This window comes from Mus caroli, unplaced genomic scaffold, assembly GCF_978045245.1.
Source record: "Mus caroli unplaced genomic scaffold, Mus_caroli_1 scaffold_18, whole genome shotgun sequence".
Lineage (NCBI taxonomy): Eukaryota > Metazoa > Chordata > Mammalia > Rodentia > Muridae > Mus > Mus caroli.
In genome coordinates, this window is record NW_028227273.1 from 76,628,145 (window position 1) to 76,700,233 (window position 72,089).

Below are 72,089 nucleotides of genomic sequence, written 5' to 3' on the forward strand. Positions count from 1 at the left end.
TATAAATTATCTAGGATATAGAATAAGCCTACAAAAGGTTAGACCACAAAAAGTGCAAATTTGGAAAAAAAAAAAACAATGAAAGACTCTTAGTGACTTTCAGAAGCTACTAGGAGATATGAACTGGCTGTGGTTGGCAATTGTCTTAGCTACTAAGGAGATACGAAATTTATTTCAGACTTTACAAGGTGATAAAGACTTAAATAGCCTGAGGAAATTACCAGGCAAGGCTGAGAACGAGTTAGCTCTGTAGGAAAGAAAATTGCAGGATAGATATCTATATCATATTCATCGAAAAATCACTTGCACCTTAGTTATCTTGCCTTCTACTCATTCTCCTACTGGAATTCTTATACAGAGCAAAGATTATATATTAGAATGAATATTTATCACACATAAATAGGGTAAGAAATTAAAAACCTACATAGAAACTTTTTCTTAATTGATAATAAAAGGAAAAACGAGACTTTGACAACAAGCTGGAATAAATCCAGCTGAAATTGTGGATTTTTTTTACTCATGCAGAGATTTCCTCGTTATGGGCACAAGATGAACATTGGCAAAAAGCATTCAGTGATTTCTTGGGAGAGATTAACAACAAATCCCCTAAAAGCAAGTGATGTCAGTTCATAAAAAGAAATTATTGAACTCTCTCATATAATAAAAAAACTCCAAGCCGGGCGTGGTGGCGCATGCCTTTAATCCCAGCACTCGGGAGGCAGAGGCAGGCGGATTTCTGAGTTCGAGGCCAGCCTGGTCTACAAAGTGAGTGCCAGGACAGCCAGGGCTACACAGAGAAACTCTGTCTCGAAAAACCAAAAAAAAAAAAAAAAAAAAAAAAAAAACTCCAATTCCTGATGCTAATAAATCAGGATTTTCAGGGTAAAAAAATAAGAAGTTGTAAATAAGGTGGTTGCTAATCCCTATAATTTGGTTTTAAAATATGAATTATATGCAATACTTATGATATTATCAGATTTTCAAGCCAGGCGTGTTGGCACACGCCTTTAATCCCAGCACTCGAGAGGCAGAGGCAGGCAGATTTCTGAGTTCGAGGCCAGCCTGGTCTACAAAGTAAGTTCCAGGACAGCCAGGGCTGTACAGAGAAACACTGTCTTCAAAACAAAGCAAACGAACCACAAAAAAAAAAAAAAAAAAAAAAAGAGTCTCTTAAGATAGAAACTGACTCTGACTGACTCTGGATATGCAGACAGGGTTATATGCTGAACTTATTCAAGATGGTTCTGAATTGACTTCAATGTTTGTTCAGCTCAACAAATAATCAGAAATAGGAGGCATATGCAGTATAAAACACATATAAGATTCCATATAGGTCTGTCAGGCCCTCTGGCACAAGATAGTAATGAAATTGATCAGTTATTGATAGGAAGTGTACTAGAGCCTTCTGAATTCCATAAAAAGCGACATGGTAATAGCAAAGATTTAAAGAAAGAATTTTCTATCACTTGGCAACAAGCAAAAGAAATTGTGAGGCAATATTCTACTTGCTCCTTATATAACTAAACTCTATTGCCTACAGGAACTAACCGTAAAGGTACCCAAAGGAACAATATTTGACAAAGGGATGTGTCCCAGGTTTTCAGAGTTTGGTAAGCTGAAATATGTGCATTATACTATAGAAACCTATTCAGGATTTCAATGGGCAATGGCCTTAGCTTCTGAAAATGCTGATACTGTAATTACACATATACTAGAAGTTATGGCCATAATGGGAATATCCACACAAATTAAAATGGACAATGCTCTGGAATAGATCTCTAATGAGATGGAGTACTTTTTAACATAATGTAATATAAAACGTTGCATTATAATATAAAATATAATCCTACATGACAAGCAATTTGGGAGAGATCTAATCAGACTCTAAAAGAGATGCTTAACATATAAAACAGGGGCAACAAAACCCCCCAGAGATAAAGTACATAGTATTTTATTAACCGTAAACATTTTAAATGCTAATGTGCAAAAAACTGTGGCTGCTAAAAGACATTGGAGTGTGGGGAAGAACTGCTGAGCCAAACCAGCCTGTTTATTTTTAAGATGTTCTGACACCAGAATGGAAAACAGGAAATGTGTTACACTGGAAGAAAGGTTATGCTTATATTTCCATAGGAAAAGAAAGCAATGGGTTCCTTCCAAGTTGATTAAAATCAGACATGACAAAGGGAGACCCACAGAAGACCTTGGCTATGGACAAGAAAAAGAGTGACAAGATCAAAAGTATAGATGAGGTATTTGTGGTGATGTATATGACTCTGTACACAGAGACATCTCTGGGACCAGCTGAGACTTAAATATCTATATACAGCCAATAACACTTGTTGGGTACAAAATTCTCATCACTTATTACATACCATCCTTAAAGATGGCATGAATGGAAATTTGTATGGTAGTTTGATTGTATGATCAAACTACTTTCTAAAGAAAGGCAGTTGTCTTTTGTTATTGATCTTCCTTAACTGATATGGGCTCCCTACATGTTCTATATGGGTACCTTTACAGAGCTATGAGTTGCTTGTAACATTTGTGTATTGCAGATGAGAAGAAGAGAAAGACAGCCCTGACAAGATTCACACTCTAGGGTGCTGAGAATCTAGGACCTTCCATTCCAGCCCCTTGCTTGATTTTGCATCAAATACATCGAAGTTGCTCCCTCTCAAGACTTGCCTCCAGGATATTTCTAGAACAGATAGCTTGCTCACCCATTCTTTCAAACTCTTACATTAAGCCATGAAAGTTCTCAGCACATAGAGACTTGAAGGCAAATGCCAGCTAGCCTTCCTTTGACAAAACCAGTTTCCCTATTTATGGTTGGGCTCCCAGAAGGGAATGCTTTGCCCTAATTCAGCAACAAGAATGCAATAGAAGATTGTCATCACAGTCCCATAGGTTGGGCTGTATAGTTCTGGCTATTTTATAAATTATAGATATATTGTCATTTTAAGGAGTAACATTAAAATGTTGTAAACTTGGACAAAGAGGAAAGTAGAGAGCTTAGACTCGGGGATTTCTACTTTCCTTTTTCTCTTTTCTATCCTTCGCTATTAGGTAAAGGGAGGGGGAGTGAAAAAGAAAGGGGTGGGGGGTTAGTAGTATTTTAGAAACTAGAGAAGTAGACAACAAAAGATATAATATTAGATTTATTCTTAAACAAAGCATTGTATACCCAAAAATCTTACACTGGTAGAAATCTTTATAATGGATCCAAATTGAATTTACAATTTTTACATTGGTACAGAATCTATATGTTGATACAAATTTAAGGTTTTCATGATATAAATCTTTGCATATAGATACAAAATTTGAAATTATTATTTTTACTCTTAGATAGACATTGTACCTATGCAACTCATTTAAGAACACAAGGCTTTGACCCAGTTCTTTCATAGTTGCTAATAAAAACTGTTTAGTATGATTAAGTTAAGGGCAAGATAATAACCTCATGTTTATATTAGATTCTGATTTAATTATAGTAAAGTGTTTTCAATATTATTCATTTAGAAATAGCTAAAAGTACTTAGGGTGTAATAGTACACACACACACACACATATATATATATATATGTGTGTGTGTGTGTATTTACATATATTCTTCAAAAACATAAGAAGTCCACAGAATCTGACATTTACAATCTTTTCATCATTATTAGAAATTTTGACTGAGACATATCTGACAATACTCTCTTCACAGTTCAACGACAAAATTGAGCATCATAACCTCCATATGCAGTTGTTCCAGTTATGACAAGGTAGCCACTGGGCAGAGATTGCCTATATCATCTGCAGACAAAATACTGTGCAAAAGGGACAAACAGATGTGGGATAGTCAACTGCTAAGCTCTGCCAATACAGAGAAAGTGACTCCTTCATATTTCCTGCTTCATATAAAGTCTGCCAAGTGGTTCTGGCTCTTAAGACTGAAGACAGATGTTCTAAAGTTATGAGAAATTAGGGGCTGTCTCTCACATCCACTATGAAAGACCAGAACCAAACATGCCTCTCAGAACCTTAAAAAACCAACCTGACTGCAGTTCTGAATCCGCCCCGCGAACGGAGTGTCTCCTCGGTGCTGACGATGGTAGGCAATTCCCGGGTTTCAGCGCCAATTCTCACACGCACTATTGTCTTGCCAGCAAGAACACACGCATGAGAAACCGGATCCTTCTGCAGCAACTTTATTACTTCAGTTTCGACATAAAGAGGAAGACCCCAAGCACCAAAAAGGTGCTGCTTATATACACCTTAGTGTGACATGTCCACACCTGATTGGCTGCTCTCCCAGAGCCTCATCACCACGCCCCGGGATGGGCCGTGACTTGGCAAGAAAACACTCTTGCACATGTGCACATTGCTTGTTTACCAATTAGGCCATGCAGGCACAGCAGAAACGGCTTCCCACAGCTGTCCACTTAGTCAACTGACTCTCCAATTTGGTTAAGTTTTGGAGCTATGCTTTGTGCTTCCTATATATTCTGGTAATATTTAATACTAGTTCTCAGATTTCTGATGGGGTTGAATATTAGTTATAGTCTTATTATCATACTTAAGTTGTTAACATTGAGGAAGATGATATAGATTTGAAAACATGATTTTCAGAACATAATGCGAGTTAAAAATCAAAACATAATTATAGTATAGAATTGTAAATTCTTTAAGTTAAGACAAGTAGTAAACAACTTTATCTAAATTGACAAATATGGACTGGATGTTATGTGTATATCACATTCCATAATTTGCATAATTATTATAGTTGTGCACAATTTATATCTGATGGAGAGGAACCTTTTTTATTGAACAAAAAGGAGAAATGTTGTGGGTAGCTCTGATGCTAATTTCTGATGTTAATTTTCCTTCCTTTGGAGGGGCTGCCTTCTGATGACCACTTGCTCATATACTCATGTGATATCATGTGAATCTTTTGACCATTTTACTGGTCATATAAAGACTAGAGCCTGTAATTGGGCAGGGGAAATAAAAGGTGAGATGGAGTAGCATGAACCATGTGCCAGGACAAATTGCAAGTAGTGAGGGTATCATAGATGGGAGATAGTTTAGAGTGGTGATATCGCTGCCCAATCTAGTCTTACAGTTTATAAATATAATAACTGGAGTGTGTGTTTTAATATGGGTTTATCGGTGGGGGTGAATATTACTGCAACAGAACAATAGAATAAGATACAACTCAGTTCCCTTATATTGAATCTCACTTCAAATAGCTCAAAGACCTAAATGTGAAAATTGAAACATTACAACTGCTAGAAGAAAATGTAGAGCAGAACAGTGGTGGTGCACATCTTTAATCCCAGAACTTGGGAGGCAGAGGCAGGCGGATTTCTGAGTTCAAGGCCAGCCTGGTCTACAGAGTGAGTTCCAGGACAGCCAGGACTACACAGAGAAACCCTGTCTCAAAAAAAAAAAAAAAAAAAAAAAAAAACTAATATTTTTGTGGATATGGACTTTCTTAAGATAACTCAATTTGTCCAGGAATTAAAAATAATTGATCAGTGAGATTTCCTGAAACCTAAAACCTTCTGCATAGCTAAAGAAACACTTGAGTAAAGAATGAAGCCCCCAGAGTGGGAGAAAACCTTGAAAATGTGTATATCTAACAGGGGACTCATATTCAGAATTTATAAAGAATATTTAAAGCAAGTAGTCAAAACACTAATGATATACTGAACCAAGGGCCTGCAATCTGAGCAGATATTTCATGTATAAAAGAAGGACTGATAAATACCTCAAAAAGTCATTATAATAACTTAGTAATTAGGGGAATTCTAATTAAGCCAACTTTGAGTTTACAACTTACTTCAGTCATAATGTAAAAAACAATAAATACAAACATACATACAGAAATAATTCACAACAAATGCCAAAGTGTAACCTCCAACAAGCCTGAAGCAGGCTGAGCCAGACCTTGACTTTGCTGCCAATAAGGAGATTACCTAGGGTGGAGCCTTCCTCCCTAGATTACTCTAATGTTTAATGTTCATCCACTGTCGCTGTTCCTCTTCAAGATACTGCTACCTGCTGAGAGGCCCTCTGGAGCTATTCCGGATACTGTGCCCTATTCTGCAAGTCATCACCTGCAGCTGGTTCCAGGCTCCAAGGATGAATTGGTGAGAATGGGCTCCCCCCACCCTTTTATAAGCACAGTCGCCATTGAACATTTGAACCTTGAACAGACTAGCATGTCTTGGTTCCATTATTTCTCAACCTGCCTAGGTTCTCTCTTTTCTTTCAGCTCCAGGTTGCCTCCCAGGCTCAAACCTGGACATGTGAGCTGCTGGCCGGCTCGCAACACTTTAGAGTACCAACACAGGATTGCGAATGGCAGAAGACACCCGAAGAAACACTGCCTGTATGGAGCTCCAGAGATAGGAAATTCGTACTGGGGCACGAAGCAACAGGTAAAAGGTTGCTAAGGGTGTGGTACTGTCTATTCTGGAACAGCGTGCTGTCCTGCACGCTGGATTTGCTTAGGTTCAGCAGTGATATCAGGATCTAGGAACACAGCAGGCAGTCAGCCTCAGATTTCAGAAGCTGCTTTTTAGGCGAGAGAAATAAAAGGGTGTAAATCAATGGAACAAGTGGATGGCTGCAGTTGGAAACTGCATCATGGGGGAGGAAAGTCGATTTTGAAACTCTCCCAGAGACAGAGAGAAAATCGGGGGAATCCCCTCCTGTGTGCATGCTGGCCAGTGTCTTTGTTCTGAGTGTCTGTCTTATGTTTTCTGAAACTAACATGTGCTAGTTTTGTTGGTTTGTTGTCCATGTTTCGGACCTTGTCTCTGAAGCATGGTGCAGTCTGAGTTTGGATCTGCCTGAGATTGGTTTCTCTGGTTTTTGTAGATGATGGGGTTTTCTGAAATGCGTACTTGGTATTTGCAGCTGTCCTTTGTCCTTTTGGGCTGTAAGGACTGGAGGACTGTGGTCAGCAGATGTGCTAGGAAGACTGCCACCGCCCTGGGTGACACCCTGGGAAGCAGGGAGAGCCAGGGATGCCTGGTAGTCTCTGGAGATCGGTCGGTCAGAGAGATGGAGTTCTGAAGTGGAAGCTTACCCTTCCAAAATCATCTGACTCTTTTGCCTGCTTGTGGAGGATGATAAAGGGTCACATGTGTCTGGATGTGTTGGTCTCTTGTGTATTTTTGTGTATGTGTTTAGAGTTATGTGAAAACTCTATACAGGAAGCTAAGAGTTTGAATCTTTCCGTGTACATTGTTTTCTAAGTGGAAAGTATTTTATTAGCTAATGCCTCTCAAAGGAAGTTTACTTTAAATCCTTGCTCTCACACTAGGAGCTTTTAAGTTCTGGAGAGTATCTGTTGCTCCAGAAAAGATTCAGAGGCAATATCTTTTAATACTTAGGGTTTTAGCTATACTAGAAAATCGTGGTCCAGAAAAATCTAAGAAGGAAAAATTGACTTGCTTCAAAATTTTATTTTCAAAAGCTTCCAAGAGATGTTAATTGGCTAAGACCTCATCTTGAGGCCTTAAAGCAACTTAAACCTTTTTTTGGGTGCTATCTAGTGGGATTAAAAATTACTGGTGAGAAACAAAAAGGTTTCACAGAAAGCAGAGGAAACTACTGTGATCAATTGTTATCAATTATAATCAATGGTAATTAAATATTGCCTGCTTATTTTATTTATGTGCCCACAACAAATCTTTGGCAAGAGAAAACATTGTTGTAAAATCATCCTTCTTCACTTCCAAGTAAAGTTTTAACACCCTATTAAGGCCACTGTCATGCTAATAAAGAAAAAAAAGAAAAATTCATATATTTTAGAAAAACTATAATAGAAATTGTGTCTTAAGAACCTGACAGGGCTGGTGAGATGGCTCAGTGGGTAAGAGCACCCGACTGCTCTTCCGAAGGTCCGAGGTTCAAATCCCAGCAACCACATGGTGGCTCACAACCATCCGTAACAAGATCTGGCGCCCCCTTCTGGAGTGTCTGAAGACAGCTGCAGTGTACTTACATATTATAAAAATAAATAAATCTTAAAAAAAAAAAAGAACCTGAAAAAGTGTCTGTTCATTGTTCCAAACAGCAATTAAATTGGTTATTACAGAATATTAATAATTGGTCTACTGCATACCATCATTTTCAATAAAATTGACAATCAGTATCCCAAAGATAAGTTAAAATTTTGTTTTTATGCATACTTTTGTATCTTCTATAAATTCATGCATACATGCATTCCATTTACTGTGTTTAAAAACAGCCCTCTTATGGGAGAAAAGTATATATGAATTGGATCACATGCTTATTCTTTTGAGCTTCCCCCTCCTTCAACACAGATAATAAAATTGTGTGCTGTAGATGGTGTTTTAAAATGTTGAATAATCAAACTTAATTTGTATCTTTATTAACATATATACTACATATATATATATATGTATATATACATATATATATATATATATATATATATATATACACATCAGAGCTGACAATTGCTTAAAATTGTTCATCCCTCAAATGCTATTAATTCTCAAGCTTGCAATTGCTTATCCAACTCATAAGAAAACATACTGTTCCTTTAAGAAGTCTGTTTTTGGACAGTTAAGAAATTGTCCTGGGTTGCCTGGAAAAGGCCCCCAGGATTTGCTTTTGTGTTATAAATGTATACAAAAAGCTTTAGCTGAAAAAGGATTACAGAGAGCTCCAGAAAAGATAAAAACTCAGGATCCTTATAATTATTTGGGCTTTAGACTTACTAATCAAGCTGTCTTTTCCCCCAGAAGATAGTTATTCACGGAGACAACTTAAGGACTTTGAATGATTTTCAAAAATTGTTAGGTGATATTAATTGGCTTCTCCCCTATTTAAAGCTTAGTACAGGGGAATTGAAACCTATATTTGATATTCTTAAAGGGAGTTCTTATGCTACCTCCCCTAGATCTCTAACCTCAGAAGGATTGTTGGCCTTACAACAAGTGGAAAAAAGCTATTGAACATCAATTTGTCACTTATATACATATTACTCTTTGACTTTACATCTGTAATTTTTAATACGATTCATGTGCTTACAGGATTTTTATGGCAAAAGTCTCCTCTAATGTGCATACATTCAAGGATTTCTCCTAAACGTAATATCTTGCCATATTATGAAGCAGTAGCCCAGATGATTATCCTTGGAAGGAAGCAGGCACTAACTAATTTTGGCAAAGAGCCAGATATTATTGTTCAGCCTTACAGCGTAAGTCAAGACACTTGGCTGAAGCAGTACAGTAGAGATTGGTTGCTTGCTCAAATAGGGTTTAATGGAACTATAGACAGCCACTACCCTCAAGATAGGTTGATAATTTTTTTTAATGTACATGAGGTGATATTTCCTAATATGACCTCTTTACAACCCTTACAGAATGCTGTTCTGGTGTTTAGTGATGGCTCCTCTAAAGGGCGAGCTGAATTTATTATAAATAATCAACAGGTAATCATAAAGACTCCTGGCCTCTCAGCTCAATTAGCAGAATTAACAGCAGTACTGAATGTCTTTCAGTCTGTGCATGAGGTTTTTGATATTTTTACTAATAGTTTATATGTTGCACAATTAGTACCCTTATTGGAGACTTGTGATACGTTTAACTTTAATATGCCAGCAGGATCCCTGTTTTCACAATTGCAAAACATCATTCTTGCACAAAAACACCCGTTCTATATTGGCCACATACGATCTCATTCTGGTCTTCCTGGACCTTTAGGTGAAGGCAATGATTGCATCAACAGAGCTCTAATAGGAGAAGCCTTAATTTCAGATCCTGTTGCTTTGGCCAAATGTGATCATGAAAAATTTCATCTCTCTAGCCATACCTTAAGGCTCCAATATAAGATCACAAAGGAGCAGGCAAGAATGATTTAAAACAATGCTCTAAATGTATTACATTATCTCAAGTGCCACATTTAGGAGTTAATCCACAAGGTCTTATGCCTAATCATATTTGGCAAATGGATATAACTCATTATGCAGAATTTGGAAAATTAAAATATATACATGTTTGTATTGACACTTGTTCAGGATTTCTTTTTGTTTCTCTGCATACTAGAGAAGCCTCCAAAAATGTAATTGGTCATTGCCTACAAGCCTTTAATGCTATGGGATTGCCTAAACTTATTAAGACAGATAATGGGCCATCCTATTCTAGCAAAAATTTTACTTAATTTTGTAAAGAATTCGGAATCAAACATAAAATTGGAATTCCTTGTAACCGATGGGACAAGGAGTAGTTGAATGTGCTCATCGCACTTTAAATAATTGACTTTTAAAAACAAAACAAGGGCAGTTATATCCCCCAAGGTCAACAGAGGCACATCTTGCTTTTGCTTTATTTGTTCTAAACTTTTTGCAAACTGATGTTAAAGGTCAGTCTGCAGCGGATTGCCACTGGCATCCAGTTACTTCTGGTTCTTATGCCATGGTAAAGTGGCAGGACCCATTAACTAACGAATGGAAGGGTCCAGACCAGGTCCTAATCTGGAAAAGGGGCTCTGTCTGTCTTTTTTCACAAAAAGAAGATGGAGTATGATGGCTGCCTGAAAGATTAGTTCATCAACTGGACACAGACCCTGAATCTTCTAGTAAGTATGACTCTAACCTTGATTATGGCTAAAATCCTCTTTAGCTGAAAAGTTAAATTGGAGCACAGCCTCCACTCCCAGGTCAGCTGTAGCCTTTTTGCAATTCTCAATGTCACCTCCTCCAGAGCAGGAGCTCTAAGTCTAAGCCTGATCATTGCTAATTTGCAATTGAATGGAGTACCTGGACTTCCCCAAAAGAAGCTTTTGTACTGTGCCTTTCACTGTCTCAACTTTGTGTTTCAAGCAGGTCAGTCAACTCCCTTCAGCCTGACTGTAGCAGTCATACAGCCTCGACTTCAACAGTGCAGGTGGCAGTTGTTAATCTTCATGAAGAAGCATTCTAAGTACTAACTGTGGCTTTGGTCTGAATTGGGAGTAAGGTGTGCTAATGAGGGCTTGACAGTCAATGATGGGCACCCAGATCTCCGAATCATACCAATCTAAAACAAGGGTACATGCCAAGAGGCTGTGGCTGTTAATAAACACCACAGAGTCATGTTTTGTGTAAAATAAACACAAGCTGCATGTACTCTCCTATGACAAATAAGGATGATTTGGGAAAATCTAAGATTTCCTAAGACAGGCGGAGCCGCCAGCCACCATAACTCCTGGGCGGGACTATGGAGCATAAATAAATTTTATGCCTCAGTCCAGCCTTTTTTAAAATATTAACAACAGGGAGGAGATATAACCTCCAACAAGCCTGAAGCAGGCTGAGCCAGACCTTGACTTTGCTGCCAATACGGAGATTACCTAGGGTGGAGCCTTCCTCCCTAGATTACTCTAATGTTCATCCACTGTCGCTGTTCCTCTTCAAGATACTGCTACCTGCTGAAAGCCAACCCCCCAGAGCTATTCCGGATATTATGCCCTATCCTGCAAGTCATCACCTGCAGCTGGTTCCAGGCTCCAAGGATGAATTGGTGGGAATGGGCTTCTCTGCCCCCCCTTTTTATAAGCATAGTTGCCATTAAACATTTGAACCTTGAACAGACTAGCATGTCTTGGTTCCATTATTTCTCAACCCGCCTAGGTTCCCTCTTTTCTTTCAGCTCCAGGTTGCCTCCCAAACTCAAACCTGAACATGTGAACTGCTGGCTGGCTCGCAACACCAAAGCAGAAGTGGGAAAAAAGGGAACCTGTATTTACTGTTCATGGTACTGTAAACTCTTCCAACCACTATGGAAATTAAGGTGGAGAACTATTTTTTTAAAGTTATATATGAAAGATAGAAACATAATTTTTTATTGTTATTTCTTTTAAAAATATATCCATTTTGTTTTTTATTGGATACTTTCTTTATTTACATTTCAAATGTTATCCCCTTTCTCTCTTTCCTCACCTCCTGAAAACCCCTTATCCCATCCTCCCTCCCTCTGCTTCTATGAGGGTGTGCCTCTACCCACGCACCCACACCAACCTACCTGACCTCGATTCCTCTACTCTGGGGCATCTATCAAGCCTGCATAGGACCGAGGACCTCTCCTCCCACTGATGCATGGCAAGGCCATCTTCTGATACATATGGAGCTGGAGCCATGTGTAATCCTTTGTTGATGGATTAGTCCCTGGAAGCTCTGGGGGGGGGGGTCTGGTTGGTTGATATCATTGTTCTTCCTATGGGGTTGCAAACCCCCTCAACCCCTTCAGTCCTTTCTCTAACTCCTCTATTGGGGACTATGCGCTTAGTCTAATGATTGACTGTGAACATTTGCATCTGTATTTGTAAGACTCTGGCAGGGCCCCTCAGGAGACAGCCATATCAGGCTCCTTTCAGCATGCACTTCTTGGCAAGGGTAGAGAACTCTTTAAAAAATCTTTCATATGACCACCATTATCACATGTTAACATATGCCCAGATGACTCCAATTCCTATCATATTCTTCTTACACCCACTCAGCCACATTTATTGTTATTCTATTCACAATATCTTGAAACTAGCAACAGTCTACATATACTTCAAATGGCAAATGAATGATAAAAATTGGTACATATGCAATATGGAACATTGAGTTGTAATTGGAAATATAATCTTGAGGATTAAAGGGAATAGATGGAACTAGAAAGTATATTGACTGAGACTTGGAAAGACAAATGCTGCATATTTTTTCTCATTTGAGGCATTTATCTATGAGTATTCAGTTCTGAGTTTCAAACATAAAATAAGCATGAAACAAGGAAGTAAAACAAATACAATGTGGTGCAAGGTTTAGAGGTGTATTATAGAGGGTAGCAGCAAGAAATACAGGTAAAGAACGTAGAAGTAGAAAAAAATGTTGAGAAGGACTTTTGTATTTCTTTCCATTGGTGACAGTAGTATGTTGAAGTCTCCTATTTTTCTTTTTCCATTTTTATTAGATATTTTCTTCATTTACATTTCAAATATTATTCCAAAAGTCCCCTATACACTCCCCCTACCCTGCTCCCCAACCCACCCACTCCCACTTCCTGGCCTTGGCATTTCCCTGTAGTGGGGCTTATGATCTTCGCAAGACCAAGAGCCTCTCCTCCCATTGATGGCCACCTAGGCCATCCTCTGCTAAATATGTAACTAGAGACACAGATCTGTGGGGTACTGGCTAGTTCATACTGTTGATCCACCTATAGGGTTGCTGAACCCTTTAACTCCTTGGTTACTTTCTCTAGCTCCTTCTTTAGGGGAACTGTGTTGCATCCAATAGATGACTGTGAGCAAAACCTTGCTGGCATATGCAATAGTGTTTGGGTTTTGTGACAATAGTTCTTTTACAAATGTGGATGTCCTTGTATCTTGGACATTCATGTTCAAAAGGAGGTCATCTTGATAGATTTTTGTTCTTGGATAAGTATGAAGTGTCGTTCTGTATCTCTTTTGAGAAATTTCGCTTGAAAGTAAATTTTGGTAGATATTAGAATGGCTACTCTACCCTATTTTATGGATCTCTTTCCCTCCCACCCACCCACCTATTCCTGCCTCCCTGCCCTTGTATTCCCCAACACTTTTATCATTGAGATTAGGTTTTGTTTGTTTGGTTTTGGTTTTTGATTTTTCAGACAGGGTTTTGAAACCTTTGAACCTTTGCATACTCAAGAATGCATAGATCTTTTTCTTTAGTCTTCTAATCTGAACCATGCCTCAATTATTCACATTCATCCAATAGGAAAATTAAAATAAGAGAAATATCATGGACTTATTTCCTTAACCTACCAGGCTTCAGGTAATGCCTTCTGTACAAGCAGTATTTGTATGTTACCAAAGAAAGTAAGGGTTCCTTGCTTTCTTGGGATGCTTCATTGATATGTATTTGTCCAGGTATTTTGTTAAATGAAAAAAATATCTAAACTTATATTCTGACAGACAATATGCAGTGCTTGAAGTGCAGCATCTAGAATCAGTGTGGATTTCTTCATCATATGATAGTTAATGAATGTATTTCCTATGTAAGGTTTATTATCAAGCCTCAACCGTCAGATGGTATAACTCCAGCAGGAATACTGTCAAATCATATTTGGCATGTGGATGTTACTCATTTCTGCAGTTTGGGCAAGTCAAAATATGTAGGTAAAATCTTATGAATATAGGTGATCAACCTTTTACTTAGAGCCTTTGCTATATCACTTCCCTGTGAAAACTGACAATTCTCCATATATTACCAAGCATTTTCAGGGATTTTCCCAAAAATATGCTGTAATTTATGTCACAAGCATTCAATATAATGCCCAGAAACATTATTTTCTGAAAACAGATAATGGACAATCTAAGCATTATTTAAAAATGAATGAGGGGAGGAGAGTAGGATGGCTACTCCATTATAATATATTTCATATTTTTATGCCTTTTTAAAAATTGTATAAAGATGGTATATTGCTGAATAATATTTTTGACCTCTTCAAAACAAATTTAAGGTCAAGGTCCTTTGTTGAGATCTTATGTCAGGTCATTGAAAGTGCCCAGAGCTGAGCACTGGCTAATTTACTAGAGCTGGGCTTATGTTTTGTGTTTCTTTTTTTTTTCACTCATAGTGTTGAACATGAAGCACTTATGCCTTATATGAAGTGCTGAATTGTGTTCCTTGCTATGTGGTCACTATTTAATGCATCTGGTACAGCTAATAATAATACACCCTACACAGTGATGTTAATATGTCAAGTATTAATTTCAGGCCTTACACATTGACATATTAACTATTCAGCAGTGAAATTTAGATTTCCTCCTTTATTGATGCACAAAACCTAGCAAAGATTTTTAGTCATTTTTTTAAAAATGTCTAATTGGTCTTTTACAACATGGTCCATAAGAATGCCTTTGGGAATTTTGATTTACAATTCCATGTCTACTTTAAATTTGACTTGCATACTTTTAAATTATATGTGGCAGTGATATTGGTCTTGTCTAGCTGGATGGAATTGCTTTTGCCGTATGGCTTTCAGTTTAGAGTTCATAGCTCCTGTGAAACTGTAGGATTTTAGATCCTGACATCAGAAACACTTCCTCAGTAATGGAGTAATCATACCACCTGTGTCTCTTTTCATTGCCTAGACATGGGGAAAGCATATAGAATCTTTCTAGAACAATTAGTCTTATACATTAATCTTGTGTACCCTTGTTGTACCCTCCAACTACATTTGTATTGTTCCTGGAAACAACCATCATATTTTGTTTCTAATGAAGGTGTAAAAAATCTGATTACATGCAATAAACTTGTGACAACCTCATGCTTTGTGTTGTCCTTCTATCCTGTGCCAGATAGATAAAATTCCCTCAGACGATAATAAGGTAACCTGGCTTAGTAAGTGTTTATGCTTACACCAAGCCAAGGAACTTTTGAGTCTCCTAAGGTTTGCTCATATCTATTGATTCTATGTTGAAACTGTAGCCCATTTTGACCTGCTGTCATTTTCAAAATCAGTAACCAACTACCACATACATCATGGGAGTCAGGACATGGTAATTTATAAATTATAATAGACATATGTGAAGAAATGACAAGAAAGTGAGATGATTATGTAGGCATCTGAATTTGCACTTAAAATTTCATCTAAAAAAAAAAAAAACAAAAAAACAAAAACAAAGAAACAAACAAACAAAAAGCCAGGCAGTGGTGGCACACGCCTTTAATCCCAGCACTTGGGAGGCATAGGCAGGCGAATTTCTGAGTTCGAGGCCAGCCTGGTCTACAGAGTGAGTTCCAGGACAACCTGGGCTATACAGAGAAACCCTGTCTCAAAATAAAATAAAATAAAATAAAATAAAATAAAATAAAATAAAATAAAATAAAATAAAATAAAATAAAATTTCATCTCTATGAAATCCCCTTTCCTTTTCACAGGTGCCTCATTTCCCACTGGAAAATGTTTATGTCTGTTATTGGAAATAAACAAACTCTTCTGCTGAGAGCAGACCGATCTTTTCCTGCCTTCTCTCTTTCTACATTGCCTCAGAAACACAACAGTCCATGAAGTTAAGACCATCTATTGTGCATCTCAAAATCCTAACGTTTCAATTATACCACAAAGGTAGCAAACCCTCTATCAGATAAACTATAAGGGGCTTGACTTGTTCAAACTACATTAGCTAAAACTGATTTGCATTGATGACATTTAGGATGTTAGTTGAATAAGAGAGCTTAACATCTTTTTTCACAGAGCCATAGTATTTCTCAAGGGTACTGAGTATCCAAACATTGTTAGTATGATCATGTTCAAAGTCTCTCCCTGAAGTTATTATAAATAATATTTTAACTTCCACTGTCAATTACTCATGACATCTACTTCTCCAAGAAAAAGACTTAATTTTTTCAATGAACTATATATTCTCAATATTATTCTGCTGTATAATTTTAGGAACACCATCTTCCATAATGCCTGTTGTTAAACTGAGCTCATCCTAATTGCTTATACCCCAAATGCAATATAATCATAACAGCCTAGGACACACATCCTTTTCCTGAGCTGAGTATTTCTAAGCAATACCCCACATCAAAAGTTTTCAATTTTTCCTCATAACAAAATCATGAGATATCAAAATACTAAAATATTTCTACTTTCTTTCTAAATGATGAAATTTTTCTCAAAAACATAAAAAAGGAGCCTGTTAAATGGATGCTTGAGAGACAATCTGCTCGTATAATATTCAATTTACACAGAAAAATATAAGAGATTCTTCAGGAGTTCAAAAACAAATGAAATCAATGACAGAATATTTAATGTTTCCCTTTTTTAATCAAAGAAGGATAAAATAAATACAGCATTGCTTCAAATGGTGACACATGTTAACCCCTAGGAACTTTTAGGCAAAGGAAGGCAGACACACATTTGCTTATACCATACTGCACTGCAGGCCAACAAAAAATACTTTGTAATAGTTCCATACAGAAAAAAAGTATAACTTGAATCTCAAACATGAAATAAAAATTATAGTTCCAGCACAGAGATTTGAATACAGAGATGGTGTATTATGAACCAACAGAATCACATCATATTATACATAATTAAGAGATTTAGAATGGAGTGGCACTGCTTTCAACCATTGTATTTAATTTATTATCATAGTTTGATTTTTAAATAAAATTTAAACCATTATTCCTTTTTGAATGGGATTTATGTCTGATGTCAACACAGACATTCTTATCTGGCCTTAATAAAATAATGTAGCACTTGGGGGCAAAAATCAAGCTAAGGAGAGCTGTACTGGAAGCCAACATAGAGAAGGCTTCCATAGCCACCATTACTTTTCCTTTTGTGCTATGGTAGACAGGGAGGAAGGTGATCCAGACACAGAAGAATACTTGCATGCTGAATGATATGAATTTGGCTTCATTGAATGTGTCAGGCAAATTCCTGGAAAAGAAGGCCAGGGTGTAGCTCACAAGTGCCAGGGAGCAAAGGTATCCCAGAACACAATGGAAGGCAACTGCTGAACCCTTGTTGCACAAAATGATGATGTGACCATGTTCAGCATGAGCATTTTGATCAATGAAGGGTGGAGAAGTAATAATCCAGATTCCACAGAAGAGAAGTTGGATGAGTGTGCAGATGGGAATGATGAAATTAGACACCCTTGATATCATTAACCGCCTCACCCTTCTATCTGGAACAGTGACCTTGAATGCAATAACCACTGTAATAGCTTTGGCCAACACTGTGGAGAGAGCCACAGTGAAAAAAATTCCAAATGCTGTCTGCTGCAATATACAAGTTGCAGTGTTTGGCTGGCCAATGAACAGCAAGGAACTGAGAAAGCACATGATGAGTGTCAATAGGAGTGTGTAGCTGAGTGTCCGATTATTGGCCTTGACAATGGGTGTGTGTCTGTGCTTCACAAAGACTACAAGAACCACGGCAGTAAGCACAGATAAGCACAGTGCTGTAGTGGTGAGAGCTATGCCCAAGGAGTCTTCATAGGCCAAAAAGCTCACAGATTTCTGGAGGCAGTGGTTCTTCTCTGAGTTTGCATAGTGACTTTCTGGACACGTCATACACTCATCCATATCTGTGCAGAAATGAAGATAAGTGTGAGTCAATCCCCAGGATGTCTCCTTTTTCCTAAGGTGATACTCAGCTGCAGCTCTTTGAAATCCTTCCTGAATCACCCTTTTTCATTATCATAGAAAGAAGTATTTACATATTCGTTGAATCATTTCAAATCTTTACTACCCTCACTACATATACAGTCACAAGTAAATTAAAAAATGGCCACTGCCTTTCCTATGTTTTTGTATGCTTTTCATAATTTTCACTTTGTTGCATCTATTTGATAAGTCATAATATTGCAGAATTATACTGTATGCTTCTAATTTGACTTATCTTACAAAGCTTTTTAATTCTAGATTACATGTTTTATAGAATATACATTTTTGAAATTCATTTCCTATATTTTGTTGTTAGATTTAGGACCCATATTTACTTATTTTCATTGAATCCACTGTGTCCTCTAATTTAGCTCATACTCTGAATGAGTTTGAAATAGAAAATACCATTAAAATCTTGAATCTTAAATAATTCCATATTACTATGTTGTTACATTTGGCTATAGCATGATTTTGTTAACATGTAGAGAAAGAACTATTAAAAGATTTCAAGGTTCTCAAAAAAAAAATGACCAAGTTTTTAATACTCTGCTTTTAAACATTTGTGATTCTTATCTTTAACTAAAAAACATATAGTCACCTGCTTGCTGAGTTCTCTGGAGAAAGCCTACCTGCCCTGAGCCACCTCCTATCCCACTGAGACCTTTTTTCTACCACCTCCCTTCCGTTTTAGTCAGGCAGCTGATCGTGAGCCATGCAGGTGAACTTTCCTTCTTGATCCATCTTCCCTGCTTCCTGGGTCCTCTGGAGCAAGCCAAACTGCCCTGAACAGCCTGCTATTCCAGTGGATAATCCTTTTTCCTATCACCTCACTGCTCATCTTCATTGAATCTGAGGCTCCTGAGCCATACACACCTGCAGATCCTGAACATTACAGATGTGAAGAGCCAGAACCATACAACACAAGGAGGCCTGCCACACCAGGACAACCAAGGTTAATCCCTCTCCCAATATTTACTACAATAGGAATATCTAGAGACCAAAGCCATCCAGATGTATAAAGCTCCTTGAAAGAACACAACCAAGAAAATCCAGGGAAATATGGTGCCTTCAGAGCACAGCTCTATTTCTTTTTCTACAGCAAGCCTCAGATATCCTAACACAATTCAAATACAAGAAAATGACCTTAAATTCAATCTTATGAAGATGATAGCCTCAGGCCTTTAAAGAACAAATGAATAATTTACTTAAAGAAATACAGGAAAATACAATCAAACAGGTAGATGTCTTTAAAGAAGAGAAAAGTAAACCCTTTAATGATGCACCAGAAAATACAATTAAACAGGTGAAGAAAAACTAAGGAAGTGAAAAATCTCTATGATAAGAACTTCAACTCTCTGAAGTAAGAAATTGAAGATCTCAGAAGATGGAAAGATCTCCCATGCTCATGGATCGGCAGGATTAATATAATAAAAATGGCTATTCTGCCTAAAGTAATATACAGATTCAATGCAATCCCCATCAAAATTCCAACTCAATTCTTCACTGAGTTAGAAAGGGCAATTTGCAAATTCATCTGGAAAAATAAAAATCCTAGGATAGCAAAAACTATTCTCAATAATAAAAGAACCTTTGGTGGAATCACCATCCCTGACATTAAGCTGTACTCCAGAGCAATTATGATAAAAACTGCATGGTACTGGTACAATGACAGACAGGTAGATCAATGGAACAGAATTTAAGACCCAGAAAGGAATCCACACAGCTATGGTCACTTGATCTTTGACAAGAGAGCTAAAACCATCCCATGGAATAGAGACAGCATTTTCAACAAATAGTGTTGGCACAAATGGTGGTTATCATGTAGAAGAATGCGAATGAATCCATTCTTATCTCCTTGTACAAAGCTCAAGTCTTAGTGGATCAAAGACCTCCACATAAGACCAGGGACACTGAAATTAATAGAGGAGAAAGTAGGGAAAAGCCTCGAAGATATGGGCACAGGGGAAGAATTCCTAAACAAAACAGTAATGGCTTGTACTGTAAGATCAAGAATTGACAAATGGGACCTCATAAAATTGCAAAGCTTCTGCAAGTCAAAAGACACTGTAAATAAGACAAAAGACCACCAACAGATTGGGAGAGGATTTTTACCAATTCTAAATCTGATAGAGGACTAATATACAATATATACAAAGAACTCAAGAAGCTGGACTCCAGAAATTCAAATAACGCCATTTTTTTTATATTATTTCAAAGCTAAACAAAGAATTCTCAACTGAGAAACACCGAATGGCTGAGAAGCACCTGAAAAAATGTTCAACATCCTTAATCATCAGGAAAATGCAAAATAAAACAACCCTGAGATTCCACCTCACACCAGTCAGAATGGCTAAGATCAAAAATTCAGGTGACAACAGTTGCTGGCGAGTATGTGGAGAAAGAGGAACAATCTGCCACTGCTGGTGGGAATGCAAGCTTGTACAACCATTCTGCAAGTCAGTCTGGAAGTTCCTCAGAAAATTGGACAAAATACTACAAGAAGATCCAGCAATACCTCTCATGGGCATATACCTAGAAGAAGTTCCAACTGGTAATAAGAACACATGCTCCACTATGTATATATCCAGGGAAATATGGTGCCTTCAGAGCACAGCTATCTTTCTTTTTCTACAGCAAGCCTCGGATATCCTAACACAATCCAATTACAAGAAAATGACCTTAAATTCAATCTTATGAAGATGATAGCCTCAGGCCTTTAAAGAACAAATGAATAATTCACTTAAAGAAACACTGGAAAATACAATCAAACAGGTAGATGTCTTTAAAGAAGAGAAAAATAAACCCTTTAATGATGCACCAGAAAATACAATTGAAGTGAAAAAATCTGTATGATAAAAACTTCAAGTCTCTGAAGAAAGAAATTGAAGAAGATCTCAGAAGATGGAAAGATCTCCCATGCTCATGGATCGGCAGGATTAATATAATAAAAATGGCTATCCTGCTGAAAGCAATCTACAGATTCAATGCAATCCCCATCAAAATTCCAACTCAATTCTTCACTGAGTTAGAAAGGACAATTTGCAAATTCATCTGGAAAAATAAAAATCCTAGGATAGCAAAACCTATTCTCAATAATAAAAGAACCTCTGGTGGAATCACCATGCCTGACATTAAGCTGTACTCCGATATGATAAAAACTGCATGGTACTGGTACAGTAACAGACAGGTACATCAATGGAACAGAATTTAAGACACACAGCTATGGTCACTTGAGCTTTGACAAGGGAGCTAAAACCACGCAGTGGAAAAAAGACAGCATTTTCAACAAATGGTGCTGGCACAACTGGTGGTTATCATGTAGAAGAATGCGAATGGATCCATTCTTATCTCCTTGTACAAAGCTCAAGTCTAAGTGGATCAAAGACCTCCACATAAGACCAGGGACACTGAAATTAATAGAGGAGAAAGTAGGGAAAAGCCTCGAAGATATGGACATAGGGGAAACATTCCTAAACAAAACAGCAATGACTTGTACTGTAAGATCAAGAATTGACAAATGGGACCTCATAAAATTGCAAAGCTTCTGCAAGTCAAAAGACACTGTAAATAAAAAAAAAAAAGGCCACCAACAGATTGGGAAAGGATTTTTACCAATCCTAAATCTGATAGAGGACTAATATCCAATATATACAAAGAGCTCAAGAAGCTCTACTCCAGAAATTCAAATAACGCCATTTTTTATATTATTTCAAAGCTAAACAAAGAATTCTCAACTGAGAAATACCGAATGGCTGAGAAGCACCTGAAAAAATGTTCAACATCCTTAATCATCAGGAAAATGCAAAACAAAACAACCCTGAGATTCAACTTCACACCAGTCAGAATGGCTAAGATCAAAAATTCAGGTGACAACAGTTACTGGCGAGTATGTGGAGAAAGAGGAACACTCCACCACTGCTGATGGGAATGCAAGCTTGTACAACCATTCTGCAAGTCAGTCTGGAAGTTCCTCAGAAAATTGGACAAAATACTACCAGAACATCCAGCAATACCTCTTATGGGCATATACCCAGAAGAAGTTCCAACTGGTAATAAGAACACATGCTCCACTATGTTCATAGCAGCCTTATTTATAATAGCCAGAAGCTGGAAACAACCCAGATGTGCCTCAACAGAGGAATGGATACAGAAAATGTGGTACATTTACACAATGGAGTACTACTCAGCTATTAAAAACAATGGATTTATGAAATTCTTGGACTAATGGATGTATCTGGAGGATATCATCCTTAGTGAGGTAACCCAATCACAAAAGAAGTCATTAGATATGCATGCACTTATAAATGGATATTAGCCCAGAAACATAGAACACCCAAGATACAATTTGCAAAACACAAGAAAATCAAGAAGAGGAAAGACCAATGGGTGGATACTTCATTCCTCCTTAGATTAGGAACAAAATACCAATGAAAGGAGTTACAGAGTCAAAGTTTGGAGCTAAGATGAAAGGATGGACTATCCAGAGACTACTCCACCTGGGGATCCATCCCATAATCAGCCACCAAACCCAGACACTATTGCATATGCCAGAAAGATTTTGCTGAAGGGACTCTGTTATAACTGTCTCCTATGAGGCTATACCAGTGCCTGGCAAATACGGAAGTGAATGCTCACAGTCATCTATAGGATGGAACACAGGGCCCCCAATGGAGAAGCTAGAGAAAGCACCCTAGGAGCTAAAGGGGTCTGCAACCCTATAGGTGGAACAACAGTATGAACTAATCCGTACCCCCAGAGCTCATATCTCTAGCTGCATATGTAGCAGAAGATGGCTTAGTCAGCCATCACTGGGAAGAGAGACCCCTTGGTATTGCAAACTTTATATGCCCCAGTACAGGGGAATGCCAGGGCCAAGAAGTCGGAGTGTGTGGGTATAGGAGCAGGGCAGAGGGAGTGTATAGGAAACTTTTGTGATAGCATTTGAAATGTTTATAAAGAAAATATCTAATAACAAATAAATAAAATAAGAAAAAAACTGTGCGAGATTGAAAGTAGAAGTAAAGCCAATAAAGAAAACATAGACTGATGGAATTGTGGAGAAGGAAAACCTAGAGAAGGAAACAGAAACAACAGATGCAAGCATCACTAAAAGAATACAGGAAATGCGGGCGGTGGTGGCGCACGCCTTTAATCCCAACACTTGGGAGGCAGAGGCAGGCGGATTTCTGAGTTCGAGGCCAGCCTGGTCTACAAAGTGAGTTCCAGGACAGCCAGGGCTATACAGAGAAACCCTGTCTCGAAAAAACCAAAAAAAAAAAAAAAAAAAAAAAAGAATACAGGAAATGAAAGATAGACTCTAAGGCATAGAAGATACAATAGAAGAAATCGATACCTCAGTCAAAGAAAAGATAAGATTCTTGACACAAAACACCAAGGAAATCTGGGATAGTATGAAAAGACCTAACTTAAGAATAATAGGAATAGAAGAAGGTTAAGAGTCCCAGCTCCAAGGCCCAGAACTCCAGAATACCCAACAAGCAGCTGAAAGAGTCAGAGTCAGATAGTTGCACCCAACCAATGGACAAAAGCAGTTGACTCCTGTGGTTGAATTAGGGAAAGACTGAAAGAAGCTGAGGAGGAGTGTGACCCTTTAGAAGGACCAGCAGTCTCAATTAATCTGGATCCCCGACATTTCCCAAACACTGGACCACCAAATAGGCTGCATACACCAGCTATTATGAGGTCACCAACACACATACAGCAGCGGACTACTGGGTCTGTGTTCATTCATAGATGATGCACCTAAACCTCAAGGGACTGCAGGCCCCAGGGAGTTTAGAGGTCAGATAGGGTGGGGGGGTAGGGACATCTAAATGGAGACAGGAGGTGGGAAGGAGGTATGGGATGTGGAGCAGTAGGAGGGTAGACAAGAGTGGGGAATAAAATATGGAGTGTAAAATAAATAAATAAATGAAGTTTTAAAAAATAAATGGAAAATTCTTAAGCAAAAAAGTTTAAGAAAAGAATGAAACAATAATAATAATAATAATAATAATAATAATAATAATAATAATAAATCTGGGATCCATTTCGGTCGGGGCCAGCCCCGCCATCTTCCTTCTGAGCCCAGCAGAGGCCACTAAGGGCTCCAGAGTGCTCTCCTCACCACAGGACCGTGCAATCACCTCGGGATCACAGGTGTGTGGAACGCAACACCAGCTTCAAAAATCGCGGAGGGTCTTTTGCCCACAAGAACAGGGACAAAAGAGCCCTGCACAACCAGAGACTGGGATCCGTTCTGGTCAGGGCCACCCCCACCATCTTCCTTCTGAACATAGCGGAGGCCTCTAAGGGCTCCAGAGTCCTCTCCACGGACAAAGAAATCCTGCCAAACAAGAGGCTGTGATCCATTCATGTCGGAGCCAACCCCGCCTGCCATCTTCTGCATGAACCCAGCTGAGGGCATCTAGGACACCAGAGGACTCTCCACACCCCAGGACCTCCTAGCACACCCAAAACCTCCTGATCACCTGAGAGCACGTGGGCAATGGAAGCAACAGAGCTTCTTGATCAGGGTCACATTGGGCCTTCATCCTCAGCCAGGAGGCAGAGCTGAGACCCAGACCCCTGGGCACATTCCTTGCCAACGGAGAGTCTGTCTACAGGGAGGTTTCTGACCCCAGAACTCAGGAGGTGGATCAGAGCTCCACACTGCTGGATACCTGTCCTGCAAGAGGAGAGCTTGTCTGCAGAGAGTGCTCTGAGCACTGTAACTCAGGTGAGAGTTGGACTCCCAGGAGTGCTGACAGAGACTAACAGAATCACAGGAGGATTAAGCTCCAACCAGAGACAGCTTGAACATTAACAGCAGAGATTTCCAGATGGCGAAAGGCAAATGTAAGAATCTTACTAACAGGAACCAAGAACAGTGGGCATAATCAGAAACCAGTACGCCCACCACAGCGAGTCCTGGATACCCCAACACACCCTAACAGCAAGACACAGATTTGAAATCATATCTCATAATGGTGGTAGAAGAGTTTATGAAGAGCATTAATAACTTACTTAAAGAAATAGAGGAGAACACTGCTAAATAGATAGAAGCCCTTAAAGAGGAAGCACAAAAATTCCTCAAGGAATTACAGAAGAATACTGCTAAACAAGTAGAAGTCCTTAAAGAAGAAACACAAAAATCCCTCAAGGAATTACAGGAGAACACTGCTACACAGGTAGAAGAACCAAAAAATCCCTTAAAGAATTACAGGAATCACAACCAAACAGGTGATGGAATTGAACAAAACCATCCAAGATCTAAAAATGGAAGTAGAAACAATGAAGAAAACCCAAAGGGAGACAACTCTGGAGATAGAAACCCTAAGAAAGAAATCAGGAACCATAGATGTGAGCATCAGCAACAGAATACAAGAGATGGAAGAGAGAATCTCGAGTGCAGAAGATTCCATAGAGAACATCGGCACAATAATAAAAGAAAATGCAAAATGCAAAAAAGATCCTAACTCAGAACATCCAGGAAATACAGGACACAATGAGAAGACAAAACCTACAGATAATAGGAGTAGATGAGAATGAAGATTTTCAACTTAAAGGGCCAGAAAATATCTTCAACAAACTTGTAGAAGAAAACTTCCCATACTTGAAGAAAGAGATGCCCATGAAAGTACAAGAAGCCTACAGAACTCCAAATAGACTGGACCAGAAAAAAATTCCAGCTAGGCGTGGTGGCACACACCTTTAATCCCAGCACTTGGGAGGTAGAGACATGTGGATTTCTGAGTTCAAGGCCAGCCTGGTCTACTCTCCAGGACAGCCAGAGCTCTACAGAGAAACCCTATCTCAAAAAACCAAAAAAAAAAAAAAAAAGGGGGGGGGTACAGAGCTAAACAAGAATTCTCAACTGAGGAATACCAAATGGCTGAGAAGCACCTAAAGAAATGTTCAACTTCCTTAATCATCACGGAAATGCAAATTAAAACAACCCTAAGATTCCATCTCACACCAGACAGAATGACTAAGAGCAAAAATTCAGGTGACAGAAGATGCTGGCAATGATGTGGAGAAAGAGGAACACTCCTCCATTGCTGGTGTAATTGCAAACTTGTACAACCACTCTGGAAATCAATCTGGTGATTCCCCAGAAAGTTGGACATCGTACTACTGGAAGATCCAGCAATATCTCTCTGGGGTATATACACAAAAGATGTTCCAACTGTCAATAAGGACACATGCTCCACAATGTTCATAGCAGCCTTATTTATAATAGCCAGAAGCTGGAACGAACCCAGATGTCCTTCAACCGAGGAATGGATACAGAAAATATGGTACATTTACACAATAGAGTACTACTCAGCTATTAACAATAAATTTATGAAATTCTTAGGCAAATGGATGGATATGGAGGATATCATTCTGGTTGAGGTAACCCAATCACAAAAGAACTCAAATGATATACCCTCACTGATAAGTGGATATTAGGGCAGAATATTAGAATAGATGAACCATCTAAAGACTGCCATACCCGGGGATCTATCCCATAATCAGCCTCCAAACACTGACACCATTGCATACACTAGCAAGATTTTGCTGAAAGGACCCAGATATAGCTGACTCTTGTGAGGCTATGCAGGGGCCTAGCAAATACAGAAGTGGATGCTCACAGTTAGCTATTGGATAGATCACAGGGCCCCCAGTGGAGGAGCTAGACAAAGTACCCAAGGAGCTAAAGGGGTCTACAACCCTATAGGTGAAACAACAATATGAACTAACCAGTAACCCTCCCCTCCCCCCGCCCCCTGAGCTCATGTCTCTAGCTGCATATGTATAGGAAGATGGCCTTATTAGCCATCATTGGAAAGAGAGGCACATTGGTCTTGTAAACTTTATATGCCTCAGTACAGGGGAACAGCAGTGCCAAGAAGTGGGAGTGGGAGGATATGGGGGTGGGGAGGAGGGTATGGGGGACTTTTGGGGTAGCATTGGAAATGTAAATGAAGAAAATACCTAATTAAATTTTTTTTAAAAAAGTTAGAAGCAAGTACCCATAGGGAGAGAAGAGTCAGAGAAAATTAGACTTGGAAGAAATAAGCATTCTGTCCCCCTCTGTAGAATGTATGGTTTTCTAAAAGTATATGGAATGCCAGGATAAAGCTAAACTCAAATGAAATCTAAGTTATCTTGTATCCATTTTAAACATTATATGCCAATTTCTTTCTATAAAGCAAAAAGTGTATAAAAAAAAAGATACAATTTGCAAAACACATGTAACTCAAGAAGAAGGAAGACCCACCTGTGGATACTTCAGTTCTCCTTAGAATAGGGAACAAAATACCCATGGGAGGAGTTACAAAGTTTGGAGGTGAGATGGAAGGATAGACCATCCAGAGACTCCCCCACCTGGGGATCCATCCCATAATCAGCCACCAAACGCAGACACTATTGCATATGCCTTTGCTGACAGGTCCCTGATATAGCTTTTTCTTGTGAGGCTATGCCAGTGTCTGGAAAATACAGAAGTGGATGCCCAAGGTCATCTATTGGATAGAACACAGGGCCCCCAATGGAGGAGCTAGAGAAAGTACCCAAGAAGCTGAAGGGGTCTGCAACCCTATAGGAAGAACAACATAATGAACTATCCAGTAGCCCCTGCAGCAGAAGATGGCCCAGTCAGTCATCATTGGGAAGAGATTCCCCTTGATCTTGCACACTTTATATGCCCCAGTATAGGGGACTGCCAGGGCCAAGAAGAGGGAGGGGGCGTTGGGGAGCAGAGCGGTGGGAGGGTATAGGGGACTTTCAGGCTAGCAATTTAAATGTAAATGAAGAAAATATCCAATAAAAATTGTTAAAAGGATGAAAAAAGAAGTGAGTCTCTTATTCTTTTGCAAACATTTAAGAATTTTACTTTTCTGATGTCTATCTTTCTCAAACTAATGGGTTTTGTTTCACCTTATTATATTTTATTTGGATACATCTCATTTCTATTTCTTAGAAGCCTGTTCTTCTAATGAGAGACTATTAAGGAGTGGTTTTGGATGAGAGATGATGTAGGGGAGGAACTAGAAGTGGATGGAGAGGAAATGTATTCATATTATATTTTGTGTAAAGAATCTATATGTAATAATAGGGAGACAAAGATTAAAATTTTTTCAATAAAACAAAAGAAATTTGTAAGGATAGAGATAAAACATATATACAATGGAAATTAAACTGAACTCTCAAGTCACTTGCTATGTAACAATAGCAATAATAACAAAAATACTTGCACTTGGAGTACTCATAAAGAGAATGTGAAATATCCAAGCTTTAAGTGAATCCTACATATGACTGAGCATAGTTTAAAAACATATAGAAATGGTAATAAATACACTATGTTCATAGTGAAATTGAAATGGACTGCTAACTTTTGGCAAGGTCAGGCACTTTTGGGAACAACATCTGCAATTTCACAACAATGTAAATCAAGGATAGTTTCAATGTGTAGTGTGCATTCTTTCAAAAGGAAATAAAAGAAAATGTAATGTTCCCATTTTTTAATCATGGAAAAAAACTGTTTCTTCTACGTCTCTCTAGTAAATTTCTGTTGGATTATGTATTGCAGATCACAGTGGACAAGTGAGAATATTCTCTGCAAACCTGTATTTACCTGTCTCATTGGAAATCTCATTGTCTGCACAAGGAGTGCAATAAAAGCAGCAGGTAGCCTCTCCTTCCTGGACAGATTTCCTGAATCCAGGTCTACAGCTCTCACTGCACACAGACTGAGGAATCTGAGAGAAATGACAGCTATTAGCAAATGCTTGAACATTTATGAGAAATCCAAATAATAGAGTATTTCTGAGTATCATCAAACAGTTAATTTGCAAATGCTTACACTTACAATAAGGATATGGGTTTGGGTATTACTAGTTTTGTCAGATTTTGTGCTACTCAGCTCAAATGTTTAAATCTTTGTCCAATACATGGAGTTGTTGTTAAGAGTAGGACATTAAAGTAGTGTTCTACAAGGTCATGCTGATACTTCAGATTCAACTTACAGATTCTCTATTACCGGATATTATAGGAAGACCTTTTATCTGATGTGGTAATGCATGTAAATTGAGAACTTTAAAGGGCTTGGATTCATCACAGAAACAATCTTTGGGGATTTTCTGTGAGATTTATAGACACATTTACCTGAATTAGAAAGAGCCACCACCAAATGGGTGTCAGTATTTCACTGGCTACTGTCATAAAGAGAAAGAAAAGGAGATACAAGTGGAGCAATCACATTTTTCATCTCTGATTTTGGTCCTGAATGTGATGTCATCACTTCCTCTGTCTCCTAAAACATTCTATTCTCAGTATGTTATGCTGCATGCTCACATTGTCAGCCAAAACAACATCTCATTCTGATGCTTTGGCAACATGTTATCTGAAGTAGCAAAGAAAGTACAACACACACACACACTAGTCTACCTTTTTAAAAACTAATGAAACAAAGGTCATTTTAAATCTCATTGAAATATCTTAGGCTTGGGTGGAAAAATAAACCTCCTATCAGTGTTTTGAGGTATTGATGTAATTTAGCAGACATTTCATTCATGAGAAACATGTGGACATTATTAAAATTTTAAAATAATATTTATCATTCACAGAGTCAGGGGATGATTAAGTATTCTACTTTTGCAGTTTATATGTGATGATCCTAGAGGATAGTTGAATGATGATTGGTACCAAATAAGTATCCATGTATGATTAAGTCTGAGAATTATTATATTTTTAATGAAAGTCAAAGCCACAAGATAAAAGGCAACTCACATTTGTAAACATTATAGGCCATTGTATCTTCTTTTCTGCTAAAAACAACTGTTGACCATGGGGAGCATTTGGAGAAAAGTTCCCTACTTTCACCTTTAATGCAAGACCCTTTGGAAAATTCCAAAAATTGAGAATGTCATATTCTGAATCTGAGTTTCTCTTCCCATCCATATCTGTGTGACCTCTCATATGATGCTTCAGTAGGGTGTTCTTTAGGAAACGGAGTACCTAAAAGAGATGCAGGAAGATATTCTGAAGTATATCTGAGAAACAAAAGCATTTTCTTTTTCCTTTTTTTTACACATTTTTATTAGATATTTTCTTTATATACATTTTAAATGCTACCCTGAAAGTTTCCTATACCCCCCCCCCGCCCTGCTCCACTATACACCCACTCCAGCTTCTTGGCCCCGGCATTCTCCTGTACTGGGGCATATAAAGTTTTTAATACCAAGGGCCCTCTCAATACCTCACTTGGGCATATACCCAGAGGATGTTCCAAATGGTAATAAGAACACATGCTCCACTATGTTCATAGCAGCCTTATTTATAATAGCCAGAAGTTGGAAACAACCCAGATGTCCCTCAACAGAAGAATGGATACAGAAAATGTGGTACATTTACACAATGGAGTACTACTCAGCTATTAAAAACAATGGATTTATGAAATTCTTGGACAAATGGATGGATCTGGAGGATATCATCCTTAGTAAGGTAACCCAATCACAAAAGAAGTCATTAAATATGCACTCACTGATAAGTATTTTCTTTAAAAAGTAAGACAAACAATAGCAGTGCTTTTTAACTCTCACAATAAAAGGAAGTATCAATACAGCTAAATAAATAAATGATACAAGGATTCAAATCCATTAGAATTTTAGAATTTTATTCTGGTCAAGAGAAATCATGAGATAACATTCTTCTTGCCCAGAACTTTGCCTGGGGCAGAGCCAGCTCTCCAGAACTCCTCCCATACCCAGAGACAGCTTGATTTCCATGAGGTCCATTACAACCAGGTTCAGGGCTGAACCCCCCTCAATCTCAATACTCGGTATAACTAGGACCCCCAACAGAGACCAGTGGATATAGGACCTATCCACCCTAAAAGAGACACATCAACCATCTGGTCCACAACTGGGTTCAGGAGCAGATCAGGTGCCCTAGAATCCCCTGCCCATGCCCACATGCAGAGACTGTTTGATTCCTAGGAGGTCCTTAATAACCAGGATCACAGGTGAGCCTCACCCCAATACATGGCTTAATTGGGAACCCCTCAAGACAGCAGACATAGGGCCTAGCCACCCTGATGGAGAAACCTCATACTTCTGGCCTGAAATCCTAGAACCCATCACAAACCCAAAGCTAGCTTGAATCCTAACAGGCCCATCATAACCAGGCTCCCAGTAGGGACAACCTGCAGTCAGAGACAGCAAGGCCTGTTAATAATAGAGATAACCAGAGGCTGGACAGCAAATATGAGAATATAAGCAAAAGAATACAATTCCACTTAAACACCGTTAAAATCTGGTTCTCCCACCAAAGCAAACCCCAGATAACCTAGCATACATGAAAATCAAATCTCATGAAAATGATAAAAGACCTTAAAGAGTACATAAATAACTCCTTTAAAGAAATACAGGAGAGCACATGTACACAGGTTAAAAAAAAAAACTTAAAGAGGAAACACATGAAACCCTTAAAGAAATACAAGAAAACATAATTAAACAGGTGAAAGAATTTTTAAAAAAATCAAGAATCTAAAATTGTAAATAGAAACAATAAAGAAGATGCAAATGGGGAGGGGAAAATCCTGGAGATGTAAAACCTAGGAAATAGATCAGGAGCTGCTGATACAAGTATCACCAACAGAATATAAGAGATAGAGAAAAATGAGGTCATAGAAAATACCATAGAAACTATTAACACAGCAGTCAAAGAAAACACAAAATGCAAAAAGTTCCTAACCCAAACATCTAGGAAATCCAGGACACAGTAAGAAGACTACACCTAAGGATAGTAGGAATAAAAGAGCAAAGATTCCCAACAAAAAGGCCAGGGAACATCTTCAACAAAATTACAGGAGAAAACTTTACTAACCTAAAGAAAGAGACGCCCATAAACATACAAGAAACCTAAAATACCCAAATATATTGGACCAAAAAAGAAATTCTTCCCGTCCCATAATACTCAAAACACCAAATGCACTAAAACAAAGAAAAAATATTGACAGCAGTAATGGGAAAAGGCCAAGTAACATAAAAAAGGCAAACCTATGAGAATTACACCAGACTTCTCACCAGAGACTATAAAAGCCAGAAGATCTTAGAAAGATGTCATACAGACCCCTAGAGGTCTCAAATGCCAGCCCAAGCTGGCTCTCAATGCCCAACAAAACTCTCAGTTGATATAGATAGAGAAAGTAAAGTATTCCAAGAAAAACCCAAATTTAAACAATAACGTTCTACTAATCCAACCCTACAGAGGATAATTAGAGGAAAAGTCTAACACAAGGAGGGAAACTATACCCTAGAGAAAGCAAGAAAGTAATCTTCTTTCAACAAACCCAAAAGAAGTTAGCCTCACAAACATAAATATAACATTAAAAAAAACCCAGGAAGCAACAATTACTTTTTCTTAATATATCTTAACATCAATGGACTCAACCCCACCCAAAAAAGACATAGACTAAAAGACTGGTTATATAAACAGCACCCAGCATTTTGTTGCATACAGGAAACACACCTCAGTGACACAGACAGATGCTACCTCAGAATAAAGGGCTGGAAAACAATTTTCCAAGCAAATAGTCCCAAGAAACAATCTGGAATAGCCACTCTAATATCGAATAAGAGGAAAACTCATCCAAAAGTTATCAGAAAAGATGAGGAAGGACATTTCATACTCATCAAACAAAAGGTCTACCAAGATGACCTCTCCAAGTCTGAACATCTATGGCACAAATGCTAGAGCACCCTTCATAAAAGAAACTTTGAACTGCACACAATAATAGTGGAAGTCTTCAACATGCCCCTCTCACAAATGGACAGATCATACAAACAAAAACCAAACAGAGAAACAAAGAGGGTACCATGAGGTCCTGAGAAGGTATATTCTTTAGTTTTAAGATGAAATGTTTTATAGATGTCCATTAAATCCTTTTGGTTCATAATTTCTGTTAGTTTCACTGTGTCTCTGTGACATCAACCAACCAGAGATCTCAGGGTCTAAAACAACAACCAAGGAGTACACATGGAGGGACCCATGTGCAATATATGTAGCAGAGAATGACCTTGTCAACATCAATGGGAGAAGAGGCCCTGGGTCTCGTGAAGGTTTGATGACCCAGTGTAGGGGAATGTGAGGGTGTGGAGGAGGGAATGGGTAGGTGGGTGGGGGCAGACCTTCATATAAGCAGGCAGAAGGGGAATGGTATAAGGGGTGCCTGCGGGTGAATTAGTATTTACATATACATTTGAAATGTAAATAAAATACCCAATAAAATGTATTACCACTACAAATCCCTTCAGGTCAGCACCAGCACCGTGTAACCTTGGGCACAGAATTGGTGGAGACCCCCCACAGTCCCCAGAGGACTCTCCACACGATCTTAGGATCACTGGTGAGTGGAACACAACATCAGTACCAATCCAAGTGTGACAGGCCTTTGACAGCAGAAACAAAGACACCAGAGCCCTTCCTGACCAGAGGCCCAGGTTCCTTTTGATCAGTTCTGGTTTACCTTGATTTCGAACAGACTGGACAGCTCCATGGTCCTCAAAGGAGACATCACATCCAGGCAGTGAAACATGCCTAGAATCTTAGGAAAACAGAATCTCAGGATAACAGGAGTTCGGTCACACCAGTATTTCAGGGTCTCAGAAGAGTTTGACTGCCAAGAACTCTGACACACCCAGAATCTCAGGTTCACAGGAGCCCACAATCAAAGGATCACAGAGAAAGCTGGACTCTGAGAAGTACTGAATCAACTGGGATTATAGGAAGGACAGGCTCCAGTCAGATATATTGAGGACAGCAAGCACTTGAGATAATCAGATGGCAGGAGGCAAGCATATGAACAGACGCAAAAGAAACCAAGGTTACTTGGCATCATCAGAAACAAACTTTCCCACCATAGCAAGTCCTGGATACACCATTATATCAGAAAAGCAAGAGATGGATCTAACGTCACTTCTCATGATGATGATAGAGGACATTAAGAAGGAAAACAGGAAAACACAGGTAAACAGCTAGAAGCCCTTAAAGAGGAAACACAAAAATCCCTTAGAGAGTTACCGGAAAACACTACCAAACAGGTGATGGAATTGAACAAAACCATCCAGGATCGAAAAATGGATGGAGAGCTCAAACTACCGGAGCAGGTGAGGGAGCCACATTGTGTCCCAGGTCCCTCAGAGACCAGTCTACATAGGTCAGGTCCAGTACTGCAAAATGTGAGTGAGCAGACTGCAGAAGCAACACAGCTTCTGGGATGGACAAAAAGGCCACCAACAGACTGAGAAAGGATTTTTACCAATCCTAAATCTGAGAGGGGGCTAATATCCAATAGATACAAAGAGCTCAAGAAGCTGAACTCCAGTCATTCAAATAACCCCATTTAAAAATGGGGTACAGAGCTAAACAAGGAATTTTCAACTGAGGAATGAGAAATATCTTTGAAGCACCTGAAAAAATGTTCAACATCCTTAATCATCAAAGAAATGCTAATCAAAATAAACTTGAGATTCCACCTCACACCAGTCAGAATGGCTAAGATCAAAAATTCAGGTGACAGCAGATGCTGGCAAGGATGTGGAGAAAGAGGAAAACTCCTCCATTGCTGGTGGGATTGCAAGCAGGTGCAACCACTCGGGAAATCAGTCTGGCAGTTCCTCAGAAAATTGGACATAATACTACTGGAAGATCCAGCAATACCTCTACTAGGCATATACCCAGAAGCTGTTCCAACTGGTAATAAGAACACATGCTCCACTATGTTCATAGCAACCTTTGTTTATAATAGCCAGAAGCTGAAAAGAACCCAGATGTCCCTCAACAGAGGAATGGATACAGAAAATATGGTACAGTTACAAGATGGAGTACTACTCAGCTACTAAAAACAATGAATTTATGAAATACTTGGACAAACGATGTATCTGGAGGATATGATCCTTAGTGAGGTAACACAATCACAAAAGAAGTCATTAGATATGCACTCACTGATAAGGGTATATTAGCCCAGAAACTTAGAATACCCAAGATACAATTTGCAAAACACAAGAAATCTTGCAAAATCAAGAAGAGGGAACACCACTCCCCTCCCAGGAGGAGGGGGAGCAGGAAGTGGGAAGCCCTGCAGCAGGGCCGCCCCAGGAGCTTGTTGAAGAGTCCTCTGCTCCCCCTGCCCTGCTGGAAAAGGGGAATGAGGGTGGAGGTGACAAAGTGCCACCCCCACCGGAGACACCTGCAGAAGAAATGGAGACAGAAGCAGAAGTTTCGGCTCCTCAGGAAAAGTAGCAAGATTATACAGCTGCCATGCTGGCTGATTTCATCGATTGGCCCCCTGATGATGAGAAGGCACCACCTGCTACAGAGCCTGACTCGTAGTCCATTCTGTACCCCGTCACTTTGTATCCAATAAAGTTCTGTCTGAAAAAAAAAAGAAGAGGGAACACCAACAGGTGGATACTTCGTCCCTCCTTAGAATAGGGAACAAAATACCAATATAAGGAGTTACAGAAAAAAAGTATGGATCTAAGACGAAATGAAGGACTATCCAGGGAATACCCCACCTGGAGATCAATCCCATAATCAGCCACCAAACCGAGACACTATTGCATATGCCAGAAAGATTTTGCTGAAGGGAACCTGATATAGCTGTCTCCTGTGAGGCTATCCAGAGCCTGGAAAATAGAGAAGTGGATGCTCACAGTCATATATAGGATGGAACACTGGCCCCAAATGGAGAAGCTAGAGAAAGTATCTAAGTTGCTGAAGGGGTCTGCAAGCCTATAGGTGGAACAACAATATGAACTAACCAGTACCCCCCAGAGCTTGTGTCTCTAGCTGCATATGTAGCAGAAGATGGCCTAGTCGGCCATCATTGGGAAGAGAGGCCCCTTGGTATTGCAAACTTTATATGCCCCAGTACAGGGGAATGCCAAGGCCAAGAAGTGGGAGTGGGTGGGTAGGGGAACAGGGCAGGGTCAGTGTATAGGGAACTTTTGGGATAGCATTTAAAATGTATATAAAGAAAATATCTAATTTTTTAAAAAGGTAGGAAGTTTTAATATATGGCATGTGGGTAAAAATTGAGGATGCAATATACAAGGAAATACTATATGATTTCACCTCAGTGCAGAATCAATGGAGCAGCATTTCTGAACCAGTGGGTCCTATGTGTCTCACATATCAGATACCTGCATAGCAGATATTTATATTATGATTCTTAACAATAGCAACGCTGCTATAGTAGCAATGAAATAATTTATGTTTGGGAGTGACCACAACCTATGGAACTGTATTAAAAGGTCACAGCGTGGATGTAATATTGACTCAAACAAGTCAATGGCCTTTCTCTACACAAAGGATAAACAACCTGAGAAAGAAATTAGGGAAACAACACCCTTCACAATAGTCACAAATAATATAAAATACCTTGGTGTGACTCTAACTAAGGAAGTGAAAGATCTGTATGATAAGCAAGAGGATAACATTTGAAAAGTAAATAAAAAATAAATATCTAATAAAATACCTTGGTGTGACTCTAACTAAGGAAGTGAAAGATCTGTATGATAAGAACTTCAAGTCTCTGAAGAAAGAAATTGAAGAAGATCTCAGAAGAGGGAAAGATCTCCCATGCTCGTGGAATGGCAGGATTAACATTGTAAAAATGGCTATCCTGACAAAAGCAATCTACAGATTCAATGTAATCCCCATCAAAATTCCAACTCAATTCTTTGAGATAGAAAGGGCAATTTGCAAATTCATCTGGAAGAAATAAAAAAAAATCTAGGATAGCAAAAACTATTCTCAACACTAAAAGAACCTCTGGTGGAATCACCATGCCTGACATTAAGCTGTACTACAGAGCAATTGGGATAAAAACTGCATGGTACTGCTACAGTGACAGAAAGGTAGATCAATGGAATAGAATTGAAGACCCAGAAATTAATCCACACGCCTAAGGTCACTTGATCTTGGACAAGGGAGCTAAAACCATCCAGTGGAAAAAAGACATTTTCAACAAATGGTGCTGGCACAACTGGTGGTTATCATGTAGAAGAATGTGAACTGATACGTCTTACCTCTTTATACAAAGCCCAATTCTAAGTGGATCAAGGAACTGCACATAAAACCAGCGACACTAAAACTTATAGAAGAGAAAGTGGAGAAAAGCCTCCATGATATGGGCACAGGGGAATAATTCCTGAACAGAACACCAATGGCTTGTGCTGTAAGATCGAGAATCAACAAATGAGACCTCATAAAATTACAAAGCTTCTGTAAGGCAAAAGGCACTTTTAATAAGGCAAAAAGGCCACTAACAAATTGGGAAAGGATTTTTACCAATCCCAAATCAGATAGGGGACTAATATCCAATATATACAAAGAACTCAAGAAACTGGACTCCAGAAAATTAAATAACCTCATTAAGAATGGGGCACAGACCAAGGGGCCTCACTTTCCGTTCATGTAAATAAAGAAAATATCTAATAAAAAGAAAGAAAGAAAAAAGAAAAGAAAAAAAGAGAATGGGGCACAGAGCTAAACAAAGAATTCTCAACTGAGGAATATCGATTAGCTGTGAAGCACCTGAAAAAATTTTCAACATCCTTAATCATCAGGGAAATGCAAATCAAAACAAACCTGAGATTCCACCTCGTACCAGTCAGAATGGCTAAGATCAAAAATTCAGCTGACAGCAGATGCTGGCGAGGATATGGACAAAAAGGAACACACCTCCATTTTTCTTGGGATCATAGGCTGGTACAACAACTCTAGGAATCAGTTTCACTTTTTTTCTCAGAAAATTGGACATAGTACTAGCAGAAGATCCAGCAATACCTCTCCTAGGAATGTACCCAAAAGATGTTTCAACTTTTCATAAGAACACATGCTCCATTATGTTCATAGCAGCCTTATTTATTGTAACCAGAAGTTGGAAAGAACCCAGATGTCCCTCAACAGTGAATGGATACAGAAAATATGGTACATTTACACAATATACTACTGCACAGATATTAAAAAACAATGAATTTATGAGATTCTTAGGCAAATGGATGTATCTGGAGGATATCATCCTGAGTCAGGTAGTCCAATCACAAAAGATTACACATGGTAGGCACTCACTGATAAGTGGATATTAGACCAGAAACTTAGAATTCCCAAGATACAATTTGAAAAACATAGGAAACTAAAAAAGAAGGAAGGCCAACATATGGATACTTCATTCCTTCTTAGAATGGGGAATGAAATATCTATGGAAGGAGTTAGAGAAACATAGTTCAGAGAAGATCTTGAAGGAACAACCATCCAGAGACTGTTCCATTAGGGATCCATCCCATAAACAACCACCAAACCCAGACCCTAGGCAGATGCCAACAAGAGCCTGCTGCCAGGACCCTGATATAGCTGTCTCCTTTGAAGATCTGCCAGTGCCTGGCAAATACAGAAGTGCATGCTCATAATCACCCACTGGATGGAGCATAAGGTCCCCAATGAAAGAGCCATAGAAAGTACCCAGGGAACTGAAGGGGTCTGAAGCCCCATAGGAGGAACATCAATATGAACTAACCAGTACCCACCAAAGCTTCTTGGAACTGTACCACCAATCAAAGAAAACACGTGGTGGAACTTGTGTTGTCTTGCTATATATGTAGCAGAGCATGGCCTAGTAGGTCATCAATGGGAGGAGAGGGCTTTGGTCCTGTGAAGACTGTATGCCCCAGTATAGAGGAATGCTGCCAGGACAAGGAATGGGAGTTTGTGGGTCAGGGAGATAGGAGAAGTGATAGGGGATTTTCAGAGGAGAAATTAAAAAATGGAATAACATTTGAAACCTAAATAAAGAAAATATCTAAAAAAAAATAATTAAAAAGTTCAACATCTTTAGTTACCAGAGAAATGGAAATCAAAATGAACCTTAAATTCCACTCACACCAGTCAGATTGGCTAAGATCCAAAATTCAGGTTACAGCACATGCTGATGAGGATGTAGAGAAAGAGGAACATTTCTCCTTGGATGATGGTACTGCAACCACTCTGGAAATCAGTCTAGTAATTACTCAGAAAATAGGACTTAGAACTAACTGGGAACCCAGCTAAAACATTCATGGGCCTATACAAAAGATGTTCTAACATATAACAAGGACACATGCTCCACTATGTTTCATAGCAGCCTCATTTATAATAGCCAGAAGCTGGAAAGAACACAGATGTCCCTCAACAGAGAAATGGATACAGAGAATATAGTACATTTACACAATGAAATACCACTAAGCTTTTTTTAAATGACTTTATGACCTTCTTAGGCAAATGGATGGAATTAGAAAATATCATCCTGATATTTCAAAATACAGTTTCAAAGAAGCACAGAATTCCCATAAATCACAGATCAGATGAAGCTAAAAATGTAGTAAGATCAAAGTATGGATGCTTCAGTAGTACTTAAAAGGGGGAACAAAATCATCTCTGAGAAGTAGAAGGACAGAGGAATCTGGGAGGAAGAGATGAGGGGAAGGGAAAAATGGGGGCAGGATCAGGTATATGAGGAGAAGGGGGAGATGTACAGAGCTTCTGGAAATTGACCTGAAGTGTGTAGCAATGGGGGATGTGGAACTGGAGGTAGCCACCAGAAATTCCCAGACGTCAGGCACTACAGAGCTCCCACAGACAAAGCCACAAACCAAAGAATACACATGGAGGGATCCATGGTTCTAGTTGCATATGAAGCAGAGTATGGCCTTTATCTGGCATCAATGGAAGGGGAGAAGATCCCATTGAAGGCTCAATGCCCCAGTGTATGGGAATGAAAAGTCAGTGAGGCAGGAGTGGATATGTTGAGACGGGGGAAGCACCCTCATATAAACTGTGGGAAAGGGGGGGTGGGATCAAGAGTTTGTGGAGAGAAAAACCAGGAAATGTAAATAAATAAAATAGCCAATAAAAAATTAAAAATGCCTAAATATCAAGAAAAAAAAGCAGTATGAGAAGTAGGCCAAACAACATATAAAGTTGGACCTATCAGAATTACACCAGACTTCTCAACAGAGACTCTAAAAGCCAGAAGATATTGGACAGATGTCATGCCAACCCTTAATAGAACACAAATGCTTGCACTGACTACTATACCCAGTAAAACTGTTACCATAGATGGAGAAACCCAGATATTCCATGACCAAATTTAAACAATATTTTCAACTAATCAAGAGCTACAGAGTTTAGTAGAAGGAAAAGTCCAACGCAATGAAGGAAACTGCACCCAAGGAAAGTCAAGAAATTAATTATTTGAAAACAAACCCAAAAGAAGGGAACCACAAAAACATAATACCATCTCTAACAACAAAAATAACAGGAACCCACAATCATTGGTCTTTAACATCTCTCATCATCAATGAACTCAATTCCTCAATAAAACACATAGGCTATGAGAATGGATACATAAGCAGGACCCAGAATTTTGCTTCATACAGGAAACAAACCTCAGTGACAGAGTCAAACATTATCACACTTTAAAAGCCTAGAAATTTTTTTCCAAGCAAATGACCCAAAGAAACACGCTGAAGTGGGCATTCAAATAAAATAAAATAGATTTTTAATCAAATGTCATCAAAAAAAGTTCGTGAAGGACACTGCATATTCATCAAAGAAAAAAATCCCCCAAGTTGAAACCTCAATTCTGAACCTAAATGCCCCAAATGCAAGTGCACCCACATTTGTAAAAGAAATGTTACTATAGCTCAAAACACACATTGAACCTCATACAGTAATAGTTGGAGACTTCAACACCCCACTCTCACCAATGGACAAATCATGGAAACAGGAACTAAGCAGAGACACAGTGAAACTAATAGAAATTATGTACCAAATGGATTTAAGATATATCTTCAGAACATTCCACCCTAAAACAAAAAAATATATACCTTTTCAGCACCTCATGGAATCTTTTTAAAAAATGATCATATAGTCAGACACAAGTAAGCCTCAACAGATACAAGAAGATTCAAATAATTACATGCCTTTTATCATCACCATGACCTAAGGCTGGGCTTTAATAACAACAAAAACAACAGAAAATCCACATACTTATGAACACTGAATAACTCTCTACTCAATGATAACTTGATCAGGGAAGAAACAAAGAAAGAAATAAAAAGACTTTGTTTAATTTAGCCAAAGTGAAGGCACAGCCTACCTAACCTTATGGGACACAATGAAAGCAGTGCTAAAAGGTAAACTCATAGCTATGAGTGCTTTCATAAAGAAATTGGAGAGATCCTATACTAGCTAGAATTTTAATGGCACATCAGAAACCTGTACAACAGCCGGGCGTGGTGGCGCACGCCTTTAATCCCAGCACTCAGGAGGCAGAGGCAGGCGGATTTCTGAGTTCGAGGCCAGCCTGGTCTACAAAGTGAGTGCCAGGACAGCCAGGGCTACACAGAGAAACCCTGTCTCGAAAAACCAAAAAAAAAGAAAAAAAAAAAAAAAAAAAAAAAGAAACCTGTACAACAAAAAGAAGTAAATACATCCAAGAAGAGTATAAGGAAGGAAATAATCAAACTCAGTGGGGATATCAACCAATTAGAAAGAAGGAGAAGTGTACAAAAATTAATCAACAAAACTGGGAGCTGGTTCTTTGAGAAAACCAACAAGATAATAAACTCTTAGCCAAGCTAACTAGAGGGCACAGAGACAGTATCCAAAATAACAAAATCAGAAAGAAAATGGTAGACATAATAAAAGAAACTGAGGAATCTTTAAAAATCACCTGATCCTACTTCAAAAGCCTGTACTCAACAAAACTAGAAAGTACAGATGGAATGGATGAATTTCTAGATATATACCAAGAGTTAAATTTGAATCAGGATCAGATAAAACATCTAAACAGCCACATAAACCCAAAGGAAACAGAAGCACAAATTTAAAGTCTCCAAACCAAAAATATCTATGTCCAGATGGTTTTAGTACAAAATTCTATCAGACCTTCAATGAAGACCTAATACTAATACTTCTCAAAGTATTCCACAAATTAGAAACAGAAGGAAAATTACCAATTTTATTTTATGAATACTTAAAACTGTACAAAGACCCAACAAAGGGAACTTGAGAACAATTTACCTTATGAATATCAATGTAAAAATTCTTAATTAAATTCCCCCAAACTGAATGCAAGGACACAGTAAAATGCTCATTCACCATGATCAAGTAGGTTTCATCACAGCAATGGAGGGATGGTTCAATACATAGAAATTCATCTATGTAATCCACTATATTGTGGGGCAATGGGTTATGCACAGACAGCTTAGTCTCCAGTCAAGTTGAGGTCTTGACCCACCCAGTGGTGGTAATTTTCATCTACATGGGACTGAAGGTGGTTCTTCACCCTGGCTCCTGTCAATATTAACACCCCACAGCCCTCACAGGAGAGGCTCGTGGCTGTCAGTCATGCACACAATGTCCCAAGCTTCTGGCCTTCTGGCTAGACTCCTCCACACAGTTACCTAGCAACAGCACAATAACAAGCCCGCTTTAAAAGGAGCTGTTTGGCCCTTCCTCATTCTCCTTTCTTTCTCTCTAAGCTCTCTCGCTCTAAGCTTTAACCTCTCTTTCTCTAAGCCTTCACCTTTCCTACTCTCTAACTCTCTTTCTCTCTTCCCCTTTCTCTCCTCTTGGCCAGGGCTGGTCTCTTTCTTTTTACCTTCTCTCTTTCCCCCTGCTTTTCTATAACAAAGCTCTAAAGGCATAGACTGTCTCTGTTCATCAAGGCATGCCATGCTTGGACGATGTGATAGGCTTTCTTCTAATGAGCTGCTTCTAACCTTCCATCAGAAGGCCTTCCTGTGCTCCAGCCACATAAAGGACTAAAGACTCTTGCCTGCATGGGAACCTACCCAGCGCCCCCTTCCTCTTTCCTCCTGCCCTCTCTTCCCATATCTCCGGGGTCTAGTGCCTCCCTGGGGCCCCTATGTTTTCAGCTCCTCTGCCTTATCCAGCGTAGGATGCCAGAGACTGAGAACCTGGTACCAGGAACTGCCCCTTGTCCATTCCCTGCCGTGTGGGGTCAATGGCTTCACACAGCCAGATGCCCACCTGCATGGGGCTGCATGGAAAGTGTCCAGCAGTCCTCCAGCGTCTGCCCTCCCAGAGCACTGGAACTCTGGCAGAAGATGGGTTCTCTTCCTCTTCCCTCATTCCCTAACACCCACAGCCCTGAACTATATAAACAAACTCTAAGGAAAAAAAAATCACATGATCATCTCATAAATTGCTGAAAGCCTTTGACAAAATAAAACATGCCTTCATGGAAAGATCATAAATTCAAGGAATATGACTAAGGGACATACAGCAAACCAACAACCAACATCAAATTAAATGGAGCAAAACTTGAAGCAATCCAATTAAAATGAAGGACAAGACAAAGCTCTCTGCTCTCTAGAGAACCTGGGTGGAAAGGGGAAGCATGAGGGGGAGGGAAAATGTCGGGGGGTCAGGAGCAGGTATGGAAAGAGACAAGAGAGAAGTTCAGAGGGCCAAGAGAATGAATAGAAATCAGTAGGAGTGGGGGCTGTGGAACTGGGGAAACCACCAGAAAGTTTCAGGTGTCAGGGATTCGAAAAGCTACCAGGATCCAGTGCGGATGACATCTGCCTGCCTCTGCCTCCCAAGTGCTGGGAATAAAGGTATGAATCACCAATTCCTGGCTGGAACTCCATTTCTAAGACACCTACTTAGGATTTTGCATTGACCTCAAGACAGGGAAATGAGTATTTAGACCAGTAAGTATTGATAACATTCTCAAATTTAGGATGAACAATTCGGGTGGCTTGGGAAATAATAAAAATGTCTCATTGTAGACATAACTATGCTCATGAAAGGACATTACCTCCCAAGGGAAGGCTACCAATTTTTCTCCATTAGCATGTCTTTGTATCTGTATTTGCTGAAGATTCATCTCATGGAGACTGTAGGCAACAGCATACACAGCATTATATATATTGTAGCTCTCTTCACTCATGACTGGGTCAAAAAGGTATCTTGGCAGTAACTCCAAAGAAGCATTGGGTTGGCAGTTTTCCAAAAGTCGGCAATCAAACTCAGAAAATGAGCACTTGAAAAATAAATGCCAAAACTTGGGAAGATAATTGTCTTCTGGGTATTTGTTGGGGTTAACTGTTCTAATAAAATTTGTAAATTCAGCCATCTCTTCATGGTGGTGTGAAAAAATGAAACTTCCATGTAATGACTCTAACATGAAATAATCAGAATAGGTGTCAACATCCCATTGAGAGTTTAAGACCCAGACTTTCCAAGTCACTAGCAACTGTGCAATATGTCGCATTAAACCTTGTAGAGAAACAATGTCACCACAAACAACTGTCACATTTGCTGATGAATCCTTAGTCTGGACCAGACTTTTCCATAATGCATTTGAAAATGAATTCCAGACGCCAGGGATCATTTGCACAGAGGCTATGCAAATGTTATTTCTCTCCATAACTTGTCTCAAGTCAGACAGAATCTGTGTCCCTTTGTGGTCATCTGGGATAATTAGACCAACCCAGGACCAACTGAAATGAAGCATCAAAGAGACTATGGCAAGAGAAAGAAATGTGTCCTTGGGGGCCATCTGATAGACATAATTAAGCTGTTCTTGGTTATTTAAAATAGAATCAAAAGGCCCAAAAGTGAGCTGCAGAAAACAAAATTGGTTACAAGGGCAAGAATATTGTCATCCAACAAATCTCAGTTTTGAATCAAAGGATGGAAAGGGAAAAGATGAAAATGGGTTTAGCATGTTTTAAAGAAAACCCCATTACAGAGTTTTCCTCCCAAAATATGGACAGATCTCCAGTTTAAATAACCTAGATGGTCTCATCCTCCTATCCTTCATTCATACTTCAAGTTCTAAAATCACAATGCACCTTCATAGTTTGCTTTGATAGCAGATTAACTCAAAGTGCCCTATTTTATAGTATCTGACACCTCTGACATCAACAAAGTATAGTTCAGACTTAGTTCTTACACACCACTCCTTACCTGAGGTATTTTGTAGAGTTGTAACAGTGTCCCAATGTGAGCAGATGTTGACCATGATGTTCCTGTGAGGGCAGCAGGGGGGTTACTCTTATTTTCACAGCTATAATTAGGTATAGCATATGGAAACTTTGTGAGCCAAATCAGAGGACCTTCGAGAATATATTTTTCAGTAAATCGAACATTATAGAAATCAAAGCCCAAAGTTATATTGGGTAGAAGATGAGGGTTTTTGTTGATCTCCTCAATGGCAAATAACAGGGCCAGAAGAAACTGGTAGTTTTTGAATTTATACCTGCACAGATTTCATAAAATTATGCAGGGAGAAGACATAGACCATACAACCTTCATATTCTATCACTTTTTCATGATTTACATGTCAATGTTCCTATAAAATCATTATTTTAATCTCTTCTTCTTATTGACTGAAATTAGAATTGGCAATTTAAGTAGATAGGATTAAGTAATATCTACAGTGTTAACAATCATTATGATTTGGGGGAATCTAATTTATTATGCTGCTTTATTTATCATTTATATGTGGTAAAATTTAAAAAGGAATGTCGATGAGTAAGGAATTAGGTTCTGAGAAAACATCATATATCCTGGTATCTTGGTTTCTGTATGCCTCTATCTGTAAATGTAACTTTTATTTCTTTGATGTAATTATCATCTTTGAGGCTTTCTGCTGAGTAAGCTCAGCTTTTCTGGTTCTTTCTGAACAGTGGTTGCCTAGTTCAACTTAGCTGTTTGGGCTCAAAAGTCTTCTTCTAGCTGAGTGATTCAATCTGACTTCTCAGCTTCTCACTAAGTTGCTCTACATGTGCTCAAACTAATTCTCTCAGTCTTTTCTAATCCTCATGCTTCATCTCATTTTTTCAGCTTGTTCTTCCTTCATCTGTTGTAGAGTATTCACTCTGCAACCTATCTCTGTTAAACTGTCCCTGTAAAACCTGCCTCTGTGCTCCACAAACTGAACTGCCATGAACTCCACCCCATTGAATTGCCTCTCAACTCACTAACACAACCAAATATAAATGGCTAGAACTCAGAGACTTCCATGTATCTGTCTCCTGAGTACAGGAGTTAGTTTCACCTCTCCTGGATGGACATAACCTTTTTTTTTTTATTTTCTTGAAATGTGCTGTCCACCAGCCTGACCTTGAATTCAGATATCTGCTCATTTCTGTTTCCTGAGATTAAAGGCTTATACTAAGGGCATGTCTGTATTCTAGCCAGACCAGTCATATTGCTAGATTAAAATCCCACTAAATCTACAATTATAAAGTATCATCTTATCTTCATGCAATCACACAGTTTTCTCTGACAATATCTTATTTAAAGAACAGCACAAAGTTCATTCAAACAATGAATTAATACAGGTGTTAATTCTATGATAATTTGGATATGGTAGCCTGGAATATACTATGTAGACCAGGTGGGTCTGGAACTCATAGGGATTTTCCTGCCACTGCATCTCAATTGATGGGATTAATTCATGTGACTCTACACCCAAATTTATTTTAACTTTTTGTGTATTTATGAGCTGTGTGCTTTATTTATGTCAATGTGAGTCTTTGTGAAGGTACAGGTTCAGGAGTCTCAATAACTATGAGTAAAAGATAGAAAAGATATAGATGGTCAAAACTATACACATTATTTCACACAGTATCTCTTAGTCATTTGTTTAGTTATTGACTGACTGACTGATTTAATTGACTGGTTGTGACAAGAATCTGACCATGTAGCACTGACTGGCATGGTACACATTATGTAAATCCAATCTGTCCTGGAAATCACTAAGATCCTTTCTGTCTCTTTGTTTCCAGTGGTTTGAAGAAGAGAGCACCATATCATCTGACCCTCCATTTTCTTCACTGTTTTCAGCACATAAACCTAGCACTCTGTCCACAACACTTTTAGGGCGTCACATATTCTTGTTTGTACCTTCCATATGATCATGAGATGATAAGAGTACATTCATGTGTTTTGGAAGATTTTCACTCATGCCCTTACACTTGTACTCAAATTAAAAGCATTTCACTTTATAATGCAACTCATTTTTTCAATTAACTTTAATATTTTATTTTTGCTTTCAGAGAAATTTTATTGTTTAATTTTTCAAATTATTCATATAATTATTTACACCCCAAATACTGCTACACCTTAAGTCCCAGCCAGGTGCTTCAGTTCTTTGAAGGATTAGTCACATCCAGGAAAGTAGCTGCTACCCATGGCAGCCTTACTTTCTGTTTTACATCTACGGGTCTATGGTGTGTATCATGGACTTTCTGAACTTTTTGGCTAATATCCATTTCTCATGGAGTACATAACATGCATGTCCTTTTGTGTCTAGTTATCTCATTCAGGATAATATTTTCTAATTCCATTCATTTGCCTGTCACCTCTCACCAATGAACATATCATTGAGACAGAAACTTAACAGAGAAATACCAAAACTAACAGAGGTTATGATTCAAATAGCAGATATCTATAGAACACTTCACTCAACCACAAAAGAATATACCTTCTTCTCAGCACATGGAACCTTCTTCAAAATTGACCGTTTAATTAATCACAAATCAAACCTCAACAGATACAAGATTGAAATAACACTTTGCATCTTATCAGATCTTCATGAATTATTGCTGGATTTCAATAACAACAGAAACATCAGAAACTTCCATACTCATGAAAACTTACCAACCCTGAAAAATCTTTAAAGAAGTATTTCCATGGCCAACTGCAACACAATTCACTAAATATAATCTTATAGTAACTCTATGAATAACACACTGACACTAAACGAAATGCTATTCTGCATCATCAAGAGAAAAAATTATTCACACCATGTTATTATTAGACAGATCAAGAGCTGTCTCATTAACACCATAGGTAGACCAACAATGTTACCTAACCTGGACCACTGAGAATTCCAAGAGACTGAACTGTGAAACTCTGGCTTAAATCATTTCTCCCTGAAAGGTAGAGCCTCCTAAAACATTTCCCTAAGCTTGTTTCTCCCTGATCTTTAAAAATACAGCTAGAAAGAAGCTCTTTGTTCTCTATAGCTAGCAAAAAGCCTTTTTGTTTCTAGACTGTACAACAAGAGATACCTGCCTTCCTGTGTCGATGACACAGAGATAAAAATTCAGGAAGAACTCACTCCCCATTTCTGCCTTGTAAATTTCACCATGGATACCCAGAAGAGAACTCTCCTCCCAACTCCTCCCAACTCTCCTCCCAACTCCTCCCAATTCCTCAGCTAGCTGTTAAAAGCGCCCTACTGTCACCGCTTGGAGTCAAACTCCCCTGACCCTGCAAGTCACAAGGGGTTCATCCTCAGCTAGCTGATAATAAAACCTCTTGCAGTTTGCATCAGGTGTGTTTTTTCTCTCCAGACATTGGGGTGCTGGCCAACTCATCCTGGGACTTGAGCAGAGGCCCAGCTTCGGGGGTCTTACAGAACCACCCACCAAAGATCATACATAGGCTGGACCAATGCCCTCATAACATAAGTAGCAGATGTACAGCTCAGTATCTATGTGGGTCCCCCAACCATTGAAGTGGTGAATGTCCCTAAAGCTGTTTCCTGACTGTTGGAAAATGTTCCCTAACAGGGATGCTTTGTATGGTCTTATGGGAAGAGGATACACCTAACTCTACAGAGACTTGATGCACCAGGAAGGAGGATAGCTGGAGGTCAGAGGCAGTGTCACTCTTTCAGAGAAAATGGGGGTAGGAGATATGTGAGGGGGGCTCGAGGTGGGCAGCATTTGAGATGTAATTAAATTAATAAATTAAATAGAAAGTAAAATACCATACATCATTCATAGTCATTATCTAGAATATATCAAGAATGTACAAGATTAGGTCCTGCAGAACTTGATTTTAAACTCCAATGCTGATGATACTACAGACTTTAATTATGGAACATGAAGAAAAAGAGCTGCTATTCAACTGGCTTTCTATTTTTTTCTTGGCTAGACTCATGGTGCTGAAAAGGTGCTATGCATGATATCAAGGAAAATAAAATTAAAGTAACCACTACTCTCACTAATCTTTGATACATGAGAGATAAAGTAATGAATGGTCTTGTACAATATGCCCTTTGTAACAAAAATAGACACTTGCATATGTGGAACCAACCTTTGTCTAATTTGATATAAGGGTCCCTCCATGGTATGAAACACATGCTCATCACTATAAAAATGGCCAAGTCTCTGTGACTAGATGAGACGTAGATCCAAGCAGTGAACTTAGTAATCTTATTCTTCTAAATGGATTCAGTATAAAATTAACCCCTAGTGACTTATTGCTATGGCTGTGGATTGACTGCATTCCTCAGCCCTTATAAGTTTGTTTCCCTAATAGATGGCAAATAACAAAGAAAGCAATGAGTGATCAGAGTAGTAGACTATGAAGTGCCTGGTCATAAACAGAGCTTGTGCATAACACCCCTCCCAACAAGGCTGAGAGACCACAGCTAAAGAGAACTTAAAAGAATGTAAGGTCCAAAGGTTGGCTGAAGATAACCTTGAGGAAACCATATTTCCTGTCCACAACAGGGTAGTTGCACATTTGAATACAATGATTATAAAATGATGCACAAGACCATGTGTGGCCACAGAAAATAAAATAGCAGTATGGAGAAGGAGGAGGGCATAAAATCTCACCCCTATCTGAGATGCTATCAAGATTTGATAGTTATTGGGGGAAAGATATTCACTTTCTTCACTCTTGTGACCCCCAAGGAGGTAAACAACACTCAAGGGATGTCACCAATTACAATATACTTAGGGAACATAAACTGCAATAAATTGGAAAAAATAAAAGCAGTGCAAATAGTTGGGTAGAGAGGTAAAGGCAGAGAGAGTGGTTATAGGAGGAGGTGTCAGTGTACATGCATATGCTCAAAATATTTTGGATGAAATTTTTAGAGAATTAATAAAATAATTTTAAATGCCCAAATACAACAAAATTTATGTCTAATAAACAGGTCATTTATCAGAATTTTGAAAAATAAGAAAAATAAATACAGTTATGGCCATTGGATAGTATACACTCAAATGCATATCTATCTATCTATCTATCCATATATATATATATTTATAATGGTGAGTATCATTTTGACAACTTTAAGCATATAAACAAAGGTTTACAAACATTTTGGGGTGATATTATTACTACATATTTCATGATAAACCCGAAGAAGGACTCCAACCTTCCAAACACAAAGCAATGTTGGAGATGGAAACTTTATAATGGAGATTTCATCCATTTTTTAGATTCATGTTTTGACAACACATAGTATGTCATAAAATGTACAATTCCTATACTATAGTAAAAAATCTGTAGTTCAAATTGAATACAGTTTTATTTGATTCTTCCATATTGTGTTCATACAGTGGGTTTGTATTCTACTTTCCATAGCCTGTGTATGAGCATGTTTAATATCTTTCTTTTATAATCAAAATATTTTTAATTTTTTAAACTTTTTACTTCTACATCTCTACCCCTCAAAATTCATGCCACACTCCTCTCTCTGTCTTTAGAATACAATCAGTTAAAAATGTATAAGTAAGCAAATCATTATTATTAAGAAAACATACAAAAAAAAAAAGGGAAGACATGTATCATGGGGCTCAGCATTAATCCCAGCACTCAGGGACCTAACAAAGCCTAACATAATTGAGAGTTTCATGATATCCAGGGCTATACAAGAAAACCCTAACTCAAGAAAAGAAAGGAAGGACAAAAGAATGAAAGAGAAGAGAGAATTAGAGAGAGTAAAACATTTAGCTGGAAATGGGAGAACATGCCTTTAATGGTGGATAGGATGTGAAAAAATAGTAACACGCTTCCATTGCTGGTGAGATTGCAAGCTGTTACAACCACTCTGAAAATCAGTTTGGCGATTCCTCCAAAAATTGGACATATTATTACCTGAAGACCCTGCTATACCACTCCTGGGCATATACCCAAAAGATGCTCCAACATGTAATAAGAGTACATGCTTCACTATGTTCATAGCAGCCTTATTTATTTATTTATTTACTTACTTACTTACTTACTTATTTTTTATTTTTTATTTAGCAGATGTTGTATCTTTTTAAAAAGTTTTTATTAGATATTTTCTTCATTTACATTTTAAATGCTAACCCAAAAGTCCCCTATACCTTACCCCTGCCCTGCTCTCTAACCCACCCACTCCCACTTCCTGGCCTTTGCCTTTCCCTGTACTGGGGCATATAATCGTTGCAAGACCAAGGGCCTTTCCTCCCAGTGATGGCTAAATAGGCCATCGTCTGCTACATATGCAGTTAGAGACAAGAACTCAGGGGGTACTGTTTAGTTCATAGTGTTGTTCCTCCTATAGGGTTACAGACCCCTTCAGCTCCTTGAGTACTTTCTCCAGCTCCTCCAGTGGGAGCCTTGTGTTCCATCAAATAGACAACTGTGAGAATCCACCTCTGTATTTGCCAGGTACTGGCAATGCCTCACAGCTATATCAGGGTCATGTCAGCAAAATCTTGTTGGCATATGCAATAGTGTCTGCATTTGGTGGCTGATTATGGGATGGATCACTGGGTGAGGCAGTCTCTGCATGGTCGTTCCTACCATCTCAGCTCCAAACTTTGTCTCTGTAACTCGTTCCATTGGTATTTTGTTTCCCATTCTAAAGAGGGAAGAAGTATCCATACTTTGGTCTTCCTTCTTCTTGAGTTTCTTGTGTTTTGCAAATTGTATTTTGGGCATTCTAAGTTTCTGGGCTAATATCCACTTATCATTGAGTGCATATCATGTGAGTTGTTTTGTGATTGGGTTACCTCACTCAGAATGATATCCTCCAGATCCATCCTTTTGCCTAAGAATTTCATAAATCCATTGTTTTTAATGCTCCAATGTATAAATGTACCACATTTTCTGTATCCATTCCTCTGTTGACATCTGGAGCAGCTTTATTTACAATAGCCAGAATCTGGAAAGAACCCAGATGTCTCTCAACATAGGAATGAATACAGTAAATGTGGTACATTTACATAATGGAGTACTACTCAGCTATTAAAAACAATGATTTCATGTGATTCCCAGGCAAATGGATGGAACTAGAAAATATCATCCTGAGTGAGGTAGCCCAATCACAAAAGAACACACATGATATTTACTCTCTGATAAGTGGATATTAGCTCAGAAGTTGGAAATAACGAAGATACAATTCACAGATCACATGAAGCTCACGAAGAAAGAAGACCAAAGTGTGGATACTTTGGTACTTTTTAGAAGGGGGATCAACATACGCATGGAAGGTGATACAGAGACAAAATGTGGAACAAAAACTTAAGGAAAGGCCATGAGGTGACTGTCCCACCTGGGGATTCATCCCATACCAATAGTTCCCAAACCAATACACTATTGTGGATGCCAACAAGTGCTTGCTGACTGGTGCCTGATACAGCTGTCTCCTGAGAGGTTCTGCCAGTGCCTGACAAATACAGAAGTGGATGCTCACAGTCATTCATTGGACTGAGCACAGGGTCCTCAAAAGAGGAGCTAGAGAAAGGATCCAAGTTGCTGAAGGATTTTGCAGCTCCATAGGAGGAACAACAGTATGAACCAACCAGTACCCCCAGAGCTCCCAGGGACTAAAACACCAAACAACGAGTCCTCATGGATGGACCCATGGCCCCAGCTGCATATGTAGCAGAGGATGGACTTGTGAGATATCAATGAGAGGAGAGGTCTTTGATCCTGTGAAGGAGTGATACCCCAGAATAGGGAAATGCCACAACAGGGAAGTGGGAGTAAGTAGGTTAGTGAACACGGGGTGGGGAGATGGGATAGGGGCTTTTTAGGAAGAGAAATGAAGAAATGTGATAACATTTTAAATGTAAGTAAAGAAAATATCTTATTAAAAATAAGAAAAAAAGAGATTTCTTCTTGGTGTATTGTTCCTTTGATGATTATGAAGGGTCCTTCGCCACCTATTTTGATAAATTTGGTTGAAACTCTATTTTATTGATTATTAGAATGACTACCCCAGAAAACTGTCAATAGGACAAAATGGCAACTTACCGAGTAGGAAATATCTTCACTAACTCTACATCTGATAGAGGGCTAATATCCAAAATACATAATGAATCCAAGAAGTTATACTCCAAAAAACCCAATAATCCAATTAAAAATGGGTATAGAGCTAAACTAAAAATTATCAAGAAAGGAATTTCAAGTGTCTAAGAAGTCCTTAAAGAAATGTTCAACATCATTTAGTCATCAGGGAAATGTAAGTCAAAGAGACCCTGAGATTACACCTCACACCAATCAGAATGGCTAAAATCAAAAACTGAAGTGACAGTACACTGACAAGGATGTGAAGAAAGAGGAACACATCTCTGATGCTGGTACAAACTAGTACAAGCATTCTAAAAATTAATCTGGCAGTTACTCAGAAAGTTGGAAATACTTTTATATGAAGATCATGCTATACCCTGTGACTATAACCAAAAGATTTTCCACCCTACCAAAATGACAAGTACTCCACTATGTTCATAGCAGCCATGTTGGTAATGGCATGAAGTTGTAAATAACACAGATATCCCTCAGTGGAAGAATGGATACAGAAAATGTGGTTCATTTACAAAATGGAGTACTATTCAGTTATCAAAAATGAAGACATCATGAATTTTGCAGACAAATGGATAGAACTAGAAAATATGATACTGGGTGATGTAACTCAGCCAGATCCAAAAAAACATCCATGGTATGTACTCACTAATCAGTCAATATCAGACAAAAAGATCAGAATATCAATGATACAATTTACAGATAGTAGGAAGCTTAATAAGAAGGAACACCAAAGTTTTGATACCTCAATCCCAGTTAAAAGGGTGAACAAAATAATCATGGGAAGGCAGGAGAGAGCAACCTGGGGGGACAGGGAAGGGGGCAGGATCAGGTATGGGGCAGACAGAAAATACAGAGGGCCAGGAGAATGAATAGAAATATGCAGCAATGAGGAGTAGAGGGCAAGAGGAACCTCTAGAAAGTCCCAGAGACCTGGGATGTGAGAAGCTACCAGGACTCAGTTGAGAGAATATTAGCTGAGATGCCTACCAGTGGGGAGATGGAACCTGAAGAGACTATCTCCCTTATAGAGACATTGTCCCTGTTGAAGCAGGGGGCTACCCACCCATCTTCAAAAAATTTAAACCAGAATTGTTTCTGTCTCAAGGAAATGCAGGGACAGAAAAATGGAGCAAAAACTAAAAGAAAGGCCACCCAGTGACTGGTCCAACATAGGATCCATGTCATACCTGCATACCAAACCCGGAAACTATTATTGATGCCATATCGTCCTTGCATATAGGTTCCTAGCATGGTTGTCCTCTGAGAAGTTCTATGAGAAACAGACTGAGACAAATGCAGATACAAAAAGTCATCCATTGGATTGAGGTTGGGGACTCATATGTTAGAGTTAGGAGAAGAACTAAAGGAGCTGAAGGGGATTGCAACCCCATAGGAAAAACAACACTATCAACTTGCCTGGAACCCTCAGATCTCCCAGAGACTAAGCCCAAAACCAAGGAACATACATGGAGTGCTCTGGGGACCAGGGCACACTTGTAGCAGAGGACTTGCCTTGTTGAGCTTCAGCAGGAGAGGGTGTATTTAATGCTCTGGAAACTTGATGCCCCAGTGAAGAGAGATACAGCTGGAGTTGAGGGATAGGGTGGGGGAGTACCCTCTCTGAGGCAGGGGGAAGAGGGAATGTGGTGAAGTTTTAATCCATACAGACTTTAATTAAAAAATTATCTGAAGTTAAAAAGTAATAATTGTACTTACTGTAAGTGCAGATCCTTGAAATAGTGTGGGTCTGTTGTATCAGGAATATTATTGCCTGTGTAGTAAATATGAAGAGAAAAAAATGCACCAAACTTCACATCTCCTTTAACATGAAAATTGTCCTTGATTGCCGTATAGCAGTTATTGTTAGTAATGGCACACACAATATTAGGAATATACAAGATCCCAAAAATCAAAATCCAGAACATCTTCTTAATATATGTATATATCCTGTAATAAGACTAGTGTATACATATCTAATGATATTCATCAGGTCTATGTTCAGCTCAAGTATTTATGAAAACCTGTGCTCCTAACTTTTTTAATGAGTGTAAATGCCTCACTATTTACCTCAAGTTCTAACTGGTCCCACCTTCACTGTCATTGAGAATTCTGAAACTCTGCCCTTAGGCTCTGCACCTGATGCCCTGTGTTCTGCTTTTAAAAAGTTGAAAAATATGTTTTAGATTGTCTTTTCTAGCCACAGGCACTATGATTTCAGCTGAAAAAACAGACAGCGAGACCTCAGGGATCAACATCCCAAATGGGGTGTTTTGACCAAGTTTGATTCCAGATACTTTTCCCATGAAAGCAACTTCAGCGAATGAAAGCAGTCTACACCAGAGGTTTCCATGATAAGAGAAAGCCTGAAAATTCCTATAGCACTCATACACAAGCAAAATAATTGAACCATGGTCTTTCAAACTAAAAACAGTCAGTGGACTATGTTCTTCCTATTGACTTTATGTGTTTCAAAAATTTCTTCAATGATACATTTGTATCTGTAGAATAATATGATGTGTCCACCCAAAATAATCATCTAATTTTGCACATTGGAAAAGTCAATAGTCCTGAAGCATTCCTCATTTCCAAATTATCTACTTAATTTCACTTCAAAATTTATGTCCCCTGTTGAGAGGACTGAGTTAGCCAGACCAGGCAGATTCCATGACAGGCTGCAAACTGGCAATTTGGGAGACTACAACTAAGTATCTTTTCCCCAGAAATAAACAAGTCAGTTCCAGGAAAAATCACCTCTCGTGGGCAGCCAATCAAGAGCTATCAGGAGTTGCCCCGTCATCTAGTCTGAGCCACCCATCATGGGCAGGCTATCCAGAGATGTCAGGAGCTGCCCCATTACCTAGCCTTAGCCAAGTATATTTAATCCACAGAAGTCTCCCAACCACCCACCCCCCAGAGCCTTAACCAATCAATCACAAGGGCACCCATAATCCTGGAGATAGAAACAACCAATCAAGGTAAAGAAAGATCAAATTCATTCACTCCTTCACTAATAGACTTTAAATTGATATTGTATGCACACACCTCTCTCTTCCATCCTGACATATGGTAGACACCTGTGCCCTGGTTCTTTGCAGAATAAAGGCTCTTTATTGTTATATACTCTGAGTCTGGGGAATCATTCTTTGGCAAATCATAGACCCTTACATTTGGGGGTTCATCTGGGGTTTGCTGAAGACATCTGACCAAAATATTTGAGTACCTTTTCTTTTTAAATCTGTAAGTCTAGGTGCCTGGTGTCTATTTCTTGTTTTATCAATAGTCACTTCTTTGTTTTCTTGTTTTGGTACAATCTGGAGACTCAGAAGGACAGAGCAGATGTATATTCTGCCACACAACCTGGTACTATGGAGGATGCTCCTGAACCCCATCTGGGAGAACTTGCTAGTTCTCATGTGATTTCTGGTTTGGCTGTGGGTCTGTGGGTCTTCCATGCATAAGAAGAAAGACTATCTGAGATAACTTTTTCTTTTTGGTTATGCTTTCCTGGGATCAACATTCTGGGTCTGTCCATGAGTACTTATTCTGTGACTTTTGGTTTAGTGTACAAGTTCTTTTTTTCTATCTCTGTGAATATTTTATCTGTTTTTGTTTTGTTTTGTTTTGTTTTGTCCCTGTATATAAGATTCTTAGATCTCTAAAATGGGATAGGCTCAGAGTACCCTACTGGATTTGGTCCTGAATCCTTTCAAGGACTTCCACCAAGTCTAAAAAGACTTGGGTCTGGTTATTCATCCCAGCAACCATCTTTTGTAGGAATGAATGGCCCATTTTAAAAGTAGAATGGCCTGAGGAGGGAACTTTTTATTTCCCTACAACCTACAAGATAAAAGCTATTGTCTAAGAGGAACAAGTGCCTTATATCATCACATGGCAGTACCTGGTAGAAAAGCTCCCTATTGAAACCCTTTTTGTGACAGGCCTTTTTGTAGTAGACCCTGCTCTACTTCCTCTGAAGGAAGGTTGGCCTCTACTGCTGCCTAGCTTCTCTGAAACCAAGGAGGATTTTAGACCACCTCCTTCTATCTCTGCTCCTGCCGCCATTGACTCTGCCCAACTGGCACTGGCAGAAAAAGGAGCTGAAACTGATTCTCTTGACTCTCCTGACTCCACTTAGAGTCCACCTCACACTCGAGCTCATATTGCCCACATGGCTCACTCTACTATAACATTACCCCTCTGGTCTGCAGGATTCCCAGGGTATAGGGAAGACAGATTATGACCTATGTACCATTTGCCAGTAACGACCTTTATCATTGGAAATTGCAACTTCCCTTCCCCTCCCCCATTTTCAGAAAGAACCTCAGTTCTTATGGGTCTAGATTCCATCATGCTGACTCACCAACTCACCTGGGATGACTGTCAGCTAAGGCTCCAGGACTTCTTCACAATAGAGAAAAGTAAGAATCCTGATAGATGCCTGGAAATTGATTCTGAGAATGAATGGGCTGTCCACCCAAGTCCAGGCAGATATTGACAGTTTTCTTTGACCCAATCAAACACTACTGAATGTAGGGAGAGGCTCTGGTTCTACTGCAAGAGTCTGATGAGAGACCTCTGAGAAGCTGCTACACTGCCCAAAAATGTATTTAAGGTAAGCCAGGTGATGCAGATAAAGAAGGAGAGCCCTAGAGAATATCTACAAAGACATTGAATGTTATAGTCATACACTGCTTTTGACCTAGAAGCAAGAGAAAGTCAGTCAGCAGTGAATATGGCTTATGTTAACCAAACTGCCCCTGATATATATCAGGGATGGTTTTGCTGATAAGAAACTGACTTAGTTATTATCTATAGCTGAGAAGGTTTTCAACAACTAGGAGATCCTTGAGGATCGAAAGACCAGAGGACCAGCAAAAGTCCTACTTGTCTCCACAAGCTGCAGGTATTTCAATGAAAGAAAGTTGAAAGATCTAGCTTACAGGAAAGGCAGATTAAGTCACTCTCCATTGATAGGGAGACTTGTCCTCTATCCAAAAAGGACCAGCTGGAGAGGAACCAATGTGCCTCCTGCAAAGAAAAAGGCTGTTGGAAGCATAGATGTCCAACAAAAATTTGTAGAGAGGGCCCAAAGACTTTGGAATTAGATGAATGGAGGCATTAGGGCTCAAGCTGCCTTCATGGACTCTGGGTAACCCTAAAGGTGAGTGTCCTCTCTCTGGCAGCAGGTCTAGGCAAGAGGAGAGAACCCAGTCCAGCATAGTCTTTTCCTCCACGGGTGAACAGGATAGTGAGTGTCACGGCCTAAAACAAACACACCCAGGCTGGGAGTCTGTCATATCGGGAACTCATTTTGTTTATATAGAGTTGAGGAAGGAAGTGGGGAATTTTGGTGAGGTGAGCTGACATACAGGATGGGGAAGGGTGATGGAGGGTATGGGGTGACTGACAGGGCCAATAAAGTTAATTTTCATCAGCGGTAGCTAGGCAAAGGCAGGCTTAGGCAGGTTGTGCTGAGTCACTCCAATATGGAAGTGAGCAAGACAGGTCTCTAAACTTAAGCAAACGCTCAAGCTTCCTCACTAGGCCTCAGTATCTAGACGAATAAGGCACAAGAGTGGAGTAGTAACACATAGACTTTTTGGTGAACATGGGGCACAACATTCTGTTTTAAAACAACCACTGAAGCCATTGTTGAATCAAAACACATGGATACCAGGGGCAATGGGCACCGAGCCCTATCCATGTGTTATCTGAAGAAATGGTAGGGAGTAGGACATGGGACTAGGACAATATAACCCATTTGTTCATGTTCATTCATGGATGCCCATACTACATGCTGGGAAGAGACCTCCTCACCAAAATGGGATCCCAAATCCATTTTGATCCAGAAGAATTGAAAGTGCTGGCTAAGAATGGTCCAATCCATGTTCTGACTTTGTTTCTAGAAAAATAATACAAATTCTTTCCTCAACCATCCCCATCTCTGACTGATTACATATAAGATTCCAGGCAGAAGTTCCTGAGGTGTGGGTAGAAAGGGATACAATAGGATTCATCTACCATTGGGCACTATTAGTCTAACTGAAGCCTGGAGCCACACCAGCATGAATCAAGCAGTACCCAATGCCCAGAGAGGCCAGAATTGGTAATAACTCTGCATATCAACTGACTCTGGGAGTCCAAAATTAATACTCCTCTTTACCCAGTTAAAAAAACATCAGACACTATCGACTTGAGCTGGACTTGAGGGAAGCAAACAAGTGGGTGGAAGACATCCATCCCACAATTCCAAATCCATACACCCTGCAAAGCAGTCTCCCTCCAGAGCACAGTATGAACACCATGCTCAACCTGAAGGATGCTTTCTTTAGCTTGCTTCTAGCACCTAAAAGCCAGCCTCTGTTTACCTTTGAATGGCAAGATTTGGACAGAAGCTTCATTAGAGAACTAACTTGGGCCCATCTGCCTCAAGGATTCAGGAACTCATCTGCTGTCTTAGAGTTTTACTACTGTGAACAGACACCATACCAAAGACAACTTATATAAGGACAACATTTAATTGGGGTTTGCTTACAGGTTCAGAGGTTCAATCCATTATCATCAAGGTGAGAACATGGCAGCATCCAGGTAGGCATGGTGCAGTAGGAGTTGAGAGTTCTACATCTTTAACAGAATGCTGCTAGCAGATCACTGGCTACCAGGCAACTAGGATGAAGGTCATAAGCTCACACTCACAGTATCATTCCTTTTAATAGTGCCCTGCCCTGGGCCAAGCATATACAAACCATTACACTCATCATCTTTGGTGAGGCACTACATGAAGATTTGGTGAGTATCAGTGTTATCAACCTCAAACAACCTTACTCTAGTATGTAAATGATGTCATGAGTGTGGCACTTGTCTTCTAGTCATATCAGGAGGCCACACAAGACTTGCTACAGGAATTGAGTAAGCGGATACTGAGTGTCTGTTAAGAAGGCACAGCTTTGTCAACTAGAGTTCCCCTACCTTGGGTGCACACTCAAACAGGAACAGTGTTTGCTTTCAGATGTCCAGAAACTAACCATCCTCAGCATCCTAGTTCCACCAAGTTAAAGGCAAGTATGGGAATTTATGGGATTCAACAGATTTTTTAAGAATCTTGGTGATAGTGTTCACTGAGATGTTCATGCCATTATATATGAGGCCACCAGGGGCCGAGAAGAAAAGATACACTGGATCCCTGAGATGGACACAAGTTTTTTTTTTTTTTGTCTTTTCTTTTCTTTTCTTTATTTCTTTTCATTTTCTTTCTTTCTTTCTTTTCTTTCTTTTTTTTTTAAGAGTTGCTTTCTTGGAAGTTTATTTTTTGTTCTGGTTAATACTGGCTTTTTTTCCTAAAGATTTATTTATTTATTTATTTATTCATTTAATGTGAGTAAGTACACTGTAACTGTCTTCAGACATACCAGAACTGGGCATTGCTTGAGAACCATTATGTGGTTGCTGGGAATTGTACTCAGAACCTCTGGTAGAGCAGTCAGTGTTTTTAACCACTGAGCCATCTCTCCAGCCTGTACACAGCTTTTATAACCTTGAGAAGAGCCTTGTTGGAGGAGACCATGTGTGTGTTTTTAGGCCTAGGTTACCTCATTCAGGAAGATTTTTAGTTCCATCCATTTACCTGCAAAATTCATGAAGTCTTTGTTTTTAATAGCTGAGTAGGACTTCATTGTCCAAATATACCACATTTTCTTTAGACATTCTTCCATTGAGGGACATCTGGTTTGTTTTCAGCTTCTGGCTATTATAAATAAGGCTGCTATGAGCATAGTGGAACATGTCCTTATTTGTATGTTGGATCATCTTTTAGGTATACTCCCAGTATTGGTTTAGCTGGGTCTTCAAGTAGGAGTTATATGCCCAGTAGTGGTTACCTGGGTCTTCATGTAGAACTATTTCCAATTTTCTGAGAATCCGCCAGGTTGTTTTTCAAAGTGGATGAAATCCCACCCAAAATGGTGTGGTGTTTCTCTTTCTCCACATCCTCACAAGCATCTTTCTGTTTCCTGAGATTTTGATCTTAGCCTTTCTGATTGTTGTGATCTGGAATCTCAGGGTCCTTTTGATTTACATTCCCTGATGAGTAAGGATGATGAACATTTCTTTAGGTGCTTTTTAGCCATTGGAGATTACTCAGATGAGAATTCTTTGTTTATCTCTGTACCTCATTTTTTAATAGAGTTACTTGTTTCTCTAGGTCTATCTTCTTGAGTTCCTTGTATATTTTGGATGTTAACCCTCTATTGAATGTAGGAATTGTAAAAATTGTTTCATAGTCTGTGGGTTGCCATTTTGTCCTATTAGCAGTATCCTTTTCCTTACAGAAACTTTTCATTCTATGAATTATATGAGGTCCCATTTCTAAATTGTTGAATTTAGAAGCTGAGCATTTGGTATTCTGTTGAGGAAATCTTCCCTCTGCCAATGTGTTCAAGGCTCTCCTCCACTTTATCTTTTATTCAATTCAGCATATATGGATTTTTTGTAAGTCCTTGATGTACTTAGACTTGAGTTTTGTACAAGGAGATAAAAATGGATCAATTTGCATTCTTCCACATGCATAGCAACAGTTGAACTAGCAGCATTTGTTGAAAATATTTTCCTTTTCACTGGATGTTTTTGTCTTTGTCAACGATCAAAGATGTGTGTGTGTGTGTGTGTGTGTGTGTGTGTGATGTTTTGTTTTGTTTTGTAGGTGTGGGTTTCTTCAACTACTTGAATCACCTGCTGGAGGCCGACTTTCTAATTACAATTATATAGGTACCAAATTTTGAATGTATAGAATATCCTTAAGGACTTTCTTGAGTTTTGTTTGTTTGTTTAGTTTTGGTTTCTGTGTTTGTGGTTTTTTGTTAGGGTGGGTTTTTCTAGCCACCCTTAATTTATTAAGTAGGAATCTTAGTCATTTGTGCCAGGGTTTGAGACATAACAATAGGGAGAAAGAATAAGCTTAAATCATTTAAGGACAATCCTAAAACTTACTTGAAAAAGTTGAAATCATCTTTTTGGTGGAAAATTACTCAGGTTTTAGACATATGTACTAAAACAGATCAGGTATTAACTCACATATTTTCTCTCTGGATGTTCCCTGTAAAATCAGAATTTTTGTTGTTGTTGTTTCTTTTATTGGATTTTTTATTTACGTTTCAGAAAAATAAAAAATGCACATGTGACTATTGATAACTTTTTAGTCTTTCTAATTACAACTGCTTTAATAAAAAAACAACTAAAAGTATAGTTGCCTATGTTGATTTTTTTTTTGTTTAGTGTTCCAAATCAAATTAAAACTGGCTATTACAGCCAAACATTTGAGATGTTTTATCAACAATTTAATGTTATCCATGTTACTAAGACTTTTATAATTCTCAAAAAAAAAAAAACAGTACTCTAGAACTTTAAGTTTATATCTTTTAAAAATTTAGAAGCCAAAATTCTCACTGAGTGTCTATGGCACCCTACAATCAGGCATACTCATGAGATGAAGGGATCCACTTATTGGCACATGGCATGATCCTGTTCAGATACTTAATATGGGGGAAAGGGGGCAATATTTCTGTTTTTTCCACAGAATGCTACAAAAGCGTGCTAGCTCCCAGAATGATTCATGTGACAGGCTGACCTGTGAGTTCCTGAGTGCCCTGACAGTGGTGACCAGAAAGCTGTATTGAGTGCACAGAGGAAAAAGAAATCAGAGAGCAGCCACTCACAAGCAAAATTAAAAAAACAAAACAAAAAAAAAAAACAAAAAACAAAAAAAAAAACTCTTCTATCTCCGCCATGGGCTACAGCAAGGAGAGCCGACCTGGTGTCAACTTGGAGACAACTAAAAAAGCTGACTCGTGAGGCAGAAGGACTGCTACAAAGTATTGGACAAGATTTCATCAGAGACTGTTTTTGGCCATTCAGACCAACTCCTCTATAGCTGTAAAAGCTTGTGTACCTTACCCATATGCTATTTTATTGGGAAGTCCTGACAGAGTTAAGATCACCAATCTTGGCAAGTCCTTTTATATCCAGTGTAATTCCTGTCAATTAACTAATTGTGTAGAACCTAATTTAGCCAAGGAAACTGCTGTTATGATTTTGCTTAAGAGACCTGCCTATGTTTTACTGCCTGCAGAGTTAGGAAATGATCCTTGGTTTGAGAATTCAGGGTTACAAGCTTTAAAAAGACTCAACAAACTTATTAGACCTAAGAGATTTGTAGCAGCTTTGATTTTAGGAATAACTGCTTTAATTGCCATCTTAACGAAGTAGTACTGGCAATAGGGCAAGATATTGCTAATATCAAGACCAGGTTAGCTACTAAATGTCATGCTTCTTTCCAGTACATTTGTGTCACTCCCCTACCTTATAATACAACTACTGAGTGGCTTAAGACGAAACCACATTTACAGGGGATTTGGAAAGATACTGATATTTCTCATGATTTAGAACAATTAAAGGTAAAAATTTCAGATATTAGTAAAAGCCATCTGGACACTTGGAACATTGATGAATTGGCCAGAGATTTGAAAAACAACTTAAGTGCACTGAACCCCCTGGATTGGGTTCAATATATAATCCTACTTGTTATTATTTTTGGCATTACTTTATTAGTAATCATTGTGTTTCCACTCATCTTTAGAGTGCTCCTGAGATCTGTAGCTACGACGAGGCGGGACATCCTAGAACTTCGGCTAAATAATAAAAATAGAAAGGGAGAGATGCCACGTACTTTGGTTGAGTCAGTTTGACATAGCGAAAGCTGGGAAGCTGACCGATGAAGCAATGCGTTTCAAGGAAACTCTCTTGCTGGAGTCTGGCACTTTTCTCCCCTAAATCTTTATAAACCATAAAATCAATCTTCCATCCCCGCATTAGCCTAGTGTATGGATTCACGTGCGCTCTATTTAGTATTACCTTAATGTAATGCCTTTTAAGATTGTATTCTAACATAGCTAAAGCCTTTTCCCAGTGTTCTTAGATTCCAGATAGCAGCAAGGAGTTTAACCTATTCAGTAACTAATTAAGCACTACCATAAAACAATAAAGCACTAGCCATTAATTCAGTTGTCTGCAGAAAGAGTCTGGAATTCTCACTGAGATAGAAATTCTTATTACAGACTACATTCCATGCCAAGAGCAAATTAATATACTATACTGATAAATGGGAATTCTCCAGACATAGATAAGAATTAACAAGGCCTAAGAATTCCAAGGTTTGTGACACTACTTTGTTCCTGAAGCCAGGCAAGAGTTAATACCCCCCTAGCCCAATTAACGCTAAAGTGTGAATCCGAAGCAGGTGCTAATCTCTAATGTAAACATAGTCCTTTTGAAGTCACTCCTCTTGCATCTAGAGAGATACTAATCCCTAGCATAAACATTTATCTGGCTCCTGCAAATTCTTTTTGTAGTCACTCCTCTTGCACCTGGAAAACTTCAATGTACCCTATCTGTTATGTTTTACAATTTATGATATTCGCTGTAATATAATTAGTCTAAGCTCGACCAGAAAATTACATTCAGATTCTGCACAACCTCTCCTGTGTATGTCTGTGTGTCACTCCATCCTAAGCTTTTCCCACCTACTCTAGAGACTCTTTTCTACTCAGGCACAGGGGCCCAGAGGGTCTGCAGCATTTTCCCCTTTCCAGGTCTCCCTCCAGAAACCTCCTATCCCATCACCCTCCCCCTGCCTCTATGAGGGTGCTTCCCTCTGCCTTCATGCCCTGGTATTCCCCTACCCTGGGGCATTGAACCCCAACAGGACAAAAAGCTGCTTTTTCCACTGATGTCCAACAAGAACATCCTCTGTCACATAATATGCGGGGCCATGGGTCCCTCCATGAGTACTCTTTGGTTGATGGTCCAGTCCCCAGGAGCTCCAGGGGGTCTGGACAGTAGACATTGTTGCTCCCTCCACAGGGAAGCAAACACCCTCAACTCCTTCAGTTTCTTCTCAAACTCCACCATCATAGACCCAGTGTTCAGTCCAATGGTTGGATGTGAGCAACTGCCTCTGTAGTAAAATTGGAATATTTTCGGCCAGGCACACACCTTTAATACCAGCACTTGGAAGGAATAGGCAGGCAGATTTCTGACTTTGAGGCCAGCCTTGTCTACAAAATGAGTTCCAGGACATTCAGGGTTACACGAGAAACTCTGTCTGGAAAAAAAAAAAAAAAGAAACAAAACAAAACAAAAAATCGGAATATTAATATTCCTATTAGGCACAGACACATCAATATGGCAACACCTTCTGTGTTGGTTAAACTCATGCTAACAACAGACATACAGTTTCTAAAAATTAATTCATTTACTAATCTAGATTCTTGATTTCCTTGTTCTGTAAACTACCTAAGTTTTTCAGATTGGACATCGATTGATCATCTGACATTGATAAAATTAGAATCCACTTAAAATGGTACCTACTGTCAAGCAAGAAAGCTCTCTCTTTCCTTCCTCCACCTTCCTTGCTTTGATGTGATTATACCAACTTCAAAGATGATCAGTGAACTCAATTCATACTGAAATCCCTCTTTATTCATATTTCCCACCATGAAAGTCAAGGATGTAGGAATCATTCATTCAATTGTTTCCCTTTTCTCACTGAAAAGTGAGTTCCAACTGAGGTTGGAACAATTTACATGACTCCCCCCAGGCAATGGAAAAAAGAGGCAGGATTAGGTGTTCAAAGTAATTATATACAAACAGGTAAACCTGAGCTACAGTAGAAATTCTAATAAAAAGATACAAATAAGCAAAGCATTTGAGAAAAAGGAATAACATTCTTCATTCCCCAGAGACATTGTAGAATAGAAACAAATAAATGATCAGAGCAATAGAAAATGAAATTTAAAAAGTGTTACCAACAATTGACTTCTGAAAAAAAATAGCTATAATTGAAACTATGCATAGCTAGAGGGACCTCCAAAAGGAGGAGCCCATTCATTCCCTGGTAGGGAAATGGCATTAATATGATAACGTATGATCTTACCATTGAGTGAAATATTAGCTGCTGAAATCTGTAACTTGACACACAGCTATAGCCAATAGCCCCTAATTCGAATTTGAGAACTGACTCAACTAGATCAACAGATTAGGTTAAACATAATCTCCCCAAGGTCTATACCCATAAATCTAGAAAATTGTTATCCCCATGCATGCGTTAATAATTGCTGGGGAATTACAAAATCCCTCTTTTTGCACCATTATGCCTTTCTTCAAAATGGTGACCTCTGCAGTTGACTTTCTCAAACTTAATCTGTGAATGACGTATTCTCTGCATGCTTTCAACTTGCAATGTACAAAGGAAATGTATCTCCTGTTCTGGTCTGAAGGCAGAAGCCATGCTCCACATTCAAATACTGATCCTTTTACAACAAAAGGCAGGTCATTATGTTACTGAAATGAGTAATATTGAAACTTGCTTGTAATACAGCCCTTTAACTAGAGATTTAGCATTTTAAGGACATGGGAAGCAGGGTTATTGCCCTAGGATACAAGAGACTCGGATCAAGGTCACAACATTACTTGACTCAAAAATATTTTTCTAAAAGGCTAAACATGCAGCTTTTTCTAAAGCTAAAACCATTTTTCTGGGTTTTTAATTTTTTTAAAGATTTATTTATTTATTTTACATATATGAGTACACCCTAGATGTACAGATGTTTATGAGCCTTCATGTGGTTGTTGGAACTTTACGACCTCTCTCATGTCGTCCTTTCTTGCTCCAGGCAACTCAGTTTGCTCTCGCCCAAAGATTTGTTTATTATACATAAGTACACTGTAGCTGTCTTCAGACATATCCGAAGAGGGCATCAGATCTCATTATGGGTGATTGTTAGCCACTAGGTGGTTGCAGGGATTTGAACTCAGGACCTTTGGAAGAGCAGTAAGTGCTCTTATCCACTGAGCCATCTTGCCAGATCTTTCTGGCCTTTTTTTTTTTTTATTTCCTCACAAATTTTATTTTATTGTTTTTGAAAGGGGAACATTTTTTTAAATTTTTAAATTACTTATTCTGGCTTTTTAAAGAACAGAAATATTATAAGAATGTGTTTTTATTTTATACCAGATGTAAGGAAGCAGAGCTGCTTTTGGAATATTCTCAGTTACTGACCATGATTTGCCTAGATTTAGGCAATGAATTGAGGGGTGAGAGATGGGGATAAAGGGTGGGAAATAGAAACACTCACACACACACACACACACACACACACACACACAATAGTAGACAGCAGACAGCAGCTACACTTGTTAAGGCTAAAAGAGCCAGCCTAGTACAGGTTTCACATTCAATATATTAAGTTATCCTTAATTTTTTTTTTTTTTTACATTTCAACAGCAGTTTACAATTTGATGAATTTAATTAAGGACAGGAGATATCTAGTCTAGATATTTAGGCAGATGGGAGTTACACTGTAAAGATATTTCCAGAAGTATTTCATAAGTATATCAGTGCCCTGAAACAGAAGTTCATTCTGCAGTGTAAGAGCCCTAAATGGAAGGTCACAGAGGATTAAAAAGATAAGAGAAATACAAAGTATAAAAGCTATCTCTTATGATAAGAACTACTATGAAGAAGAAGAGCATTTCATAAAGTACTTCCAGGGGGAACTTAGAAACATCTAGGAATTAAGCAGAAAATATACAATGGAACAAAATCAAAAGCTTTCTAATCCATCAATGATGGACCAGGGGAGAACACCGTATATCAAGAATATTACTGTAGGTTTGGACAGTGGACTTGGAAAACATCCCAATGAAAGACCCCCGAAGGGAGACCCTCACTCAAGTCTCGGGACAGCCGCGAACCCAAGAAGACACTGAGACCGAACTCAGAATATAGGAAGGAAGATTTAATAAAGGCACAACGAGAAAGCACATGAACCAGAGCTCTGGGGTCGAAACTCATACACCAAGCATGGTGTAGAGGAGAATCGACCACGACCCAAATTTTTCTCAGGCTTATATAGGGAAAAGCCAAGGGGGGAGCAGGGTAGGAAAAGTACAAGTTTGCGTAACTAAGGGGTTTTTTGCCAAGGGTTTTTCCAAGGGGCTTTCCGTAACCAAGGGGTCGTGTCCTATATTTGGCAATGTACCCGATCTATTGGAACATTATCTCAAAAATGTTCTTGGGGTTGTTCCAGGAAGTCTTTATCTAAAAAATGTTCTTGGAACAGTTCTCAATTGGGAGGGGGTCGGACTCTGGGGTGAAGAGTTCAGGAATGTACTCTGGGGTGAAGAGTTCAGGAGTGTTCCGGGAACAATCTCCAGATGGGAGGGGTAGGACTCTGAGTTGAAGAGTTCAGGTGGCCAGTAATTTTCCTCCTTCATTCCCCACTCCTTTTAGTAAGTAGCTCTAATCTTAGAGCGAGTTTTCGGCCTCTTGGAGGACCCGATATTGTTGCCTTAGTACCATAACCTGTACTGCATTTATTCTTTCTCTAATAAAGGCTACTAACTTATTGAGGATGCAGGGGCCAAAAGTAAGCAAAAGCATAAGTGTAATTAAGGGTCCTGCTATGGTGGAGAGGAGAGTGGTGAACCAAGGGGACTTAAACCAGCTTTCGAACCATCCTTGTTGGCTTTCTCTTTCTCTTTTACGTATATCTAGGCGTTCTCTAAGTTTGGCCATAGAATCTTTGATTACTCCTGAATGGTCAACATAAAAACAACATTCTTCTTTTAGGGCAGCACAGAGTCCTCCTTCTTTAAGGAATAATAAGTCTAATCCTCTCCTGTTTTGTAACACTACTTCGGACAGGGAAGTCAAAGATTCTTCTAATTTGGTTATAGACTGTTCTATAGTTCTAAGATCAACATCCATAGCTGTACGTAATTCTTCATAGTATTGGAGGGTCTTAATTAAGGCAGCGGTCCCTGTACCTACTCCTGCTGCTACTCCCAATCCTAAAAGTACTGCCAAAGTTAAGGTAACGGGTTCTCTTTTCCAGCGGACCCGGTGATCAAATTTGTCTAAAAAAGAGCTATCATCATGATACAGGAGTCTAGGAATAAGTTGAACTAAAATGCAGAAATCTTTGGAACTATTAAAAACAGACATAGATACACAAGGAGTGAGACCGGTATTGCAAGCCCATACTGTGTCTATGGGGGGCACTAGATACTGACCACTTTTGTTAGGCTGGATGTTCTGGGTCTGATTACAGAGGTGCCCTTTATCCTGAGGTACCTGGCCTAAACAAAGCCCACTTCCTGAAACTGCTGCCAGAGTCAGCTTTCTGTTTTCTCCCCAAAGGCATTGAGAATGATCTGAAGTAGTATTATAAGTCCTGATCTGAGCAATTCCTTCATAATAAGGGGGCCTAGAGGCATAGCATAACCAACATGATTGAGTCATATTAGGATTAGTCCTATTTAAAACTAAAAAAGCTCCTTGGACTAGACTGACCAGACGGCTCTCTATATCTAGGGGCGGTGGGGAAGCTAAGGTTGGCTTTATGAGGGGAGTATTAGTCCCTAGGGAGGGTTCCACTGTGTTAGGCTGTGGAGTTGGTGTAGCTGGTACGGCCGGGACTTTTGGGGGAGCCGGTGCGACTGGGGGGCCCTGTTCCATAAGGACTTTGTTGGGCCCTATGGGTGTTACCGTCAGGTCTTTCACTGTCAGTCTGATCGTAAAAATGAACCCGGGGTCTCTTGGTGGAATGTATACTCGCCAACCCCACCTATTTCCTTTAAGCCAACTCAAACGATTTTGTTTTCCTTTTTCGGTGAATTTTATAAGTAGGGGGTTGCAGTATTTACCTTTGCATGGTCCTGGGGGGCTGTTTTTAAGAGCGCACCCACTCTCTGGATATTTATAGGGGTTTCTTTCTCCTTGGTTTGGCCTGTCATAAACACTACCTCGTTTTACCGTGATTAGGTCCCAATCAGAGGAAGGCTTCCAGTAGGCTTCCCCTGTCGTTTCACATGTCCATTTACCACAAAAATAATCTGATGCCCCTCCACATTCTTGTTGAAGCCTCCCGCTCCGACCCTGACCAGGGCAAACATAAAAATGTGCAGCTCTAAGATTAGCTCGGTAGAACTGCCCCGAACATCCATACGTGTTCCCTATTCCACTCGGAACACACCGCTGTTCAGGGGGTGGGTTACTAAGATCAGTATGATCGGGGAGGTCCCAGTTGGGAGATCCTGCTGCTAACTTACAGATGTCAGGTGTGAGATCAGGCCACCAAGTCCAAGGGGGATGGACTGCAGTGACTGCCCATACAATGTTTCCCTCCTCATTAAGTACTTCCCAAGACTGTTGAATTGGAGCATGAGGGTTGTGGTTCCCTAGGCTTAGGGTGGCACCCGCGACACAAGCGAAGTTTAAGAGGATTATCAGTAGCTGCCACCGTCCAGTTGTCTTCATGGTTGCCTCTTCCCTGGCTAGGAGCCTTCTTGACGTGGGAGGCGTGGATCCAAGCGGCAATTCCGTCTACCTTTACTGCAGTGGGAGTTGTTAACAGCACCAGATATGGTCCTTTCCACCGAGGCTCAAGAGTGCCAGTGCGATGTCGTCTGACAAGGACCGAATCTCCAACCTGGAACCCGTGGGGCACTGCTGTAGTCCCCGGTGCATAAGCTTCTTTGATCTGGTCCCAGATCTGTGTTCTGACAACTTCTAAGGCCTTTAAATGGGTAAACAGAGCAGAGGGTGAGGAAGAGTCAACACAGGGATCCAATATCCCGCCAGACTCGGTCAAGGGGGGCGGTCCCCCATGTAGAATTTCATAAGGGGTAAGACCGAAACGTCCAGGTGTGTTTCGGACTCTAAGAAGCGCAAAGGGAAGGAGGGTCACCCAGTCTTTACCACCGGTCTCAATAGCTAATTTAGTTAGGGTCTCTTTTAGAGTCCTGTTCATACTTTCTACCTGCTCTGAGCTCTGGGGTCTATAAGCACAATGTAACTTCCAATCAGTCCCCAATTGTGAGGCCAATCCCTGACTTACCTGGGCAACAAATGCGGGCCCATTGTCTGAGCCAATTACCTTGGGGATCCCAAACCGGGGTAGGATTTCTTCAAGTATCTTTTTGGTCACCACCTGAGCGGTTTCAGACTTAGTGGGAAAAGCCTCTACCCATCCGGAAAAGGTGTCTATAAAGTACCAGCAGGTACTTGTTGCCATACATTCCTGGTTTAATTTCAGTGAAGTCTACTTCCCAGTAAACTCCGGGGCGATCTCCTCGTTGTCTCTTTCCTTGTTCTTTGTAAGGTCGGGCAGCATTGGTGAGAGCACAAGCCTGACAGGAGTCAATCACCTGTTGTACTACCGAGTTAAGTTTTAAAATATAATAATCGGAACTCTTGATCAGCTGTAGGAGTTTGTCAGATCCCAGGTGAGTCAGTTGATGTAATTTTTGGACATAGTCTCTTCCTTCTTTTGTAGGTAAAATAATACGCCCATCTACAGTCCGCGCTAGCCCCCTAAAATTGAATTCCTGCGCCTGTTTGCAACAAACCATGGAATCTAATAGTTTAAAATCTTCATCAGAGTAAGTATAATTAGGACTGGTTGCCGGTGAGGGCTCTGGCAGGGGCCTGTCCCTTTCTACCATAATTGTTACCCCCTGAGCTGCCTGCTTTGCTGCTACATCAGCCATCTGGTTTCCTCGGGCCACAGGATCCTGTCCTTTTTGGTGGCCCGGACAATGAATAATAGCCACTTTTTTTGGCATATGTATAGCCTCTAGGTGGGCCAGAATTTCTTCTTTGTTTTTAATGTCTCTACCTGCCGAGGTAAGTAGCCCCCTCTGTTGGTAGATGGCCCCATGG

The 72,089-nt window shown here is 39.3% G+C and overlaps 1 protein-coding gene across 4 annotated transcripts; it reads right to left on the bottom strand.

Annotated features, from left to right (window-relative positions):
• Positions 1-16,664: 16,664 nt before the first annotated feature.
• LOC110287614 (vomeronasal type-2 receptor 116-like) lies at positions 16,665-55,420 on the bottom strand. 4 transcript variants are annotated; one of them, XM_085832783.1, is made up of 6 exons: positions 55,031-55,420; positions 45,191-45,290; positions 44,037-44,843; positions 29,933-30,160; positions 28,779-28,902; positions 16,665-18,078 (listed from the first exon to the last, which is right to left on the bottom strand). In XM_085832783.1, the coding sequence occupies exons 1-6, from the start codon at positions 55,237-55,239 to the stop codon at positions 17,147-17,149; spliced, it is 2,400 nt and encodes a 799-aa protein (XP_085688909.1). In that variant the 5' UTR covers positions 55,240-55,420; the 3' UTR covers positions 16,665-17,146. The 4 variants fall into 4 exon arrangements, with proteins under 4 accessions (XP_085688909.1, XP_085688908.1, XP_085688910.1 ...); XM_085832782.1 differs by having other exon boundaries at positions 45,191-45,482; XM_085832785.1 differs by having other exon boundaries at positions 16,667-18,078; positions 44,037-44,721; positions 45,191-45,482; positions 55,031-55,419.
• Positions 55,421-72,089: the final 16,669 nt, after the last annotated feature.

What these genes read in the sequence shown, in the direction of transcription:
- LOC110287614 (XM_085832782.1), bottom strand. Translation starts at nt 55,239, where the DNA reads ATGTTCTGGATTTTGATTTTTGGGATCTTGTATATTCCTAATATTGTG. An exon ending in AACTCTACAAAATACCTCAG is followed by an intron (nt 44,844 to 45,190) that starts GTAAGGAGTGGT and finishes TGTTTTCTGCAG; the next exon opens with CTCACTTTTGGGCCTTTTGA. An exon ending in GGCCTATAATGTTTACAAAT is followed by an intron (nt 28,903 to 29,932) that starts GTGAGTTGCCTT and finishes CATTTCTCTCAG; the next exon opens with ATTCCTCAGTCTGTGTGCAG.